Source organism: Eublepharis macularius, chromosome 5, assembly GCF_028583425.1.
Source record: "Eublepharis macularius isolate TG4126 chromosome 5, MPM_Emac_v1.0, whole genome shotgun sequence".
Lineage (NCBI taxonomy): Eukaryota > Metazoa > Chordata > Lepidosauria > Squamata > Eublepharidae > Eublepharis > Eublepharis macularius.
Genome location: NC_072794.1, coordinates 104,945,261 through 105,017,349, shown reverse-complemented (window position 1 = coordinate 105,017,349; position 72,089 = coordinate 104,945,261). Strand labels below are relative to the sequence as shown.

At 40.9% G+C, this 72,089-nt stretch overlaps 2 protein-coding genes across 3 annotated transcripts in view; both read right to left on the bottom strand.

Moving 5' to 3' along the window:
• Positions 1-1,145, bottom strand: part of MAPK13 (mitogen-activated protein kinase 13) — a 25,591-nt gene extending 24,446 nt beyond the window's left edge. The window contains exon 1 of the mRNA XM_054980026.1: positions 884-1,145. Within this exon, the coding sequence (XP_054836001.1) occupies positions 884-1,002 (119 nt within the window). The 5' untranslated portion in view covers positions 1,003-1,145. The remainder of the gene's footprint in view (positions 1-883) is intronic.
• Positions 1,146-29,457: 28,312 nt separating this feature from the next.
• Positions 29,458-71,788, bottom strand: MAPK14 (mitogen-activated protein kinase 14). Of its 2 annotated transcripts, none has more exons than XM_054979524.1 (12): positions 71,301-71,788; positions 60,962-61,091; positions 53,517-53,575; positions 51,074-51,185; positions 50,167-50,196; positions 49,652-49,699; positions 49,127-49,241; positions 48,546-48,617; positions 40,549-40,628; positions 36,210-36,288; positions 35,401-35,574; positions 29,458-31,467 (listed from the first exon to the last, which is right to left on the bottom strand). In XM_054979524.1, the coding sequence occupies exons 1-12, from the start codon at positions 71,414-71,416 to the stop codon at positions 31,400-31,402; spliced, it is 1,083 nt and encodes a 360-aa protein (XP_054835499.1). In that variant the 5' UTR covers positions 71,417-71,788; the 3' UTR covers positions 29,458-31,399. The 2 variants fall into 2 exon arrangements, with proteins under 2 accessions (XP_054835499.1, XP_054835500.1); XM_054979525.1 differs by lacking the exon at positions 40,549-40,628 and adding an exon at positions 37,511-37,590.
• Between the last annotated feature and the right edge of the window lie 301 nt (positions 71,789-72,089).

Below are 72,089 nucleotides of genomic sequence, written 5' to 3'. Positions count from 1 at the left end.
GGATAGAAAAATCTCCACCCAGTACAAGAAACAAATATTTTGTAACATTCAAAACTTTAGGGAAACAATGGACCACAGTTCAATAGGCACAAAATTGACATTAACATTTTGCATAACCTTCATATAAGACATTTATTTTTATCTTGGGGGCATTTTAAAAACGTTGCCCCTGAAGATTACCAGACCTGGCAACCACAGCAAGCAGACCTGAATAAAAACATGTGTTTGCATAAATGTGTTTGTCCCATCCACCTGTTACATTATTAGGCATGCATTTAAAACATCTTAAGTGTCTACTTTTAAAAGCAGCATGGAAGAGACTGGCTTTTTAGATTCTTTGACATAAAAGAAGCTTTGTCCTGCTGCTGGTTCTTGAAGAATGGTTATTAAATGCTGGCATTTAATACTGATTACTTTTACACCACACTATCAAGACAGAACTACATCTCCCTAATGGAGAACATGCCGTCTGATCAACTTGTTTGGCATTTCCAAAAAAATTTGGATTTTCTTACATCTATTTGACTCTTTCATCCCAAATAAACAAGTCAGTTTTTATGTTGTCTCTGACTATTTGTAAATCAAGGCACCTAAGACCTGAAATCTGACACAAGGGGCCCTGCAGAAAATGAGCCAATGGTAAACGAGGACGGACACACACATGTACAATTCATTACAGCTGAGTTGTTGACGCTTAAAGTGACGCATGCTATGGCCGGAAGCGCACAAAAGCACCTTTTCCAAAATGCAAATAGGTCTCTCCATAATGGAGGAGAGTGAAGAGGTACATCTCCTCAATTCTTCACAAGACCCCAAACTTCCAGTGTCCCATATCCCACTCCTCACTCCCCCATCTTGCCATGTGATCTACAAAAGCACTCACCAGACACAGCCATAAGCTCCAGATCCCACTGGGTTGATGGAAACATATCTCTTAGGCAATTCCCAGACTGTCTTGTTTACTTCCTGCCTGTAGAAGCCCTTTCTCCTGGATAAGTTCATCTCCTGTGTGTTTGTAGTTGAAACTTCCAGTGCACTGGGCCCCCTGTAAAATTCAGGGAGAAACCCAGATTTCCCCTCAGTTCCCCTAAGGAAAGCAGATGCCTCTGGCTTTCCTTCTCAGCTGCGCTGTGCACCGTGAGACATGTCCCTCCTCCCTCTGCCCACACATCAGCCCAGGAAGAAGGCATCAGGTTTCAGATTAGACACTCCTCTTGCAGGTACTTTCAAAGAACTCACCTTTTCTGTGTAAGGTAGGAAGCAGACATTCCTGGTTGATTCAGAACTGGGAATTTAGTGCTAAAAACAAAGCCTCCTTAGCCCCTCAGAAAGTGTGCAGCAAAAATAAAAAGGGTTCATAGTAGAAGCATCTTATTTCTTCTTTGGGGAATTCTTAATGTAACTAACCAATTGGGCCTTAGAAAATCAAGATAGTTTATGTAGATTCCATTTTCCTTTTCAGTATGTAAGCGAATGTGAGGAGGTCCTTTAAGACGCTAAGAGACCTAAAATCTTAATATTCATTTGAGTTCTCCCTTTATTCTCACTGAACCTGTGTCAATGTCAATTTTTTTTCAGATGGGGGAAAATAGGCATATATAAGCAAGGAAACCACAAGTGTTTAGGGAGATACCTCATTTCCCCTGTATCTCCTTCCCCACACTATTTGCTCTTTTCCTTCTACTGGCAACTCCCCATATCCTCACCTTTCCCTGCTTCCTTCTCTTCTTCCCACCATCAACCTACCCCCATCTTCAGTTATATTCATTATTTATTTACTTCACTTATACCCTCCACAATGGGGACCAAAAACAGCTTAAATCATTTTCCTCTCCTCTTTTTTGTTCTCACAACAACCCTGTGAGGTAAGGTAGGCTGAGAATGTGTAAGTATCCCAAAGTTACCCTGTGAACTTTCATAGCAGAGTGGATATTCAAATTCCTAGATCATAGTCTGAAACTCAAACCACAACAACACATTGACTTTTGTGAGTTGGCTGCTGTTGAACAGTAGCACACAACCAGTCCTAGTTGAGTCATGCAAGTCATGGGATAGCAGTTACCCATTGGCTGCTCCCAGGCCTGACCCAGATGAGTCCTCTCTCATAACCAAAACAGACCTGGAAAGGGGGCCGCCCCACCCTTTTTAGTGAGAGAAGCAAAGGTGTGAAGGCAGCAATACTGTTGTGGTTGCCTAGAAACAGACACTGAGGGTATTGGGGGAGGTAACCCCACAATTATTTTTAAATATCTCAGATTTTTTCTGCAAACCTGGGGCATTTTTCAGGTTTGTAGAAAGATCTGTCTTGTCTTTTCATGGTTTCAGTCTGCAGATGTAAGTATCCCAGATTTGACCACACTGAGAACTAGATATATTGATATATAATAAAGCAACTGTGAGATTATGGTCAGAGTGTTGGACTAGGATCTGGGAAACTGAAAGGGGATTTATTTTAGAGTACTCTGCATGCCAGTTCAAACCTTTCTGCCAATAACCTCACACAGAATTAAGACACCAAATCAGTGATCTATAAAGAAAAATGGGTTCTTTATTGTTTATAAATAATCCAGATGCATTTTTCCTCTCTCTCTGGATCATATGCATAAAGACCAGTTACATCAAGGGATCTTATATCAGGGTCGGATCGATGGGGGGGGGGGGGAGGGCACGGGGCTAGTCTGCCCCCGGCGTCGTCAAAGAGGGGGCGCCGGGCACAGCTGCCAGCCGCCGGGAGTGCGTGGGCGGCTGAGCAGAGGGCTGAGGGCCCGCCCATGGCATTCACCAGCACTGAGGGCAGGGGGCGCGTGGCAAGCCTGCCACCCTGTCAGCGTGTTGCCCGCGCAGCAAGCCAGCTGCCCCCTCAGCAGGGCAGGCGAATGGCATGGGTGGCCTTGCAGCCACCCGCGCTGCACGCTCTGCCCTGCGTGATGGTGTCATGGAAGTGACATCATCATGCAGCACCAGGAGCGCGTGCACGCTGTGCGCGCACACAGAGCTGGACTTGGGTTGCCCTGGGCACTGGCAACCCTAGATCCAGCCCTGTCTGAGACTTCCAGTTGGGGTAATGGCGAGACCGACGTGATTCGGAGCTCTGGATCATCCGAGGTGCTGTTTTTTGGGCTGGTGGGGCTCTCAGATTGCCCACAGCCCCTGGATTTTAGATAGAAATCTGGCAGGAACGCTTTTAGCCCTGAGAGTAAAGGGTCTCGGCGGGTGGGAGGCTCTGAATTAAGGGCTTTCCTCCCAAGCCTTGAGATCCTCCTCGGAGAAGGGCGGCCAAAATCTCTGCAGCAGCATTGGGAGTCATTAAATTGACATAGGCTCGTCGTTCCCCAAGCCTCGGGAACAGAATTGAACAGATTTGGACGTTTGAAGCAGTGAGTACATCCCAAGAAGTTTGTGTTAAGTTAAGATTACTATCTCCCCCAACAGACCATTTTACTGAATAAAGACCGAAATTTTAAAAGAACTAAAGACTGAGTTACCAAGCTGAAAAAGTATATTAAAAGACTGAGTAATTTAATTGGAGTTTGGAGAGTGAGAAAAAGTTAAAAAGAGCTAAGAAGAATATTGTTTTGCATACCTGCAGTTGGGGAGATAGCGACATGGTGGGCGGATCGTGGGAATTGAAAGGCATGCCGCGTGACACGAAGTGGAGGACAATAGACGGAGAGGAGATAGAGGGAAAGAGCAGCGAGGGAGGTCAGGAAGATCAGGAGAACCCAGAAGAAAAACAAAGCTGGAAGAGGAAGTGAAGTACCCACCATTGAAAGTAAGGGAAAGGAAACGGAAGTAAAGGATTCACCATTGAAAATAAGGGAAGATCATCGGTGTGACAGCATTACCATAGAAAAAGATCGCCCGACATTTTAAATCATAGAGAAACATCGCCCGACATTTTAAGGGTAAGGGAAGCCTCAATCGCCATTTTAATTGAGGGCAAACACTTAAAAATTTTGATATATAAAAATAGAGATTTGAATTAAAAAGAAGACGGAGTTAAGAAAGAGAGCTGATTCGTGAGGACCCAAAGCAAGTCCGATGGCCTCCAAAAAAGAAAAGGACTGGCAGGTTGCCATTGAGAACTTGGATAAGAAAATAACAGAGGGAAATAAAGAAATTCAGGAGATGATACAACAATTACAGCAAAATTTAATGACGGAAATGAAAGAAGCGATTAAATCGGAAATTACGGAAGTTAAAAAAGAGATGGAGGCAATAAAAACAGACTTACAGAATACCCAACAAAAGGTGCATGAAACGCAACAGATGGTGCAGGATGGGGAGAAAAAAACAGAGGCTATACAGAATGAGACTGTGAGTATGGGCGAAAGAATTGTGATGATGGAATGAAAAGCAATGGACAGACAGATTCGTATGAGGGCAGTTCCAGAAAAAATGGATGGATCTGCTCTTAAACAAGTAGCTGAAATACTGGCAAAAATTTGGGGGCAAACAGAGAAGGAAATGATGACTCATTTGGATATCGTGTATAGAGTCAATTCAAAATATGCAGAACAAAAGAACTTACCAAGAGATATTATTGTCCAATTGACCACAAGGAGAATGAAGGAAGAAATTATTAGAAGACACTTTGAAACTCCACTGGAAATAGCCGGGACACGGATTCGAATCATGAAAGAAATACCACATAAAGTACTCCAGGATCGGAAAAAGTATAGAGATTTAATACAAAAGCTGAGGGCAGCGGAAATTAGATATAGATGGGAGCTACCGGAAGGAGTGACTTTTGAATTTCAATCAGGGAGACAAGTGATTAAATCGAAATATGCAATGGATGTCTTTCTGATGGAGAATGGAAAAGACTTTCCTAGCTCATCTAGATTATAATTATGGAATACAAATTTATTTCATGGAATGTTAATGGACTTAATTCACCCTCTAAACGAAAAGCTGTGCTACATTGGTTATCTAAACAAAGAAGTAATTTGATTTGTTTACAAGAGACTCATATCAAGATGTTAAATATTTAATTAACAAAAAAGATCAAGATGTTAAATATTTAATTAACAAAAAGTTAGGAAAGCAATTTGTTTCGGAAACAAAGCAAAAAAAGAGGGGAATTGTTATATATATAAAAGAAGAATTGCAACCCAAATTAAGAGTGTCAGATAAAAATGGAAGATACCTGGCTGTGGAATTTTCATGTAATGCAAAAAAAACTTTGGTACTTGGACTATATGCGCCAAATGGCTCCAAGGATATATTCTTTAAAGATCTACAAGAACAAACGGAGCAATGGACTTATGACCAGGTAATTATAGCTGGAGATTTTAATGGAGTGTCAGATTTGCAATTGGATAAAAGTTCATCAACAAGTAAAGTAAGGACGGGGAAATTCAGAAACAAGAAAATTTAGATGTTTGGAGAAAATATAATTCTAAAGTCAAGCAGTATACTTTTTTTTCAACTAGTCACCAATCTTTTTCTAGAATAGATATGATCTGGGCGTCTAAAGAACTGGTAGTGTTTACAAAAGAGACTGACATACTACCAAAAGTTAGCTCGGATCATAATCCTGTGATGTGGAGATTTGGAATGAAACATAAGAAACGGAGATGGAGAATTAATGAGGATCTTTTGAGTGACCCAGAATGCGTTGAGGTGCTGAGAAAAGAAACGAAGTTTTTTATTCGGTGTAATGTGGATAAAGAGGTGCCAATGCACATGGTCTGGGACACACATAAAGCTGTAATTAGAGGTGTGTTGATGGACTTAAATGGCAGAAAGAAGAGGAAAAAAGAAGCAAAATTAAAAGAGATTCAGGGGAAAATTATTCAAGCAGAACAACAACTGAAAAAGAGGCCAGGTAAAAAGAAATTGTTGTATGAAATAAAGTTATTGCAAGAACAAATTAGGGCTATGGAAAATAAAGAAGTGGAGTGGGAGTTGAAGAAAATCAAGCAAAAATCATTCGAAGGAGCTAATAAACCAGGGAGATATTTGGCGTGGCAATTAAAGAAAAAGAGAGAGAAAAGAACAATTATATGGTTAGGCTTGCTGATTGAGTAATTTGAAGCTAATGCTCTGTGGTACATGAGCCTTTTTTACTTATGGCACACTAGAGGTATGGATCACATCAGTTGATCTTGATAAGAGAGACTGGTGGGTGATTAATCCTGCAGTACTTCTAAGAACGAGATAAACTTCTGGTCACATCCCTCTTTTAGGTCACATTCAAACAAACCGTTTGTAGTCTTGTATCTAAGAACCAATACAACAATAATGCTGTCTTCTACATTCATTTCTGTCTGGCAAGCCCCTGAATATGTTGATTCTACAGATATGAAACTAAATATTTTCTGAAATTAATTCTCAAGTTACGGATCTCAAAATAAATGGCAAAGATATAGCTGCATGTGAAAGGCATGTCCTGAGAATATTATATAGTCATTTAATTTCCCAGCTTTGTAGTTATATTCATAATGACATCTTTGGCAAGCCATAACATATTTTGTTGGCTGCTAGGGATGTGCTCAGATGTTAGGGTGGAGCTTTTAAGTTTTATTCTTTAATATTTTGCAATTTTTAAAATTATAATTATTACACCCTGTCAGATTTCTATTTTTTATTAATCCATTGGATTCAAGTGAAAAGACAAGTCCACCTGTAATTTTTGTTTTCCTTTCCTTTTCCACTAGGGATGAAAATTTAATGTGTTATGCACCTCACCAAAAGAATCCTCCATACCAAATTTCAGGGAATTGGTTGAATGTGTCCCCACCTTAGAGGCAATTAAAATTCTCACTTGGTCCCAAGGAATCATTTCAGGAACCCAAAAACAGCTCTGAAGCAAAGCAAGTCTGGTCTGGTTAAGGAGAGGGTGACCAGACCTCCTGAAAATCTTATATAAGACAAATCACCATTTAGGGATATCACCCGCCTGCCAGAGGTGATGGATCACCATCCCCCTCCCTCCACTTCTGCTTATTTGGACAGAGGGGAGGTACACAGGCGAAGCATGCACACTTCTATGCCATGCCAGAAAATCATGTTATTTTCTGGCACACTGTGGAAGCAACAGGTCATTCTGGGGTGGGTGGGGGGGAGAGTTTTGTTAAAAACCACCCCCAAACACAAAGTTTGTGGGTGATTTTTAGCAAATTGCCCCCTTAGCAGGACCCATAGCTTCCATGTAACACCAGAAAATGACATCATTTTCCAGCAAAACAGGGGCTGCAGGGGTTAAGTACCCACCCACCACTCCAGTTTGGCCCTACCGCTATGAGTTCACATTGTGAAATAAAAGTAAGACAAAAATGTCATAAAAATAACTTTGCAGCGACATGTGATTTCACCCTCCTTTTCCAGGATCCTCAAGTGTGTGTAGGGGGGTAGGGGTTACTTTAAAACAAAATTGAGCTCTCCAATGAAAACTAAAACATGTCCTCTTACTTTGCTATGCTTTGTTGATTTAGCATTTTTCTCTCACCCAAGCTGACCTCTGATATTGGAGCTGTGCTGGGAGAAAAATGCTTCGAAGACCAGACTAAAATGGGGGAGGGAGCAGACCTAGCATAACAGATGAATGGCCTATCTGCCAGTAGGTATAAGCAGACAGGCATACTCCTGGATAACAAAATAGGTTATACAACCACAACCTGTAATTATGTAGAATCAGAAAGCTGAGATGATGGAATGCTTGGTGGGAAGTGGAAAGGTAGGGCATAGAAATGCCAATCTGGATAATTCTGTTCGGCAGGAATGTACACTGTCTCTTCTGGTTGGATAACATCCCTGTCAGGCATGAATTGACTGAGTCAGTCTATCTCTTGATTGTCCGGGGAACAGAAACCAGCTAGTGAGGCATCAGAAAATAATTCCTGTGATCACTAAATTGAAAATTAATGTAGTCAAATCAGATATAGTGATACAGTTAATATCAATATATCTAACCCTCAACATGGCCCCATTTGTTGATACTTAAATACAGAGATTGAAGCCATGAACAAAAAAGACAGATCTTTCTACAAACCTGGGAAATGCAGAAAAATCTGAAATCTTATTAAAAAAATGGTGGGGTTTACACCATCCCCCAAAATAATGGAAGCAGCACCTGTAGCTTTAAGAACCCAATGCCCTCAGTGGCCATTGCTAAGCAACCACAACAGTATTGCCAATCTTCAAATCTTGGTTTCTTTCTGTTATAAGCAGAGGGAGGGGGCAGGGCCTAGGGATCTCAGACCCCTGGTGGGGGCAGGGCATCCCCTGCCCCCACTCGCCCCACCCCGTCCCCATTTACCTAACTGGCGGGGGGGCGCGCACCTGCCATGCAGGCTCCCCCGCAGCACTTCACAATCCCATGTGCAGCAGCCACCGGGATCGGGCCTGTTTTGGCCCAGATTGGGGCCATTGCAGAGCACGGGAGCGCTCCTGCGCTGTGTAGCGCCTGAAAATGGGCCCAATCCATGGCAAAACGGGCTCTGGATGCTCTGGAGCTCTTCCTTGATGTTATTCTTGACACAACAAGGATGAGCTCTGGAGCGCTCATACATGTGCTTGCCCCCCCCACAACCCATCCCCCAGGTTGGGCTCCAGGGGACCTGGTAGGGGACCTGGCAGCCCTACTCATGAGAGTTGTGAAGATAATAGGGAGGAGAAGATAATGATATAAGCTGCTTTGGATGCCCATTGTGGAAGAAGGCAGGGTGTAAGTGAAGTCAATAAATAATAATAAATACAGCTGAAAATGGGGGGGGCAGACAAAAGGGTGGTGGGTGGGAAAGCAGAAGAGAAGGAAGCAAGGAAGGGTGAGGAGTTGCCAATAAAGGAAAAGGGGAAATAGTGTGAGAAGGGGGATACAAAGAAAATTGGGGTATCCCTCACAAGTCCTTGCAGGTTCCCCACTGCACAACTGGCCCTGGCCCAGATCAATGGCCAGCATCATACAACTGACTTGGGCTAGGCCTGGGAGCTGGTAACACACAACTCAGCCATAGTTTTCCCAGAGAGAGGCTGCCAATAGAAGAGAATGAGGGAAAGCTGAATAGGGGAGAGAATTAAAAGTAAGTTGGCTGGTGGATTGGGAAGGAGAAAAGGAAGCAGGAAAAGGAGAGAGTCTATGGGGCCTTTCAGGGAAAAACAGGGTGTGTGTGTGTGTGTGTGTGTGTGTGTGTAAAATAACATGCCCCCTGCAAGTCCTTGTGGGTGTCCACTTGTAGTTATATATTACTTAGATTCAAGAATGAGCTGGGTTGGGTTATGATTGGTTACTTTTGGAATGCTTATCCCTAACAGACCCCAACAAAATGTTGCACACACCTTGTACCCCATAACTTCATCAGAGGTGTGTATGTAGTAGCTATGAGGAAGGAAAGGAATGCCTGAACTAAGAATGCACCATCAGAGTCCTGTGGCTCACTAATTTTGTGCAGAAAATCCAGAGTAATTTGTGTGCTACTTCTAGTTTGGACAAGTGCCCTGCCTGAAATATAACACCTGATTATTTTTGGAAACCTCTTCACACATTAAAAAATAAAAAAAACAGGAGAACGGGTGCGGGGGGGGAGCAAATGGAAGGTGGGGGAAAGAAGGGTTTGGCCAGAAAATCAGAACAGGCCAATCATGGAGAACTGAGATGGCAAGTGGAAGCAGGAGAGAGCAGGATAGAAAAACTTTTTTTAGACCTGGGACAGCAGGTTAAAAAAAATCAGAGAATGTATGCTCCCCCAAACAGAGGGAGAATTCATGGAAATGCTAGAAATGCTAGAATCACTGCTAAAAGCTAAAAAATACATGTGGAAGAATATAGATAAGCCAACGCAGTATTGGATACAGTCCACAGATGAGGGAGTATTTTTTCTGCGATCTTGCAATGGAAAAGGGAAGGTGTCACCCATCCTGTGAATAACCCATTTGCAAGATTGGATCGAAGCCATTGTATCTGAGGCAGGTGCTCTTGGAACAGAAAACTGGGGAAGCCCCGGTGATCAGAGAAGTGCTTGTACATGCATTCAGGAATCTTTGGATCCCAGCATTAATACCTGTGTCTGCTCTGTGCAAGTGAAACATATGATTGATCCTTCAAGGTCTAATAGATTAATTCAGAATAATTTGAAAGTTTCTCTAACACTTGCCAGTCCAAAAGATAACAATTTCCCCTTGAAAAGTATTGATTTTTCTGTCTCTTATCCTTACTCACACATTTATATATTATTATTGTAGTCTACAGTTTTACAATCATTCATGTATGCTTGATAATTTTATCTTATTTTTAGTATCTTTTATAAGCTATTGTGGCTGTGACAGTCACGTTGCAAAAATGTTTATATAAGTGTAATATGAGGTCTATCTAGACTTAAATTTCTTTTATAATTTTACAGACATCAGTATAATTTTTCTGCTAGTGAATATTTTTTATCATAGAATGCAGAAAATCAACAACAAAATTACAAACCAGTTTAGCATAAATATTAGATACCAAAACCAGATACAGTTGTTATGAGTGTGGATTCTCTGCCTTCATTTTGTTAACAAGTCTGCTGGGTCTGCTATCCAGCCACTTAAATATCAAACAATCTTTATTAGCATGTCTGTTATTATCTTGTATTTGCATATATAAGTGTGAAGGTGCCTCTGACTGCATTCTTGATTATGCTCAACTGCTGGTTTATGAAGGAAAATTTGTTCTGGGCTCCAAAGAACTCCATACCTAGATCATTTTTTAAAGGGAGGGAGTGAGTGATGAGGGCAATTTCCCTGGGCCTCACACATGGAAGGAGACTATATCAACACAGACAAACAGCAATGTGTTTCAGTGTTTGACATGATCAAGATCCTTTTCTTTCTAAAGTGGACAATGCTAATGTCAAGAACAGGAAGATTTTGGGCTTGTCCTGTGTTTCTTCACTTGGCAATTGAGGGATCAGCTCTAATTCTCTTGCTTAACCTGCAAATTACAATTAAGATATATGGATTATGGATACACATACATTCTTTTCCTCCTCTTATCCACCCCTCTCTTCTGGCAAACCTTTGTTTGCCTCTGGCTGGGGGTGGGGGTGGAGTAATGGAGCGACCACTCTAACCAATAGCAGCTCAGCTTAGATTCCTGATAGGTAGTGTTGCATGTTTTTATTTCACAGTTCTGTCGATGTAGGTCCCAAACCCACCAAAGAACAGGAAGATCTCATTTGCATGAAAAATGCAGTATCTTGCTAATGAATCTGATAATTCCTTCAGTTTTTGAAACATACAATCATAACATACTGCTTTATTAAAATTTTGATGACAAATGTAGATTTTTTTACAAGATTCTGTTTTATTTATTTATATCTTGCTTTTCTTCCTAATGGGGACCCAAAATGCTTACAGTTGTTCTCCCCTCTTCCATTCTATCCTCACCTCAGCAACCCTGTGATGGTTCTGAGAGAGAACAACTGGTCCAAGGTCACCCCAGTGAGCTTCCATGGCAGAGTGGAAATTTAAAGTTGGTTTTCTGTTAAGGGATTTTTAGAAGCCCTCTTCTAAGATCTATGTGTGAGCACATTCAAACAAAAGACACACACACACACAAGAGGCAAATTTGCCTCAGTGGGCAGATTCTTTCTCCTTAACTGTAGAGATGGAACTACAGGTCAACTCAATCTTACAGTGAGGTGAGAAAATTCTTTCTAACTGTAAACATTTTCTCTTGTTTTCACTTCGCAACTAAGTTTTGGCCTTGGAAGAACAGTTTCCCGGAGAAGTCTCGAACCCATAACAAAAGTATGACTTCAGCATTGAGGAGTTTACATAACAGTGAGATCTGACTGTCCTGTCAATCAAGTTTGTTGGGTGCCATGTATCCTGGAAATGTAATTCTGAAGAACTGTTTGTATTAACTTTTTTTGATCTTTTATTCTGTAAACAAATAGCAATTATTCTGTAAACAATTAGCACTAAGTGTATATAAGACAGGGCCGGATCTAGTTTCATTAAAGAATTTTTATTGGATGGGTTTACAAACATAAACATAAAAATCATTATCATTATCCGCCCCATTGCATTTCCCCCCATCCCCCCCCTTTTTCTGGTGACTCCCCGCAGTTTTCCATACCCAACTTAATCCAAAAAGTATATTATATCAATTCTTAAAATTTATAATATATACCTATATTATACATACTAATCAAATCTCTTTACTTATCTTAACTATCTACACTACCTATATTACTTATTAGTTAAAAATACAAAAATTATATAAGTAATAATAAGTACATATACTAGCTAAAACAAAACTACATATATATGTATAACATACTATTCCTTACATACCAATTAACTATATTGTCTATATTTCACATATACTCCCTATAACCTTATTACTCATACTTATACTCCCCTGTAAATATACTATACTAATCCACTAAAATACAGTAAAATATACCCCTTTTTGAGCTTAAGTAAGTTTCTATCTCCCCTAATTCTCCAAAGACCACAATTTCCCCTTCGTCCCACTTTTTCTCCACATATTTCTTGAATTTTTCCCAGCTTAACGTATAGTCCAATTCTTCTTGTTCTTTCAATTTCCTTGTTAGTTTGTCCATTTCTGCCATATTCAAAACTTTCAAAATCCAGTCTTCCATAGATGGTATCTCCTGAGTCTTCCACATCTGTGCATAACACATTCTGGCCGCCGTAATCATATAAAACACCATAACTCTGTCCGTTTTATCAAAATCTTCTAGGTTCATACATAATAACAGCAATTCCGGGGTTTTATTTATATTCCTTTGTAAAATATCGGACATAACTTTAACTATATCCCCCCAGAATTGCTTAGCCTTATCACAAGTCCACCACATATGATAGAATGAACCTTCATGCTGTTTACATTTCCAACATTTATCAGACATCTGACTATTACCATTGGCCAACTTCTTCGGTGTTAAATACCATCTATACAACATTTTGTATACATTTTCACGCACAGTGGTACATGCTGAAATCTTAACTACATTTTTTCATACCTTTTCCCAAGCTTCCATTGAAATTTCCTTGTTACAATTTATTGCCCATTTGACCATCTGAACTTTAACAACTTCCTCCTCTGTAAACCATTTCAGCAATATCTTATATATTTTAGAAATTATTTTCTTCCCCCCCTGAAGCAAACAGTTCTCAAACTCAGAATTTTGTACTCTAAAACCATTTTTCCTTTTCAAAAAGAGTCCAGTAGCACCTTTAAGACTAACCAATTTTATTATAGCATAAGCTTTCGAGAATCAAGTTCTCTTCATCAGATGCCTGATCAAAACTGGGCAGATACAGAAGAGGAGGGGGAAAGAGACAGAAAAGGGAGGGGTCATAAATCACAAGAAGGCAGAATGCAATTAGCATAGAGGCAATCAAAACATTCCTTTGCTTGGAAATGTAAACATCTCCTTTTGGTGTGCAGTCAGTTTGTAGCAGTGAAGGTGTCCAATTCCTATGTAGTATAAGCCTTCGGTAACCACAGCTCTCCCTGCCAGTTGCATCTGACAAAGAGAACTGTGGTCCCCGAAAGCCCACACCAGGCGTCACTGGGCTCCCCCAGATCACGCCTCTGTAAAGAGAATCTGTTACCTCTGGTAATGTGATAACCATTCATAGTCTCTATTCAGTCCCCGCTTGACAGAGTCAAATTTGCATATGAATTCCAATTCAGCAGCCTCCCGTTGGATTTTGTTTTTGAAAGGTTTCTGTTGAACCACAGCGACCTTTAAGTCTTTGGTGGAATGTCCTGGTAGATTGAAGTGTTCTCCCACTGGTTTTTGGACGTTTCCATTTCTAATGTCAGATTTGTGTCCATTTATTCTTTTGCGTAGAGGTTGGCTGGTTTGTCCAATGTACAGAGCAGAAGGACATTGTTGGCACATGAGGGCATATATCAGATTGGAGGATGAGCAGCTGTAAGAGCCAGAGACAGTGTAGTTGATGCCATTGGGTCCTGTAATTGTATTCCCTGGGTAGATATAGGGGCAGAGCTGGCATCTGGGTCTGTTGCAGGGCCTGGTCCCTGTGCTGGTGACTCTGCTGGCCGATTCATGATTGTAAGTGAGAAGTCGTTTAAGATTGGGGGGCTGTCTGTAGGCAAGGAAAGGTCTTCCACCCAGGGCTTCTGAGAGAGAGGTATCATTTTCCAGGATGGGTTGTAGCTCACTGATGATACGTTGGATGGGTTTGAGCTGGGAGCTATAGGTGACAACCAGTGGTGTTCTGTTGTTAGTTCCTTTAGGTTTGTCCTGGAGCAGACTGTTTCTGGGTACTAGTCTGGCCCTGTTAATTTGTTTCTTCACTTCATTTGGTGGGTACTGTAGTCCCAAAAATGCTTGTTGTAAATCTCTTAAGTGTGAGTCTCGGTCGAGAGCATTGGAGCAGATACGGTTGTAACGTAAGGCTTGGCTGTAGACAATAGACCGAGTGGTATGTTTAGGGTGGAAGCTGGAGGCATGTAGATATGAGTATCGGTCTGTTGGTTTCCGGTATAAGGTGGTATTTATTCGTCCATTATGTAGTTGTACAGTGGTGTCCAGGAAGTGTACCTGTTGTGTAGAGTGGTCCAGGCTTAGGTTGATAGTAGGGTGAAAGTTGTTGAAGTCCTGATGAAATCTCTCAAGGGCTTCCTTCCCATGGGTCCAAATGATGAAGATGTCATCCAGGAATCTTAAGTATAGTAGTGGTTCCAGTGGATGGGAGCTGAGGAAGCGTTGCTCTAAGTCCGCCATGAATATGTTAGCATATTGTGGTGCCATGCGTGTGCCCATGGCTGTGCCATTAACCTGTAGATATAAGTTGTCACCAAATTCGAAGTAATTGTGAGTGAGTACGAAGTGACAAAGTTCAGTGGCGAGGTTTGCTGTGGTTTTGTCCGGGATAATATTCCGTATGGCTTGCAATCCATCTGCATGTGGGATATTGGTGTACAAGGCCTCCACATCCATGGTTGCTAGGATGGTGTCATCTGGTAGGTTGTCAATGGATTGTATTTTCCTGAGGAAGTCAGTGGTGTCCCGTAAATAGCTGGGTGTGCTGGTGGCATAGGGCCTGAGGATAGAGTCCATGTATCCCGAGACTCCTACTGTGATGGTGCATTTTCCTGCAACAATTGGGCGTCCTGGGTTACCCGCTTTGTGGATTTTGGGTAGTAGGTAGAATCTTCCTGGTCGTGGTTCCTGGGGTGTGTCCGTATGGATGCATTCTTGTATGTCCATGGGGAGTGTTTTTAATATTTTATTGAGTTCCCTTTTGTATTGTTCAGTGGGGTCAGAAGGTAGTATTTTATAGAATGTTGTGTTGGAGAGTTGTCTTTCTGCTTCTTATATATAATTTTGTTTATCCATGATGACAACTGCTCCGCCTTTGTCAGCTTCCTTGATTACGATGCCAGAATTATTTTGGAGGCTGTTTATGGCCTCTCTTTCTCCACGGCTGAGGTTCTGCTTTAGGTGTTGTTGTTTGTCAATTATCTCAGCCTGACAAACAACAACACCTAAAGCAGAACCTCAGCCGTGGAGAAAGAGAGGCCATAAACAGCCTCCAAAATAATTCTGGCATCGTAATCAAGGAAGCTGACAAAGGCGGAGCAGTTGTCATCATGGATAAACAAAATTATATATAAGAAGCAGAAAGACAACTCTCCAACACAACATTCTATAAAATACTACCTTCTGACCCCACTGAACAATACAAAAGGGAACTCAATAAAATATTAAAAACACTCCCCATGGACATACAAGAATGCATCCATACGGACACACCCCAGGAACCACGACCAGGAAGATTCTACCTACTACCCAAAATCCACAAAGCGGGTAACCCAGGACGCCCAATTGTTGCAGGAAAATGCACCATCACAGTAGGAGTCTCGGGATACATGGACTCTATCCTCAGGCCCTATGCCACCAGCACACCCAGCTATTTACGGGACACCACTGACTTCCTCAGGAAAATACAATCCATTGACAACCTACCAGATGACACCATCCTAGCAACCATGGATGTGGAGGCCTTGTACACCAATATCCCACATGCAGATGGATTGCAAGCCATACGGAATATTATCCCGGACAAAACCACAGCAAACCTCGCCACTGAACTTTGTCACTTCGTACTCACTCACAATTACTTCGAATTTGGTGACAACTTATATCTACAGGTTAATGGCACAGCCATGGGCACACGCATGGCACCACAATATGCTAACATATTCATGGCGGACTTAGAGCAACGCTTCCTCAGCTCCCATCCACTGGAACCACTACTATACTTAAGATTCCTGGATGACATCTTCATCATTTGGACCCATGGGAAGGAAGCCCTTGAGAGATTTCATCAGGACTTCAACAACTTTCACCCTACTATCAACCTAAGCCTGGACCACTCTACACAACAGGTACACTTCCTGGACACCACTGTACAACTACATAATGGACGAATAAATACCACCTTATACCGGAAACCAACAGACCGATACTCATATCTACATGCCTCCAGCTTCCACCCTAAACATACCACTCGGTCTATTGTCTACAGCCAAGCCTTACGTTACAACCGTATCTGCTCCAATGCTCTCGACCGAGACTCACACTTAAGAGATTTACAACAAGCATTTTTGGGACTACAGTACCCACCAAATGAAGTGAAGAAACAAATTAACAGGGCCAGACTAGTACCCAGAAACAGTCTGCTCCAGGACAAACCTAAAGGAACTAACAACAGAACACCACTGGTTGTCACCTATAGCTCCCAGCTCAAACCCATCCAACGTATCATCAGTGAGCTACAACCCATCCTGGAAAATGATACCTCTCTCTCAGAAGCCCTGGGTGGAAGACCTTTCCTTGCCTACAGACAGCCCCCCAATCTTAAACGACTTCTCACTTACAATCATGAATCGGCCAGCAGAGTCACCAGCACAGGGACCAGGCCCTGCAACAGACCCAGATGCCAGCTCTGCCCCTATATCTACCCAGGGAATACAATTACAGGACCCAATGGCATCAACTACACTGTCTCTGGCTCTTACAGCTGCTCATCCTCCAATCTGATATATGCCCTCATGTGCCAACAATGTCCTTCTGCTCTGTACATTGGACAAACCAGCCAACCTCTACGCAAAAGAATAAATGGACACAAATCTGACATTAGAAATGGAAACGTCCAAAAACCAGTGGGAGAACACTTCAATCTACCAGGACATTCCACCAAAGACTTAAAGGTCGCTGTGGTTCAACAGAAACCTTTCAAAAACAAAATCCAACGGGAGGCTGCTGAATTGGAATTCATATGCAAATTTGACTCTGTCAAGCGGGGACTGAATAGAGACTATGAATGGTTATCACATTACCAGAGGTAACAGATTCTCTTTACAGAGGCGTGATCTGGGGGAGCCCAGTGACGCCTGGTGTGGGCTTTCGGGGACCACAGTTCTCTTTGTCAGATGCAACTGGCAGGGAGAGCTGTGGTTACCGAAGGCTTATACTACATAGGAATTGGACACCTTCACTGCTACAAACTGACTGCACACCAAAAGGAGATGTTTACATTTCCAAGCAAAGGAATGTTTTGATTGCCTCTATGCTAATTGCATTCTGCCTTCTTGTGATTTATGACCCCTCCCTTTTCTGTCTCTTTCCCCCTCCTCTTCTGTATCTGCCCAGTTTTGATCAGGCATCTGATGAAGAGAACTTGATTCTCGAAAGCTTATGCTATAATAAAATTGGTTAGTCTTAAAGGTGCTACTGGACTCTTTTTGAAAAGGAAAAATGGTTTTAGAGTACAAAATTCTGAGTTTGAGAACTGTTTGCTTCAGGGGGGGAAGAAAATAATTTCTAAAATATATAAGATATTGCTGAAATGGTTTACAGAGGAGGAAGTTGTTAAAGTTCAGATGGTCAAATGGGCAATAAATTGTAACAAGGAAATTTCAATGGAAGCTTGGGAAAAGGTATGAAAAAATGTAGTTAAGATTTCAGCATGTACCACTGTGCGTGAAAATGTATACAAAATGTTGTATAGATGGTATTTAACACCGAAGAAGTTGGCCAATGGTAATAGTCAGATGTCTGATAAATGTTGGAAATGTAAACAGCATGAAGGTTCATTCTATCATATGTGGTGGACTTGTGATAAGGCTAAGCAATTCTGGGGGGATATAGTTAAAGTTATGTCCGATATTTTACAAAGGAATATAAATAAAACCCCGGAATTGCTGTTATTATGTATGAACCTAGAAGATTTTGATAAAACGGACAGAGTTATGGTGTTTTATATGATTACGGCGGCCAGAATGTGTTATGCACAGATGTGGAAGACTCAGGAGATACCATCTATGGAAGACTGGATTTTGAAAGTTTTGAATATGGCAGAAATGGACAAACTAACAAGGAAATTGAAAGAACAAGAAGAATTGGACTATACGTTAAGCTGGGAAAAATTCAAGAAATATGTGGAGAAAAAGTGGGACGAAGGGGAAATTGTGGTCTTTGGAGAATTAGGGGAGATAGAAACTTACTTAAGCTCAAAAAGGGGTATATTTTACTGTATTTTAGTGGATTAGTATAGTATATTTACAGGGGAGTATAAGTATGAGTAATAAGGTTATAGGGAGTATATGTGAAATATAGACAATATAGTTAATTGGTATGTAAGGAATAGTATGTTATACATATATATGTAGTTTTGTTTTAGCTAGTATATGTACTTATTATTACTTATATAATTTTTGTATTTTTAACTAATAAGTAATATAGGTAGTGTAGATAGTTAAGATAAGTAAAGAGATTTGATTAGTATGTATAATATAGGTATATATTATAAATTTTAAGAATTGATATAATATACTTTTTGGATTAAGTTGGGTATGGAAAACTGCGGGGAGTCACCAGAAAAAGGGGGGGGATGGGGGGAAATGCAATGGGGCGGATAATGATAATGATTTTTATGTTTATGTTTGTAAACCCATCCAATAAAAATTCTTTAATGAAACTAGATCCGGCCCTGTCTTATATACACTTAGTGCTAATTGTTTACAGAATAATTGCTATTTGTTTACAGAATAAAAGATCAAAAAAAGTTAATACAAACAGTTCTTCAGAATTACATTTCCAGGATACATGGCACCCAACAAACTTGATTGACAGGACAGTCAGATCTCACTGTTATGTAAACTCCTCAATGCTGAAGTCATACTTTTGTTATGGGTTCGAGACTTCTCCGGGAAACTGTTCTTCCAAGGCCAAAACTTAGTTGCGAAGTGAAAACAAGAGAAAATGTTTACAGTTAGAAAGAATTTTCTCACCTCACTGTAAGATTGAGTTGACCTGTAGTTCCATCTCTACAGTTAAGGAGAAAGAATCTGCCCACTGAGGCAAATTTGCCTCTTGTGTGTGTGTGTGTCTTTTGTTTGAATGTGCTCACACATAGATCTTAGAAGAGGGCTTCTAAAAATCCCTTAACAGAAAACCAACTTTAAATTTCCACTCTGCCATGGAAGCTCACTGGGGTGACCTTGGACCAGTTGTTCTCTCTCAGAACCATCACAGGGTTGCTGAGGTGAGGATAGAATGGAAGAGGGGAGAACAACTGTAAGCATTTTGGGTCCCCATTAGGAAGAAAAGCAAGATATAAATAAATAAAACAGAATCTTGTAAAAAATCTACATTTGTCATCAAAATTTTAATAAAGCAGTATGTTATGATTGTATGTTTCAAAAACTGAAGGAATTATCAGATTCATTAGCAAGATACTGCATTTTTCATGCAAATGAGATCTTCCTGTTCTTTGGTGGGTTTGGGACCTACATCGACAGAACTGTGAAATAAAAACATGCAACACTACCTATCAGGAATCTAAGCTGAGCTGCTATTGGTTAGAGTGGTCGCTCCATTACTCCACCCCCACCCCCAGCCAGAGGCAAACAAAGGTTTGCCAGAAGAGAGGGGTGGATAAGAGGAGGAAAAGAATGTATGTGTATCCATAATCCATATATCTTAATTGTAATTTGCAGGTTAAGCAAGAGAATTAGAGCTGATCCCTCAATTGCCAAGTGAAGAAACACAGGACAAGCCCAAAATCTTCCTGTTCTTGACATTAGCATTGTCCACTTTAGAAAGAAAAGGATCTTGATCATGTCAAACACTGAAACACATTGCTGTTTGTCTGTGTTGATATAGTCTCCTTCCATGTGTGAGGCCCAGGGAAATTGCCCTCATCACTCACTCCCTCCCTTTAAAAAATGATCTAGGTATGGAGTTCTTTGGAGCCCAGAACAAATTTTCCTTCATAAACCAGCAGTTGAGCATAATCAAGAATGCAGTCAGAGGCACCTTCACACTTATATATGCAAATACAAGATAATAACAGACATGCTAATAAAGATTGTTTGATATTTAAGTGGCTGGATAGCAGACCCAGCAGACTTGTTAACAAAATGAAGGCAGAGAATCCACACTCATAACAACTGTATCTGGTTTTGGTATCTAATATTTATGCTAAACTGGTTTGTAATTTTGTTGTTGATTTTCTGCATTCTATGATAAAAAATATTCACTAGCAGAAAAATTATACTGATGTCTGTAAAATTATAAAAGAAATTTAAGTCTAGATAGACCTCATATTACACTTATATAAACATTTTTGCAACGTGACTGTCACAGCCACAATAGCTTATAAAAGATACTAAAAATAAGATAAAATTATCAAGCATACATGAATGATTGTAAAACTGTAGACTACAATAATAATATATAAATGTGTGAGTAAGGATAAGAGACAGAAAAATCAATACTTTTCAAGGGGAAATTGTTATCTTTTGGACTGGCAAGTGTTAGAGAAACTTTCAAATTATTCTGAATTAATCTATTAGACCTTGAAGGATCAATCATATGTTTCACTTGCACAGAGCAGACACAGGTATTAATGCTGGGATCCAAAGATTCCTGAATGCATGTACAAGCACTTCTCTGATCACCGGGGCTTCCCCAGTTTTCTGTTCCAAGAGCACCTGCCTCAGATACAATGGCTTCGATCCAATCTTGCAAATGGGTTATTCACAGGATGGGTGACACCTTCCCTTTTCCATTGCAAGATCGCAGAAAAAATACTCCCTCATCTGTGGACTGTATCCAATACTGCGTTGGCTTATCTATATTCTTCCACATGTATTTTTTAGCTTTTAGCAGTGATTCTAGCATTTCTAGCATTTCCATGAATTCTCCCTCTGTTTGGGGGAGCATACATTCTCTGATTTTTTTTAACCTGCTGTCCCAGGTCTAAAAAAAGTTTTTCTATCCTGCTCTCTCCTGCTTCCACTTGCCATCTCAGTTCTCCATGATTGGCCTGTTCTGATTTTCTGGCCAAACCCTTCTTTCCCCCACCTTCCATTTGCTCCCCCCCCCGCACCCGTTCTCCTGTTTTTTTTATTTTTTAATGTGTGAAGAGGTTTCCAAAAATAATCAGGTGTTATATTTCAGGCAGGGCACTTGTCCAAACTAGAAGTAGCACACAAATTACTCTGGATTTTCTGCACAAAATTAGTGAGCCACAGGACTCTGATGGTGCATTCTTAGTTCAGGCATTCCTTTCCTTCCTCATAGCTACTACATACACACCTCTGATGAAGTTATGGGGTACAAGGTGTGTGCAACATTTTGTTGGGGTCTGTTAGGGATAAGCATTCCAAAAGTAACCAATCATAACCCAACCCAGCTCATTCTTGAATCTAAGTAATATATAACTACAAGTGGACACCCACAAGGACTTGCAGGGGGCATGTTATTTTACACACACACACACACACACACACACACACACACACACACACACACACACACACACACACACACACACACACACACACACACACACACACACCCTGTTTTTCCCTGAAAGGCCCCATAGACTCTCTCCTTTTCCTGCTTCCTTTTCTCCTTCCCAATCCACCAGCCAACTTACTTTTAATTCTCTCCCCTATTCAGCTTTCCCTCATTCTCTTCTATTGGCAGCCTCTCTCTGGGAAAACTATGGCTGAGTTGTGTGTTACCAGCTCCCAGGCCTAGCCCAAGTCAGTTGTATGATGCTGGCCATTGATCTGGGCCAGGGCCAGTTGTGCAGTGGGGAACCTGCAAGGACTTGTGAGGGATACCCCAATTTTCTTTGTATCCCCCTTCTCACACTATTTCCCCTTTTCCTTTATTGGCAACTCCTCACCCTTCCTTGCTTCCTTCTCTTCTGCTTTCCCACCCACCACCCTTTTGTCTGCCCCCCCCCCATTTTCAGCTGTATTTATTATTATTTATTGACTTCACTTACACCCTGCCTTCTTCCACAATGGGCATCCAAAGCAGCTTATATCATTATCTTCTCCTCCCTATTATCTTCACAACTCTCATGAGTAGGGCTGCCAGGTCCCCTACCAGGTCCCCTGGAGCCCAACCTGGGGGATGGGTTGTGGGGGGGGGCAAGCACATGCCTGTTCTCTTGTCATTTGCTTGCGCTCTAGTTACAATGGAAACATGTTAAATCATTGTAGACAAGAATGAAGACAGATTAAATCCATTTCAACTGAATGGTAGTCACAATATGATGGGAGATAGATACAGCTTGGCGTCTCCCAGTTTGGCTTCCATTGTTGGACAGTTGCTTGAGCTGTTAAATCATTTTGATGCCCAGCATCATCACATATTGATTGCTACACTTTGCAATTAGGTGAATAAATTAATGCATTATCTCATCGTGGGAGGTCAGAGGTTTGGTCACAGCAAGAAATGTGTCTGTAAATAATAGGCCCTTGCACAGAACAGTGATTATGCATTCATTTGTCATGCTTAAGGGCTGTTTGTTTTCATCTCCCAGCTCATGATGAGGACATTCGATGCTTTGCACAAGGCACACCTTGTGCTAGAAATATCATGAGTAGGTCACAAGGAGACTGTTGGTAGGCAGAGCTGTTGCATCCACACAGGACATCTGAGGGCAGCAAAATCTCATTTTGTCTTGCATTAGTGGATTCTTTTCTGGAAGAAACCTATTTGTGACAGGCAACTGAGAGTGATTGCAGGTTTCTCTGAAAGTCATATTACTTACAGCTACATTTCTACTACTGTATTTGTGTTTGTTTACAATTTCTAAAATGAGAATCTATTTTAAAGATAATTTTAAAATATTGGGCCTTTACATTTCTTGTTTGTATGTAATGTCACCTAGAATCCTCCTAGGACATAATTTAGATATTCTATACATCCCATAATTACATTATCCTTGACCTAAGTTGCCCAGGCTAGCAGAGTTGCCTTGGTTAGTAACTGGATGGGAAGACCTTCAAAGAAGACCAGGGTCGCTATGCAGAAGCAAGCAACAGCAAACAACCTCTTTTAGCCTCTTACCTAGAACGCTTCAGCAGGGGTTGCCATAAGTTAGCTATGACTTGGTGGCATTTTCCACCACCATAACCATGTTTGGATTGTCAAAAGAAAATGTGATGGGGTACATACTTCAATTCAGTATTTAATAACTGCTAGAAAACATTTAAAGTTTTAAGCTATTAGATTAGGCAAAGACGATTTCATGCACAATAATCTAAGCCTTTCTTGTAATACTACTTTTAAAAGAAAATTCAGTCCTGTTGCATTATAAGATGCTCTTCATCAGGAAGTGTAAAGAACCACATGCTCACTCATTCAAAGACCCATTCCATTTTAATTAATGCCTGCAGCTTTCACCTTCTCAGTATGACTTGCATGTAACCTGCTTATAGAGTTTGACCTGAAGCAATGTTATCCATTTCTCTAATAGGTTTTTAAATATAGGCTTCTTATGGATGCCAGCCTATAGTATGATTTTTAAAAATTAGTTTCTTAAAAGACAGCCTTTCAGCTAGCCAACTTTGCCTCCTCAGGCCTCTTATGAAACATGTGTATATGCCCTCCATACAGATGTTAATGCACTGAAATCTTCACGCTGCAATAAGAACTGTACTGTATATTTGGCTTCAATTATTTTGCATTTCTCATTTTTAATGATCTTTTATGTTGATAATTCAGCAACATATGTGTACCACTTTACCATTGGATAAAATAGATTTTCAAAAACTATGTTTAATGGAGAAATAACTATTAGTGATTTTAATAAACAACATTAAGTTAGTGTTTAATTCTTTTGTGCTGGGATCCAGAGGTCTTACTTTAATTCACAAAAAGCATTAAGGATAAGATTCAAGATATAGTATTGGATCCTACCAGCTTTTCCACTGAGATAGGAATGAGGGACATATATGACCTCTGAAAAAGTTATGCCATGGATCACTGGACACACATGAGCAAATATCTGCCAGACACAAGGACTACACTTCTTGCTACTTGCGCCAGCAGGAAAGCTGGTAGGACTTACTTTAGATTTAATCAAAGTCAATAGGATGTCTCTAGTCTCTATACTGAAGAATCCGCATGTCACCACAAAAATGTAAACCTATACAAAGGCTCCTACTTGGGAGAAGATTCCGTTGACCTCAGCGGAATTTATTAAATTTACTATTAAAATGTCAAACAGGTGATTTGCATGAGCACACACACAGCTGGCAGTCAGAAATATTTTACCTCCACATAGAGATTAACTCATGGTTTAAAGCTAGCTTTCTCAGAAGCCTTGGCATGATGAACATCTCTTTTTTTGCCTCCAAGGAGATCCAAATATTTTCCTAAATGGAGGTTGTCTCCTACACCTTCTGCTATTCAAAGGATGAGCCCAGACAAGATACCATTCCTTTTTCTCCATCTTTCCCTATGGGTCAGGTGCCAGGCTTTAGGAATAACTAAATACTCTGAGCATGAGAACATTTTAATCAGAAATGAATTCTAATCGTGGAATCTTCAGATTTAGCTGGCACTATATTGAATACTTGAACAAGAATTTGTGCAGAGCCATAGAAGGTAACTTAAGCGACTCTCATGCCTCTGCAAAAAATTCCCCAATTGTTATATAAGTGGAAAAATCTTTGGATTAAGTTTCATTTTTCTTTACACAACACTCTCTCATGTTTTTCTAGCAACAGTTACCTTCTATATCAGCAATGGTGAACCTATGGCAAGCGTGCCACAGCTGGCACGCAGAGCCCTCTCTGTGGGCACGCAAGCCAAGTCGCCGATCGCTAGGTCCAGGGCTCATTTGGAGGAGGAATGTCTGGAACAGCGTTCCGGTAGCTCTGAGCAGAGATCACATACGTTTTGGCCCTGCCCACGTGATTCCTTTTCCTCAAGGCTGCCTCCCTGCTGGTCTCTTTAGCAGCAGGAAGTGGAGGCAGCAGCTGGGCTGCTGGGGCTGGCTTTCTAAAGGAGAGTAAGCTGCTTTGATTTAACTTGCTTTACTTTCAGTTGTGGCTCCTGAGTGAGTTAGTGAGAGAGCGCTTGCAAGCCAGGCTGCTGGTGTGAGTGAGTGAGTGAACTAAAACCTCAGTATTCAGGTTTAATTGCAGTGTTGGCACTTTGAAATAAGTTGGTTTTGTGTTGCAGTTTGGGCACTTGGGCTCAAAAAGGTTTGCCATCACTGTTCTATATGTAGGAAGAAAGTTGTTGATCCAACTCTAATTTTATATTTGTCAAACACGTTTTAAGAATTCATAAATACATTTAACTCTTTCAGAAAACGTTGATTCAAACAGGGGCCTGTGGCTCAGTAGTACAGAATCTTTGTTTGCAGAAGGTCCCGGATAAAAGTCCCCAGCACCACCTGTTAAAAGTATCAGGTAATAATATAACTTGGGAAGATCCTTCAGGTTTCCCAAGAACTGATCACAGCCACTTAATAAGGAACTCAAGAGGCTTATTTACATAATATACAGCTATAGCCTAGAGGACATAACTGCAACAACTCCAGCAGCCATCTTGATAACCACAACAACCAACTCCTCCTCCTTCCCTGACCCGAGGAGGCAGATGACCTCTTCTCCAAATATTAACTCTTCATTAACTGCATCATACTTTGTATACTCTTTACCACAGGTAGAATGTGATGTGAAAGACCCGAGAGACCCATGGAGAGCTGCTGTCAGTTAGACAATAATGAGCTTGATAGACCAATAGTCTAACTCAACAAAATGCAGCTTTATGCATTCAAATAGGCACTTAATCCTAGAGACAAAGTGGCTGCATTACAAGAAGTGAGTGAATTCTTCTTTCTTGGTCTGCTTGGGACCAGCTACCATTTGGCCTCTTCAAATCCTTCTATCAGTTTAAGAGCTGATACCTATCTGATTTCCTCTTCCCCTTTCCTTGTATTTTGCTATATTATAGACATAAATTTTGAAAGGTAAATATCCTCGAATGCAGTAGCAGAAAGGTAGCATATAAACTGGCAGTGTTTGTGGGTAAGCACAATTTATGTATTCTGGTAAAGACCTAATGGTCTACAACGACAGTGATGGTTTCCACAGGGGAGGGGGGAATTTTGTGGTTTTCTTATTGTTGGTGCAGCTGCTGATAAAGTGCAGCAAGAATGCGCCTTCTACTTAGCAGGTTTCCTCAGTTTCTCTGCCACAGTCCTCAGCAGCAGAGCACCCCCCTCCCCAGACATCAGAGCATTTGCAATAAAAACCAAAAATCAGAATTTTAATATTGTCAGGGCTAACTGTAATCCTAAACTTGCTGTTTTACTGCAGACCAACACAACTATCCACCTAAAAATTTTATCATTATAATATTCTAACAATAAATGTAACAGGTTCTCTGCATTCCCAGTTTTCATTAAAAATGTCTCTGGCTCCTTCCCTTTGTAGAGATATGCCTTTCCCCTTGCACCTTGTAACGTTTTGCATGTAAATAAGTTTTTGTTTTTATTTCTGCTGGTCAATGTGGATTTTTAAATATTTGTTACTGAGAGTTTAAATGCAGACCTCTGAAGTAAGGAAGGGTGCTGGGTGGGTGAGTGGACAGCAGCTGTACCCTAAGGGGCAGAGGGAACTGCAGTTTTTAGTCAGAGTGCTGAGGGAAATTATTCATTCTGGCTATGTCAGGCAAACAGTGTGGAAGTCTAAACGGGTCTCATTCTATCTAGGTCAGGCAAGCTGTTTGGAAAGACCTGAGTAAATCTGTGTCTGCGTGGATGAGAAACATGTTTATTCTGTTAGAGAAGATATGTGTGGAAAAGTAGTCTTTATGACTGGATCTGTGAATATACCTTTGAGGAAAATTATTTTTGAAATAATTAGCTTAAGAACTATTCTGAAATCAATACGCTTATCAATATGCTTATCAAAATTCTGCAACCATCAGCCTTATGTTCCTATAAATAAACTCTTACTTCCAGTCAAGTGAAAGGATCAATTTCTTAACTCACAAACCCTCACATACTGGCTGTTCTGTTATATATCCATCTACAGCAAAGTCTTCCTATAATACCAGTTAAACTGAAGAAATTTAAGGCAAAACCCTTTGGTGGCTGCAAAAATCTTTTGGGAAGCAGCAATATATAGTTTACACAAAGGGGGCAAAAACCACAGGTGGTATTAGCAAAGGAATTCAAACATCAAAGCAAAGGTGTCCCTGAGGTACAAGTCTGGGTAAAGTAAAGAACACCTGAAGCTCTGTGTATGTGAAGAAAAAAGGAGTGTTGGTTGTGGCCAGGGCCCTCCTGAGGTAAAACTTTAAGGTAACATGAGAAGATGAATTAAAATCCAAGGCAAGCTACAAAACTGAAAATCATTATATACCTCCACAACAGAGTGTTAGAGACTTTCATTTTAAAAAAGGGGTAAGCTGGGGATTCAGAGAACATGCTTTTACAATGGTATATTGATAAGATTTGGGTGATTTTTTTTAAAAAATAAGCCCATTGGTGGCAAGGTGGGGGGAAAAGGCTGCTGTGGGGACAAGTGTCAGGGAAAATGGCTTCCGTATGGGTGGGAAAATCCAGGTTTGAGAAAGACTGGAGAAACCATGTGAGGTGCATAAGTGCACCACAATGCTAGGGGTAAGAAGGAAAATAACCTGCATCCCAACAGCACTGAACCTGAGGCAGATGTGGAAATGTCCAATGCCACAGTATAGCTTCAGTGGTATGGCAAGAACATGCTCACATATTTCAGCCAGTGTTCCTGTTTCTTATAACTGGTTTATAACAACAACAACATTCAATTTATATACCACCCTTCAGGACAACACCCACTCAGAGCAGTTTACAAAGTATGTTGTTAATATCCCCACAACAAACACCCTGTGAGGTGGGTGAGGCTGAGAGAGCTCCTAGAAGCTGTAACTGACCCAAGGTTGCTCAGCTGGCTTCAAGTGGAGGAATGGAGAATCAAACCTGGTTCTCCAGTCCCTGCTCTTAACTGCTACACCAAACTGGCTACACCAAACCACATCAAATGAAATTCATTTTCAGTTGAGATAACTCATGATGCATTCAGAGGAGCCTTTCATGCCTCAACAATTGCCCCTATAGCTTGTGCTTTCAAGTAGTAGACACTATCATGCCAGTGATATCGGTGTTAATAAGTGGCCCTTATCACTGAAATATGATCGAGGCATTTTGAAAGTATCTAAATATAGCAAACAGAGGGATTTTTTAACTGGAATAAAATGACCCATTGTGGGGTTTCTTTACACCACTAGATAATATAACCCAATATAGCTCCTTAGTTAGTGCTTTGTCTAAATTACAGTTTTTTTAATATTAGGATTGCCATATTTTTCCTCAGCTCTCCACCTTTTAAAGGTTTTGCATGTGCTGTTTTGGTGTTAGAGGTCATTTGATCTACATCCAGTTTTTTTATATTTTCAACTGGAGACTTCCATTCTCTCTTCCTGTCATCAGGGCAATGATTAAACCTGGTAAGTCTCCACCCAGAACTACTTTATCTGTTCTAATCTATGTGGCATTTTACACAGCATGCAGAGGGCTTAGGATAAGCCAGTTTGGACAGCCAGTTTGGTGTAGTGGTTATGAGCACAGAACTCTAATCTGGAGAGCCGCGTTTGATTCCCCACGCCTCCACTTGAAGCCAGGTGGGTGACCTTGGGCTAGTCACAGTTCTCTGGAGCTCTCTCAGCCTCACCCACCTACCTAACAGGGTGTTTTGTTGTGGGGATGATAACATACTTTGTAAACTGCTCTGAGTGGGCATTAGTTGTGCTGAAGGGCGGTATATAAATCGAATGTTGTTGTTGTTGTTATAACTGTATAAAAGCATCTAATCCCCCCTCATTTTTCAACATTCAGTCTGATAAATAGTTCTGATGACCTCAAAAGCTTGAAGAGTTCTGTGTTATTTTCTTATATTGAATTACCACTTAATAAAAGGCATTGTGCAGCTTTTGTTTTCTGTGATTTGCAGTATCAGTAAAAGATGAAATTACAGTTGTAAAAGTTACCTTTTTGCTTAACATATAATACTATGAACTGTAAATTATAACCATAAAAACAAAAGGTGCAATTCCACCAAGAGTTCCATTAAGTATAGTTTTTGTAAGGACCAACAGCCCATTGACTCTGAAAAATAGGTTTTATTTTAACCAGTGGCATTGTGTGATATCCTATTTGGCATAACCAGTTAGAGCAAAGTCCCTGGATATTATCAAAATTGCAGAATTCCTCTGTAAAGTGTGTACTTTCTGTCCAGAACTCAGGCATTAGAACAGCACCACACTATAGGGCTCCACAGGGGCTCCCACGGAGAATATCAGCTTTGAAATATTTCCACTCTCACACAAATACCTATACATTTTAAAATTCTTTTGTTGTATTTCTGCATGTAAGTCACACTGGAGCATCTACACATAAAATGGTTGATAAAAATAGTCTCTGTATGTTTTACAGAACATATCTACATTTCCATCTGAATATCCAAACTGCAGGTCCAGAACAGGGAGTTGATTTTGTTTGGTCTTAAGGAGGCCTCTGAACCAGAAGCATGAAGGAGCGCTGCTCTCTGGACCACAAATCCAAGTTCTCTACAGAGAGTCTGACCTGAAGGGAGATCACTACAAAGGAAGGATCTGATGGTTTCATTATCCACACACCATCTTTTTTGTGGCTTTTCTGTACAAAGGGATAAATACACAAAAATCCCAGACCCATCAGAAAACAAAATACTGCAAAGCTATAATCTTTTCAGTGAGGCAGGCATATAATCCATGCATGATACCTGCAATTATACAAATTTTGGAAAAATACTTTAAAAACAGGGTCTCAAGAATACCTGATGAACACAAAATACTTGAACCGATGCCCCCCACTTAATCCCTAAAACAGGGCAACTTCACTTCTTTGATTTCTGTGATATATTACTACAATTATCTCAATCATGTGCTCTGGCACGCTTAGACTGATAAAGGAAAACACTCTTAAAGCCACAAAAAGAAAGAGCAAAGAAACATGCATGTTCACCTGTCCCTTTTTCATATTAAAAAGTGCCCAGAATGTCAACAATAAATTGCACAAGGTTAGATGGTTGCTGCAGTTCTTTATGGCTTTGGCTGTGGTACTGAATAAAGTGATTTAATGGATGATTTACCATCCTGGTACCTCCTCCAAGGTAACAGAAGTAAGCCCACATGCACAGACAAGCCTACATGGACATACGATCTGCTCCCCTGCCATCTTAATAATATACACAAAGTGCACAGGCTTCATTACAGAACTACTGCTGGGATATCTTAGGGTGACAGCAGGGCAAGAAAAGAGGTATGACCAAATTCAATTAATGAGGGACACACTCCTCTATCCTCTTGGAAGATTGGCATCCTGGCCACAGTGGTCATACATGGCTACCCTGGGGACCACACCTTGGAATGCAAAATTCCACTTGTTGTTAAGAAAGCAGTAACCCAGACCTAATTTCCTCATTAATTTAAGGCACTTTTTTTTTTTACTGTTTCAGACAAAAAATTCCAAATAGCCATTCTGCTGTTTACAATATTGGGAAGAGGTTTTGGGTATAGAGCAGCCACATGGCACAGGATGGAGACACATCCCTCACCCTCCTCTCACCTAGAAAGTAGAGGGCACAGTTCAAGTAATAGTTCAGCTTCCTTTAAGTATTTTTCTTGACAGGACGCCATTTAATGGCAAGAATTGCGACTGAGAATTTGAAATCTCAGCTTCCCTGCATAAAATCTGCCTTGCCCCAGAGCAGTGAAAGCTGGTTACCAACCATAAGGGCTAAAAAGCAATCAAATAGGCCTTCAAGAAGCATGTCCCAGACTGTATACAAAAATACAAGAGAACATGCAGCATGTTTACATAGTAACTGTATAAATACTTTCTTCCAAATTCCCCCTCCCCCATTCAATACAAACACACACACAAAACCCCTCCCCCAAGGAGAATCTTCACGGCAAGAGGCACTTGAATGATATTTGGAGAATCCCTATGAAAAAGGCCTTCCCCTCACAGTGATATGGGACAAAGAGAGAGAAACAGATTCTCAGGACTCCATCTCCTCTTGGTCAAGTGGTGGTGGCACAAAGCTAATTACTTCATCATATGTCAGGCCTGGAAGAAAAACAGATGAAGATAAAGAAGTCTTTAGTGCAGTTAGAGGCTAATACTCCCCCATCCCACCCAAAGTGAGGAACCACTCAAAGTTATTTCACTCTCAACAGTCATCCATCAAAAAGTGAGAAGCAGAGGAGGGCTTATTACATTAGAAGAAGGCCTACTGATTCCAGATAATTATGGCCAAGAAAGTCCAATCTACCTTTGGGGGCAGGGTGTTAGATTGCTGGTGATCGTTGGTGAGCTCCAGATCCTTCTCTATTATCTAGACTCATTCCAATCTGACTTCCGGCTTGGCTTAAAGGTAGGAACTGCCTTAGTCACATTAGTAGAGGATTTTTGCCTGGATACGGATGGCAGAGTTGTGCCCATTGATTCTCTTGGACCTCTCTGAAGTCTTTTATACCAATCAACCACAACATTATTCTGAACTACCAGACAAGGCTGGGAGTTGCTGGTACTAGTTTGCAATGATTCCACTCCTACCTGTCCAGTAAGGTTTAGATGATAGGAAAGGAGAACAGCTGTTCTATCCCATAAGCATTATCTTGATGGCTGCCTCAAGAGTCCATTTGCTCTCCCACCCCTCATGCTTCTACAAGAAGTTATTAGCATAGGTACAGGAAGTCACTGGCAGAGGTTGTTGAGAGATATATAGTTCAAGCAGGGGTCATTTCGTAGAAAAAGAGCTGCAGGAACTTATTAGCATAACTCATTCGTACATGCCACACCCCTTGATCAGGCCAAAATGGCCAGGATTTGGCTGCTGCCAGATGGGGGAGTATTTCTTCACCTGGCAGTGGAACGATCAGGGCCCCTTTGGCCCCAATCCAGGCCAAAACAGGCCCAAAATGGTTCAAAACAGCCATTTTGGGCACGTTTTGGCCTGGATTGGACCCCAAATCGGGTCAGTGCTGGGCAGGGGAGGGGTCCTGTGCCCGGCCCCGATCCGGGCCCTGAAACGAGCCAAAAATGGCCCCAAAAGGCCATTTTGGGCCCATTTTAGCCCAGATTGGGGCTGAAACGTCCAGGACCGCGTCATTGACCAGCAGGGGAGGCTTCCCCCATCCGGCAGTGACCCAATCCGGGCCATTTCAGCCCCAATCCAGGCCAAAATGGGCCCAAAATGGCCGTTTTGGGCCCGTTTGGGCCCAGACTGGGGTAGAAATGGCCGGGACCGGGTTGGTGCCAGGCAGGGGAGGCTTCCCCCGCCTGGCACTGACCCAATATGGTCCTTTCTGGCTGTTATCCAGGCCAAAACGGGCCCCAAATCTCCAAAATGGCCATTTCGGGTCCATTTTGGCCCATTTCGGGGTTGAAATGGCCGGGACCAGGTTGGTGCCAGGCGGGGGAGGATTCCCCTGCCCGGCACTAACCCAATCCAGGCTGTCCTGGCTCCAACCTGGGCCGTTTCAGCCCTTATCCAGGCCAAAAAGGGGCCCCAAATGTCCAAAAATTGCCACTTTTGGCTTGTTTCAGCTGGGATCAGGGACGAAATGGCCGGGATTAGGTCGGTGCCAGGCGGGGAAAGGTTCCCCTACCTGGCATGGGATCGGGTCGGTGCCGGGTGGGGGAAGGTTCCCGATCCAGGCCCAAATGGCCCTTTTACTCAAATGGGAGGGCTGCATTGTAGGGATGGGGTCTTAGGTGCTTCACTAACAAGTTGGGGATCATAGACTTCATCACCATTTTTGCCTCATATATTATCTGCTGCTTTAAATATGTACTCCTATATACAACCATTGCTCCATGCTGTCTAATGTTAGTCCTAGAACTGATTATGTTTTGCTTCAGTATCTCTACTATGTCTTGGATCCTTGCTAATGCTATGTCTTTAAACTTGTATATGTTTACTTTATGGTATTGTACTGAAATGTACTTACTTGATACTGATTGTATTAACCTCATACTGTGTAATCTGCCTTGAGTCTCAGTGAGAAAAGTGGACTATAAATAACGTAAATAAATAAAGTCAGGTGGGCGGGGCCACCTGACTTGGGGAAACTGCCAGAACACTGTTCCGGTGCATTCCCCCCTGAAATTAGCCCTAAGTTCAAGTATGCTGACACATAGTTGTCTTCCTTTTCAACAAACTCTGAAGAAGTAGAATCCCTAACTAGACAATTTTGGACTATGACCAGGAGATCCAGATTCAAATCCCCATTCTGCCATGGAAGCTTGCTAGCTTACCTTGGCCCAGTCACATACTCTCAGCCTAACCTACCTCACTGTGAGGATAAAATGGAGAGGAAAATAATGTAAGCCGCTCTGGGTTCCCACTGAGTATAAAGGCACAATATAAATGAGGTAAATAAATAAATCTCTAGTCAGAAAGTGGCTGGATTAGGGATAACAATTAATTCAGGTAAAACAGAGTTGATTTGGGAAGGAAGTGAGACGATGAAGTCATGTTCCCTCAAACAGAACAGCTGGATAGTTTTACAGTTTTGAGAGCTATTCCACACAATGTACTCAGAACTGAAACATCAACATGAGCTTGGGCATAACTTGTTGGACCATGGCCAACTAACGTTCCTTTAAAAACTCATTTTCAGTAACTGTAACTTTATTAATCTATTCATCTAGTGTAGTGAAGGTGCTTACAAAGTTCCCAGCACCAGAGAAATAAAACCTTTTGACAGAAGCTGTGATATCGGTCACTCTGAAGTCTGAATGTGAAAATTTAGCCTCTATTTAAAACTAAGTACTAACCATATCTTGACTTGCCCCATTCTCATTGACTTTTAACATGTGGGCTTCTTCCTGAGGAGTTTTTAAGTATCTGGAAGGTTTTTATGCATTAATCAATTTGAGATACTTCTAATTGTAATATAAAGTGGTTTTGCCAATATACTTATTGTATATTTATTAGAGATTTATTTCGTTCGATCATGATTTACTAGAATTATAATTTAACTCATGTGTATATTATGCACCCTCCACTCAAATTCTCATTTTTAGGTCTTCTAGAGGGCACTTCCTCTTTAGAACTACATCAGAGGTAATTATTGGATAAAGATTAATGGATATAAAGACCATAGAAAAGATTCTTGCCATACTTATCTACTGATGCTTGTTGGATCACTGTAGCATCTATTTTGCTGCTTTACTGAATGTTATATCAATTTTATCATATGGTTGTTGTGGGTTTTATCATAATTTACAAAACAAATGCCTTTCTAGATGTCATTATAACCAGTATTCCATATAGCACTTAAGCCATTCCTTCAACTTACAATATTTGCCAATTCCTCCAACTGAACAATGCCCAGAATTTCAATTCAGTTATAACTGGTATAGGTGTGGCTTTTCAGTAACAAACACACAAGGTTTTTGCAGCAACTAAAATATTTTTGCAACAGTAACAACCTTCTACTGAAATTCATCTAGATGTAGAACGTCATCAATCTCTTGGTGGTTCTTGGTGGAGAGGGTGAAAAACAGAGACGAATACAGTAAAAAAGCCTGCATTTTTCAAAGGATGAGTAAATAAGCTTTGTGAGCAACAATCTGATAAAGAGTTTAGCAGAAGCAGTGGGGTGTGTTTTGTGAAAAACTTTTCCTCCTATGAAATATACTCAGCCCACCTGCTTTAACAAGTGGAGGAAAAGGGCTGCAAAATCAAATGAAAAGTTTTGCCCAAGCATAGGCTGTGCCTGCACACACAAAGTCAAATCTCATTTGCTGCACAAACAGATTATGCTGTCTAAATAGTCCCCAATTAGCTTGGTTCACTCAGTAAGAGCTCTCAACATTCCTCATCGCCTGATAAGTTTTGTCCTCACCACGAGTGGTAAGAATAATGGTGGTGAATGGTGAATGACACACAGCTTACAGTGCAATCCTATGCTGAGGAAATAAATAGGTTTAGAAGTGTGTAATGTTGCTCAGGATTGCAATGTCACTGAATCAATCTTTCAACACACTTACTTTTCCATTCCTCAATATCAAGTTCTCTGCTTTCAAAGGACTGGTCATAAGGATCTGCAACTGGCTCATCATCAGGGTCATGATACTGAGCAAAATAGGCATGGGCCAGTGCCTCAGCAGCAGTAATTCGTTTGTCTGTGTCCAGCACCAACATCTTCTCCAGCAAGTCTACAGCTTCAGGACCACCGGGGGGGGGGGGGGGAGAGAAGTTTAATGTACAACAGTTCGTAAAAGCCCCACTTAAAGCTATATGAGATCAGCATCCAACCCCAGCAGTCTAATGAGAAATAATATCCAACAGTTCCCCCAAAGCAATACTTAAATTCATGTTTGGGAATGGGCAGTTATGTCAAAATATGCCCACTTCACAACTTTTTGTTTTATAAGACTTGACAGAAAAGAATGAACGTCTCACAATTCTACATTGTGAGTTGTATTACTGTTTTCCCTCTTCTTAAAATAAACGCTATCAATGAAGCAAGATTTGTAACAAGAAGCTGTGCTTTAGTAGAGGCAAATTGTTCAATGACACTGAGAATTCAGGTCAGTAAGCAAAGTGAGTTTGTATTGTTAGAATTTCAAAAGTTGTGTCCTAGAAACACCATCCATCTCTGAAATGTGCAAAAATATGTATTTTCAAAAACACTTTTAGTATCTCAGAGAAGATGCCTGAATCATTTTCACTCCCTGTACAAAAAACCCTCAAGACTGCCTTTAAAACATTCCCTTACCATAGTGCCTCCAAAGGAACCATTAACTCAGTATACACGTTATAGCCTCTACTCTAATGAAAGTGCTACATGTCTTACCCAGCGGATTGGCACCAATAAATACATTTTCAAAATTCATCTTCGGCATGTAAGATAAGGACTGTATATAGTTTCTTGCCTGGGAGAAAACAAAACATATTAAATAGTGCCTCCATATCATCAATAAGCAAAAAAGCATTTGTGGATATGTCTGCTTTTCTTGTCATGAGACCGTAATCAGCTGTTGACTGTGACATTTCACTTACCTCAAGGAGGTCTCTTATTCAAAAATAGGACGCCACAAGAGGGGGAACCCTAAAAATCTGCAGGGCAGGAGAAGTCTCGTCTACCAGCCTCTCCCCCATTCTTCTCCTAACTTCCCACTGTTGCTTTTTCTCCTGCCATAGCTTTTAGCCCTCTTACATACTTAATCTGACAACTACGGTCATCTTCAGATGCTTTGGAGATTAGGTGGGTGGCAACCTAGGAGTGGGCTTTCTTGGTCATGGCACCAAAACTTTGGAAGTCTCTTCCCAGGGAGACTTATCTGTCCCTTTTGCCAGTGGGTAACAATTTCTTTTTGTTCCCTCTGGCATTTCCTCAGTGACCCTTCCTTCCTGCCCAATGTTTTTATTATTGTTTTTATGTCTTACGTATTTTAATTCTGGTATTAATTGTTTTAAAGACATATTGCTGGTTTTAAAACAATTTTATTATCTATGTTTTGTTAGCCACCATGGCAGCCCTTAGATCGATGAGTAGCCGTGTTAGTCTGTCTGTAGCAGTAGAAAAGAGCAGGAGTCCAGTAGCACCTATAAGACTAACAAAATTTGTGGTAGGGTATGAGCTTTCATGAGTCACAGCTCATTTCTTCAAAGGACATCTGTCTTCTTGGTGGCCCTTGTGAGGGCAGAAAGGCAGAAAATAACAATAAATACATAAATAACTCATTACAGTGATAAGGATTTCATTAACAAGTGCTAAACTCTGGTTTTTATGAGTTGTACAAAACTGGAAGAATATTATCCACTACACAGTAAAATGTGCTACAAGTAACGACTTTCTGTAGGAGAGCAATAACATCCAGATGCCTTTCTATCTTTGAGCGCTAATTCAATGCAAATCTTATCAAATGCAATATGCTGAAAGTATCACATCTGAACTGACACAACACCAAGGTCCAGCAGTATTTACTTCATTCAAATCTGGTTCTTCTTCATTCTTTTGGCAGTGGGGGGATCCAATCAATGCCACAGAAGTAAAGTGAATTGTGCTACCTAAAGCTGTGTAATTACACTAAAAGTCTCCTAACAGAACGTTTTGAGCTACAGACCAATCATGCACACCTTGTCAAGCCTCACCTCATGGCTGGGCATCCTGTTAATGAGATATGCCGGGGGTGTCCCTGTCAGACGCATGATCTGCTGAAGCTGGTTAATATCTTAGGTGCCTAGTCAAGGGCTTTGTTAATATTACAGTATCAATGTGAACACACAATCAAGACTGCATACAAGACATCTAGTCTGCACACAACAGGCAGGAAGCAATTCATGTGTCATATCACCTTTAAGCACAGGAATGTGGAGTAGGAAGTAAAGCAGTTTAATATCAGAAAATCACTGTTAAAAACCCTTTAGCATAGCCAAACACTAGCCCATTGGTAATCATGAATAAGCAACCTTAGCCTGGGTATTGCTGTCTTTTAAAAACATTAAGTCAAGAGAGCTCTTAAGCAAGGCAGTTAGTTTATTGATAAAGGCTGCTATAAAAATGTGATTTTTATCCTCTTCCTATCTGGTCTTCAAAGCTTGACCTTCTCCTCTTTTGCAGCATAAGATAACATATTATTGAGAATGCAGCATACAACATGTTTATTTTCCTTTGGTAGGCATAAACATGAGCAGAGCAACATGCAATGTTAGATTATTACTGGAAATACACAAAAAGTTCATTTGTTAATTAACAAAAAACAAATTAAAGCTATTTAATGGCAGCTACAGCAACCCAAGCTTCTGCAAACCAGGCATGAACCATCAAGTCAGCCCTAGGCTAGCAAATTTATTTATATAGGTGAAAAGAATTGACTATACTTTATTCTGATGTATGGGGAAGGATGAGGATAACACGCTGACTTGTGCTGTCTGCTTATGTTGAAACTGTAAGTAGAATGAAACTAGACCTATTTAAGGAAACGACCTTTAGTGCTAGTATAGATCACAACCTATTATCTCTAGAAAGTCTTACCCTCTAAAAGTTCACATTTTAAAAAAATATCACTATATTGGAATACCTGCAATAAATATGTCTTCAAGCAGAAATGTATATCTTATTTTGATTTTAAGCCCAAGGACTCACAGTTGCAATACAAGGAGTTGATCCTCTCAGTTTCTGAAACATTCACAATCCAAGCTGATGAGCCCAAACTCAAACCACTGTCTAATTTTCAGATTCCTCACTCTTTAGCACAATAATTTCACACTTTTACTTACCAGTTGGCAATAATCCTATATTTCAATCGCCTCTGTTTATATACCTTTGCTACCTAATTTGCATCCAGTCAAGACTTCACCTGATCCATATCCCACATCACAGTGTCATAAAGATAACTAACTTGGTAGGAGGTGAAACAATCTTCATCTGCCATTTCATATCAAGTTTGGTATGAAGTTGCTTAAGGTAACAGGCTGCTTTGAGTGAGCACTGCCACTAATTCTGCATTTTCCCACAACTCAGCATCCTGTTTTTCTGGGTAAAGATGTGGGCCAAGAATGGCTGCTAAGCACATACAGAATGGTTGTAAATTGCAGGCCGGAAAGATACAATGAAAAGTAAGTATGGAACAAATTGTTGTGTAAGAGATACCCTCATTTAGATGGGCTAATGAGATACTAGTATTCTAGGCTATTTCTACATTCAGTACACAGAAAACAAATAGAAAATAGGTCATCCAATAACATAATGAAGAATAAACTGCCAATATATCTTCCTTTTCATGAGTTAGTTTTTCCCTGACCATTACAGCTTCTATTAAGACCCCTACCCCACCTGCCATGACCACCAGCTGCTTATATCCTGAAGCATGATTTCAGAACTTTTGCTTTCATCTTCTGGGGCTATTGTAGTTACAGGCTGATTCTGCACATGTTGGATAATGCATTTTCAATGCACTTTATCAATCGTTTGAGGTGGATTTTTTGTTCCGCACACAAAAAAATCCGTTCCAAATGATCTATAAAGAGGATTGGAAGTGCATTATCCAATATGTGTGGAATCAGCCCGAGTGGCTTAGATCCACTGGTGCTTTTCTACAGGGGACCTCCTGGAACATGATTTCAGGGGGCATTTGGGGCTGCTGAGTGGACATTGGTGAGAAAGTAATGCTCTGCAAAAAGAAATTCTTGGGACTGCAGAAAAGTTCCAGTGGATCCAAGCCAATATGACTACAAACCTCTCTTGAGTTCTATTATCTTCCTCATCTATTTTTTCTATCTATATTCAGCACTCCCCAAGAGCCAGTGCATGTTTTTCATCATGCTGCAGATACTTACTTCTTTCACATGCTGATCCAAGTGCATGCTCTGAATATTTTCAGAAAACACTAAATACTAATATGCTTTATCAGAATTCTTTCAGGTCACTACCTCCGTTCTAATTTCTGAACAAGTTTTAATCTTTACAGTGTGTCTAATCATCTCAGACCTTACTACAGTTCAAGTTTAAATGAGTTTCTAATCAAAGCATTTATACGAATAAAACCCATCCTCATACAAGCACACAGTATATGTTTGCTATTTAATGCCCAGCCATCTTGCTTATAGAGAAGAAACATACTTTTCACTGCTTCCACGAGCATCATCTTCACAACTCAGCACCTTTACCATTAGGTGAATTTTGTGCTCAAATAACAAAGCCACACTATAAGTATTAGTAGCAACTGGTGCTCACTGTACAACAATGAAGGTGTCTCTCAGACAGTTGTCATGCTAGTTCATAAGCGGAGTATTTTTTTTCCTTCTGGACCTCTTTAAGCTGCCAGACCTGGGAGAATAATCAGCACAAGTCTGAAGAAGTGAACTTTTCCCATTACAAGACAGTATACATGGGATAGTCTTACCAAATGTGTGAGCAACAGTCTTCAATAATAGAATGTATGTTTAATATTTAGCTAAGCTTAGTACAGCCTATAGACACACAAGGGAAAAAACAGGCAAGATGGGAGGAACCAGTTACACAATGAATAGTACAAAAGAAGAGTGAGGATTCAAGAACAGACTAGGAGAATGAACTGAAGAAAAGGGTAAATAAAGCTAAAGAGGAACAAAGAGCCAATCTACAAAATGGCAAAGCAAAAGGTAAAAACATACAGAATTCCCAAAGGGCAGACATTGTTTAAACTCACAGACTCTGAAGAGATTTTCTTCAAAAGCTCAGGGCCTGGGGTTCCAACGAGTCTCAAAATGAGCTTCAACTGATCAATATCTAACAGTGGACCATAAAGGAAAATGCTGGGACAAATAAAATGAACAGCAGCAACCCAATAAAATGGAAGGGGGAAAGGTCAACCAAATGCCTTGATCACAATAACGGTACGATTTGGACATCTCATTTATAAAAGCATATATCCCATATATACCCACCTGCTGAAAATCCTGAATAAAAATTAATACATGCTCTATCAAATCTGAGATATTAAGAGCTAGTGTAGCCGCTATGGCAGAAAACTAACATTTTGTCCTCAACCTAGTAACAATGTCGTCAAGCTTCTGCCAAAAGAGACTGAGGAGAGCTTGGTTGAGTTTCTACAAATGGCTCAGCTTTATTACTGTACTATGATCTATATTTTCTGTACAAGACTAGTTCTCAGTTCATCTCATTCTCTCCCTCCTCCCATTTCCCAACAACTTTCAATTTTGGCATACATGCATATTTAGAAGCAGAATACAAAACTACCTGATCTGCAGAGTGAGGACTCTAGGTTGGCTGGCTGGCTTCAGATTTGTAGACTCTCACAGTCATTAGTAAGATTAAGAATTAGTAACAGAAGCAAGATGGCAAAAGACTTGCATGCACAAGTGCTAGAGAACAGTAAGAGTTACTGTTGCTGAACATTTAAAGCCTGAGACAATCAGTACCTTTGAGGCAAATCTGAATACAACATGTGCTTTCTACATTTCAGCCATCTGCGTTTAAGGTACCCAAAGTAGAGCTGCAAGCAACTAACAGTTTACTTTCAATCCTAATTTTTAAATAACCTACATTACCAGTTAACATCAGAGCACCCATGTCAGTAAATTCATCTGGGCATTTAACTTTCATAGAATAAAACAAAGCCACAACTCCTAGCTTTCTTTCTTAAACCCTAAAACTAACCTATTACACATCTCTGCTACCTTAACACATATTTTTGAAAACAGAGGGTTATTATAGCATAGTGAGTATGACACAGAGCCAAAATGTCCAAATCTTACCTCAGCTACAAACTTATTAGTGGCCTATGTTTTACTTTCTGCTATGGGTTGTTTCCAGAGATCAAACTGGGACTAGGCTTCCCTCCTTCCAACATAAGAAAACATTAACAACTGAGTAGGAAATGGTGTGTGAGTGATCCTACCTCTGCCCTTAGAGATTAAGTCTAGTCCTCTACTTGAGTGAGAGTCAAAATTAACAGGAAACAGGTAGATTCAATCAAGTTATCTAAAGTAGTCCATTATACTATTGCTGATTCCATATTATAATCCTATATTATATATCTAATTGACAGCACCTTGCTAATGTAAAAGGAAAGGAAAATTATTTAAGCTAAATCCTACAGTGTCAATAAAAGCTCATTTAATTCAACACAGCATGCCTGGCAAATATCTTCATATAATCCTCTATATATTATCAAAGTGTTTCTTAAGGACATTATGTAAACTGTCTCTAGATATCAAGGTTGCAGCACTACACATACTTGCAAGAACATCCCAATGAAATCGGCAGGCCTTGCTTTCAAGTAAATATAGTTAAGATCAGCCTATTCAAATCCCAAACAAATTTTATGGAGATTAACAGACAAGCTCACCACACAGTTTTTCAAAGGGAAACATGTTCACATGATCATAAATATTAAGATACTCTTCACAAAGTATTTAATAACACAGTAACAGCCTGCTTGTATTTAGTAAGCATATAATTAATCATCACAGTCTTACTGTTTTTTAATACTGTGCATCAGCCTTTAACAGCTAGTTGCCAAAAACTGCTTAAACTGAAGACTAGATATGAACTGGTTTTTCCCAAAATTAAGTTTCTAATCTGCAGACTGCATCAGTACACCTTTAAAGCAAAGTTTCCAGTTCAAATGGTGTTTCATCCATAAACCATATCAAGTTCAGGTAATTTTTATACAATTAACTTTTCAAAGATACGCAAAGAATCAATATTGCAAAATATAACACAGTCAAATGACGATAGTGTTCACAAAATATTGTTTCACTTTTAGCTGGGCTAATGCTAAAATAGCCACCTTCTGGCTGACCAGAACTGATGAAGTAAAATGAAACACATTTGAATGCAATAGAAACATCTGCTATCCACTCCCCCTGTCCCCCCATGTGTGTCTACTCTGCAAATATAGGCATAGTGTTCACTTTACTTCACTAGTGCTACAAACCCTATTTCTAGGGAACAAGTAAAAGCCACTAAGCATCATAATTTCCCATGTAGATCAACACACAGAGAATTGAAATATACCTGCTAGAACAAGTTTGCTGCATCTAACATGAGGTTCATCAATGCTAACAAAAGGCTCATTATGACAGAGATGCAAAATGCAAACAGCCATGCAAACTAAAGATGTCGTAAGCAAGCACACAAAGCAAAAGAAAACTCAAAGGAAAGAATGCATGGAAAGCAAAACATGCAGAACTCAGAGAAGAGTTATCAGGGTTCTCAGACAAGCAAGTGCGAATGATTGTATAGAGGGAGTCAGGTCATCCATCTCTCATTGCAAAAGCCTCTGTGATTTATTTAGATAATGTTAAAACCAGATGCAAGGTTCAAGTGGGTATAAAAGGAAAAGCAATTCCAAGAGAACATTTTGTTCTAAAAGGATTTTCTTCTTTAAAAACAGTCTCCCTGGCTTAGAACATTATGAACAGTAGTAATTCTTCAGCTCATTTCTTGAATGAGTTACCCTAGTTTCTTATAATTAGCTATCTCAGTTTCTTAATACTATGTTCATATTGTAAGAAAGAAGTTTCTCTTCCTACAGGTTAACAGAGACACAATAGATGAAGATCATTGTTCCTTTGCCTCTCCCCACAATTCACAAGACTAGAGATCACCACAATATATAACAGTTTAGAAGAAATTTCTTAGTAATTATATCCAATTAAACGTTTATCCCCACCCAACGTTTTCACCAGTTAACACACTGCCACGTGCAGTACAAATGCTGACCTGGACACAGCTGATTTTCAGTAACCACACTTACAGGAATGATCAAGAAATCAGCAGCTCCCCTTATTTTCAGTGGACTTCAGGAAGTCGCAGAGGATGTGCCTGTTTTACTCTGTATAGCAAGAAAACTATTTCTTCACCTACCTCAGATAGGAAAGGAGAAACCTCACTGCAAAGATATTAGAAAGTGAGATGTTAACAGAAAGGAAGAAATTTAATGAGGGAAGGGAAAGGAAAAATCTTAAGAAAGTGAGGTAAGCAAACAATAGGATACATTGAAGAGGAGTCTGCACAATTTATTATTACAAATTTATTTAATAATATCTGAATATTTGGATAAAAACTAAGACTAGCCTCAACTGTGTAAAAGTTGGACAAATGACTCCAGCAAGGTTTGAGCTTTTCTTCCAGAAGATATTTAAAATTTAGGTAACTTAAGTCTGAACAAGAAGTGCCTTTTTATTGTGCTAGAACACAAAATAAGTATTTTTATTGCTTCAGAAGGATAAGCTGAGAGTCAGATTCAATAAAACCTATCAAAGATGCCAAAATTTGTAACTTCTTGTGTCTGAATAATGCTTGCTTGCCAATCTGAGTGAGCATTAGAACTGATGAGCTCTTCTCTGGCTCTGATAGTCATCAGACAAGAGGACAAACTCTTCCTTCCCACCCCCAATCACCTCACCTGCTTGCTGCAGAGGCAACAGGGCAGCCTCCCTGCCAAGTGCCTGCTGGAACACTGCTACTGCAGCATCTCATGCGCCAGTGAGTTTGGGAAGAATAGTTTACCTTGGGCCACTGATACCCACATAAATAACATTTGGTATCTTGGGAAAATTACTTCCCAGGCTACCTGAGAAGCTGCCATAGCAGCAATCCAGCAAGTGCCATGGAGGAGGACTCCAGCAAGTTCTCATCCATGCCATCACCGCCAGGCTACATAAGTGGGAAGTCAAGTCTGAGAGGCACAGGCAAGGATGGGGGTGGGTACTGCTCTAATCCCACTGCACTTTTGATGTCACTGGGAATGTAGAATCCAGTAGAGAGAGAACTATTTTCTCTTGGAAGACAGAAGAGTTTGCTAAACCAAATTTCAAACCAAGTTTGGAGGGAGAAGGTGTGTGTGAGAAAGGTGTGTCATTTATCACACATAAGCATTTGTTTGAGCAGGACAGAATATTTATATGAAGGTAGTTTCAGGTGGGTAGCCGTAGTCTATAGTAGAAGAGCAAGAACAAGGGGGTCTGTGGTAGAAGAGCAAGATTCAGGTCCACTAGCATATTGAAGACCAACTAGATTTCCAGGGTATGAACTTTTAAGAGTCAGAGTTATCTGAGGAAGGGAGTTCTGACTAGACATGTGTATGAACCGCATTACGAACGCAAAAAACCCACGAGCAGCCTAATCTGCTGTTCATGATCCAGCAGTTCGTGAGGGTCCACGGCCAACGAACCATCGTTCACAAGAGGTCCAGTTTGTTGTGTTCTTCCGCGGTTCGTGAAGCCAGACAGTCAGGCACCATCAATCAATTCCCTTGGAAACGGAGCCGGGGGAATGCTTGAAATCTGTCTGCACTCCTCCTGTCACCCTGGAAACCCGAATCGAAGCCCAGCTTACCTTGATTGGCAGGTCTTCCTTCCAACCATGGAGCTGCAAATTGGTTACAATTGGTTACACCCGGGGGGTGATGTTCTGTAGCCATGGGCACTCCAATCTCATCCCTGCAAACCTGGATAGGCAGCTCTGCCGGCCAACCACAGACCTCCTGTGTTGCTCTATGGGACCGCAGCTTATAAAAAGCACTGGGCTCCCAGTCTGGCTTTCACTTTCAGCGAGCAGTGGAGTGTGACAGAGAGGTTGCTTGCTACTTGCTAGCCTTTGGGGTGTGAGACAGAGAGAGTATAACTAAGCTTGGATTTTGGAGATAGGGATCTATCTCCTCTGGTTCCAGGGCTGCTGCCAGGCCCTGGGACCAAGCTCAGTGGGCACCTCAGCTGAGGGCTCACACAGTATTATTAGTGCCTGATCTGGTCAGGTCTGTGGGAGTGGTAGGATAGGGCTCTAGTCCTTCCCTCCCTCTGGTTCCAGGGCTGTTGCCAGGCCCTGGGGCCAAGCTCAATGGGCACCACGGCTGAGGGCTCACACAGTATTATTAGTGCCTGATCTGGTCACATCTGTGGGAGTGGTGGGCTAGGGCTCTAGTCCCTCCCTCCCTCTAGTTCCAGGGCTGCTGCCAGGCCCTGGGGCCAAGCTCGGTGGACACCTCGGCTGAGGGCTCACACAGTATTATTAGTGCCTGATCTGGTCACGTCTGTGGGAGTGGTGGGATAGGGCTCTAGTCCCACCCTCCCTCTTGTGCCAGGGCTGCTGCCAGGCCCTGGGGCCAAGCTCGGTGGACACCTCGGCTGAGGGCTCACACAGTATTATTAGTGCCTGATCTGGTCACGTCTGTGGGAGTGGTGGGCTAGGGCTCTAGTCCCTCCCTCCCTCTGGTTCCAGGGCTGCTGCCAGGCCCTCGGGCCAAGCTCAGTGGGCACCTTGGCTGAAGGCTCACAGTGTCATCTCCTTTTCTGTCCTCCTTAATTCTAGTTTGGTGGTACGAGTCTTCCTGTTGTGCTGGCTGGCAAGGGTGGTCGTGGGGTGAAGTGCGATGGGAGTCCTCCTGGTTTACTTGTGGAAAGCAGTAGTGGGTGTGGCTCGGGGGCAGCAGAGAGTCCTCCCGCTCCCCCCAATTCACCTGTGGGGGCTGTGGAGGAGGCCAAAAAGGTCTTTCTGCTGGGGGGAAGAGGATCTCTCTCAACGTCCCCATCCCAACTCTCGGTGGTGTCCCAGACTGCAGTCCACCCCTCACCCCGTCGTTCGTGGTCAGCTCCGCAGTGCAGCCTGTAACCGTTCGTCTTCCTTTCCCTGGGACAGTTAGCGGTCCACGTTTCAATGCCTCCGTATGGAGGCACTTTCAGGCCCTTCCTAATGACCCCCATGTGGTGTGGTGCCATGCCTGATGTTCTGATGCGCAAGGGCAAAAACTCAAAGCACCTGTCTTTGACGGCCCTGACTCGGCACCTGAAGATGCACCACCTGAGCCTGTCTCCATCCTCACCCAGTGAAACATCCGTTGGGGGGAGAAGGGGGCAACCAGCTCTTCTGAGCGGGGATCAGTGGGAGGATCACCTTGCCCTGAGGGTGACGCTGGTGGGAGCAGAGCGCTCCGGCAGGCCGCGTTCACAGAAGTTGTCCCCTTGGGGTCTGGGACAGCGCTGCTTAGAATGTCAAGGTTGAGGGCTCAGGAGGTGGGCCTTCATGTCTTGGCAGAGACGACTGCCCTACATGGCTTGCCCATATCCATCGTGGAGTGCATGGGGTTCCGCAGGCTACTAAAACATTTCGCCCTTTGGCTCTCCATGCCGTCGCCGCACACCCTTGCCTGTTGAGTCCTGCGGGTATCTCGAATGAGGGCTGGCACGTTTGGGTCAGGTTTAGCCAGGCCCTCTCCTACTGCTAACAGGCTTCTGAGACCTTGACAGGCCTTCCTGGCACAGCCAGATCATCATGACACCTCCTTTCTGCGAAGGCAGGAAAGTGAGTGATGCTGGCGGCAGCCTCCTTTGGGCACTTGCGCAACAGCTCAGGAGTGCTGAGGGGAGGCAGCACCCCCCGCCTCCCCATGTCCACCAGGCCTGGCGGCCACCATCATCACCCACCTTCCAGCCTGCGCTGGGAATGAACGCGTACTCCTCTGAGGCCTGGTGGGCGGGCACATGGGGGGTGCCATCAGTGAGTGGCCAACCCCCACCCCCTAAAGGGGAGGCAGCCCACCTTCAAGTACACCCCTTGTACACTGGGCCAACATCAACTGGTGGCTCTAATTGTATCGAGTGGGAGTTTCCTGGCAGCCTCGGATCGGAGAGGGTATAACTCCAAGATCCCTATTGCAATCTTGACCAAACATGGGTGCTAGTTGGAGGAGAGCCTGCTACACACTCCCTGTGAATATGGGCTCTCTAAGTCCAATGGGGGCTGTTCTAAGCCCCACGAACCATGAACAGGTTCGGCAACAGGAAATGTTCATTGCAGTTTGTGAGTTCGGGTTTGGTGGCAGCACCAAACCACCAACTGCGGGTTAGTTATTTATATTTTTTTGGTTCGTGCCCATGTCTAGTTCTGACTCTCAAAAGCTCATACCCTGGAAATCTTGTTGGTCTTTTAAGGTGCTACTGGACCCAAATCTTGTTCATCTTAAGAAATCCTGATCATATGATTACAAATATCTCATATGGTAGCAATTATCATACACACGCACACTTTCATGTATATTCAATACTTAAAATAATTACACAGAGTAATCACATATTTTTAATAGGAAACTACCATGTGATCACAACTCTGGAGGATCTATCTGAGTGACTGGCACTCTACATTTACATTTAGATAGGTAGTGAAAAGAAAGGAAACACACATACAGAAGTAGGATCTGAGAATATTTTCTATAAATCATTCATGCTTCCAAGCTGAGGAAGACTTGTCAAAAGATTCCTTTACTTTGGGTTTTCAATAAATTGCAAAAGCCTGACTCCTCCATAGTACTAAAATGTTTAAAAAACTGAAAGCAATTTGCATTGCTAGGACTGGCAGACTAATCTCAGAGGACTTCAAGAACTGTTTGCTGTATTTACTGCAAAGGAAGCGTGAAGGTTTAGAAGAGCTTAGAGAATGTGCCACTAACCTTAAAAAGCCTTAATACTGCATTTTAAAGTGTTGCACAGATCCAATCATTCTTATTACTACCTATATTGGCAAAATGTGGTTGTATTCATTTGCACAAGTTGTTTATCAAAACAAGAGAAGGGCTCAGGCGCAGAATCTGAAAAACTGTTCATAAAAAATTCTTGATGCAATATGTTACACTGTACAAAAATGAAGCACATTCATATAATCTTGGATGATTTTAAAGGATACGGTCTGTACCAGGGAACAGTGTTCTTCCAGTCAACAGCTCAGCCATAATGCATCCAACAGACCAAATATCAACTAAGGAAAGAAAAGTAGTTAGAAGCCAATGATTTTCCATAGCCACATATTACAATGCTGGAGCAGAACTGATTTATTACAATGGCAGTTCAAACAAAAGTGCTTAGCTTTTATATAGGAGTAGGGAACACACATTTGTATTTTCCAGACCCGTACAATTAGATAAGTTCAGATGCAGAAATGCTCTGACTATTTTCAAAGCAGTACCACTTCTCTATAATATTTTAAGAACTGAATATCCTATAGGAGGAAACAGTTCCAGTGCAGTGTTTCTGTGGGCCGATGCATTTCTGCCCCAAATTGAGAATCTCTCACACACAGCTCCAATTGTACCACCAAATGCCCCCAAGATACTGTTCTAGGATATCCCCTAACCTTTTGGAGCAGCATTTTGGACTGCAGCAGGATAGGGAAAACAACTTGTTCTCCACAGGTACAAAACTTTCAATTCATAAAACTGTTGCCTGGCATCCAAACCAATCTCTATGGGAAGGTTTGTAAGACAATACCTGTTTGATTGTAATGCATCCAGTTCAGCATGATCTCAGGAGCTCTGTACCACCTGGTTGCTACATAGCCCGTCATCTCATCATCTGTATGTCGAGCCAACCCAAAATCCAGTATCTGTACAAGATAGACAGTCATTCTGCTGTGTACTTTTAAAAGGCTGGGCTTCTCATTTCATCTACTACAACTGGAAAGAACTATAACTGAATGTAAGGAAAGACTGTAGGAACAGTTCAATAAATAGATTTGAAAAACTAGGTTTGCCAACCTATAATTGCCCAACTTCAGCAAAGAGCAGTATAACTACAGTTCCGCATTACAATATTTATGCAACTCCAAAAGTGTTAAACTGGAACTTTTACTAAATATCTGGAAGCAGATCAAGACCTACACATTCAGAAAATTATGGATCTGGGCCATCAGACCTGCATACATTCTTGGATTTTCTTAATAAGATATTTATGTTTGGACCTACATGGTGAACAATCACTACATTATCCACAACCCACAGAGGAACCTTTAATTACCTTTAGTTCACAGTCCTCATTCACAGCTAAGTTACTAGGTTTTAAATCCTAAAAACAAAAACAAAACTTAATTATAATATTAATGTTTCTTTACCAATTTTGAAATTTAGCATTGACAGTAGCTAATAAGCATTCCTTGTATTTTAAAACAATTTCACCACAATCCACAACTTTCTGAAATTATTAGCAGCCCATAATGACCTTATGCAAGACCAGCATAAATTTTAAAATCATCCCACAAATACGCCACATACCTACAAATGAAATACCAGTTCTATGTTATGATGTTATAAAAGGAAAAAAGGAAAAATGCTTTTTCCTTATCATGTCCCTAGAACATGATAATCCTTCACTATAACGAAGTGAACCAAAACCAAACTATCTTGTTTCAGCTTCCTATCCTATACCTTTAACCCAAATACTTCAACAATTTTCAGGCCAATTCTGCAGCTGTTATGCTCTTTCAATAACTAAAATGCACTGAATATAGTTTTATGTAAAAAAAGAATACTTACTCTGTGTATTATATCAGCTGAATGGATATACTGCAAGATAAAAGGTATTTTGAAGATTAGTTTGAGAACACCACTTTCTATTAACTTCATTGTGAAAGGGCTAGATATAAAGTACTGTATAAAGTACTAGTGAGCTACACTAGTGGAACAAACTCACCCTACCTCTCTTGCAGCTCTCTAAAATAATGCTCCTGAGAGACAGGATCATCTTAAACATTGTGGAGGAGGACAAAGTGGGTTCTGGAGCTTTAAAGTATGGTTTGAAAAAACAGCCAGTGTAACTAGAAGCTCTGGGAAATTTTGAGGTTTTTTTAAAAAAACAAAACAAAACAGATTTCTAATAATAGTGCACCAAATGTTCACCAATGAACATATTCAGAGTGAACATCGTATATTGCCCGTGTGCCTTAAATGTCATATTGTGATGAGATAACCTGCCTTTCAGATTATCAGTTGGCTGGCTGATGCAGATTTTTGTTAGGTGGACAGGAATGTAGCTACATTTTTTCATCAAATACTGAAGGACTACATTGGAAGGAATGAAAATAATGAAATCATGCCTCTTAGTTTTCACATGAACCTCATTCTGTCTGTCTTTCTAGTTAGAAAATAACAACTTTATGTTGGCTGGGCTGACTTTCCAGGGGCTGTGAGGAGGGATAATTTATAAAGACATAGTTCACCAAAGTAACAAACAAGATAAAACAACAGCGTTTCCTTGTGCAAAAATTTAAGAATTACTTCTAGACTTCTTTCTACAGGAGAGAAGGATTATCATGTTAAAAGAACAAACATAAGCCATTCAAGATATTAGGTCTGAAAGAGAAGGGGCTGTAGTATTTTCTACTACAATTCCCATTTTATCATGTAGCAAGAGCTGCTATATTAATGGTAATTATGTACATACCTTCAAACCACGAAGAATTTGATAGATAAGAAACTGTACATGATCATCTGTGAGCTTCTGACATTTCACAATATTGTTCAGATCTGCTCCCATTAGATGGGTTACAAGGTATCTAGAAAACAAAAGTAAAGAAAAGTGAAAGTTAAAAAAGTAACTTCTTTGTCACCTGCCCTGAGACCTTTCAGGAGATAGGTGAACAAAAAATGTCACAAATAAATAATAGTGAAAGAACTGTGCAAACTAAAGTACTTGGATAAAGAACTAGACTAAATCACTATGATAAACTGTCAGCAACTAACGTACTGTATGTTATATTTAGGAAAAAACACTAATTTCATTTGTCATTCATCCAAAGATATGACTCTGCTAGATAAGAAATGATCTTCATCTACCTAAGTGCATTATGAAGAATGTAAATGGCCAGAGACTAATGACAGACTTGTGTTTCCAATGCAACACACAATGTACTCGTTGTGTAAAACTATAATTTGGTAGTGCTGATTTTGAAAGCGTACGTTTATCATACCTCCAACCCTGCACATTTCTGCTTAAGATACACTCTATTTTTAAATAAATCCAAGAATAGGCTGAACATTCTAGTGTAATTTAACTAAGAAAGCAATGTTATTATCTCAAAAAGATAATATTTTTATTTATTTCATTTATACCTTGTTTCTCCCCTAATGGAGACCCAAAGCGGCTAAAGCTGTTCTCCTCTCCTCCATTTTATTCTCACAACAAAACTGGCTCTGATTGCCTTATCACAGATTATCGTACCCAGTGATATCAGGGTGATTGCAATTATATACAGGTAGATTGGTGGGCCACAGAACGTCTCTAAACAAAAACAGGAAACTGATAATGAAAGAAAGGCAGTCCTTTAGCTGTTTCAAATAGTGGCCTGATTTGTAGGCTGTACTGGTGGATAGGCAAAAATCAAGTTTTGGGTTTGCACATCCTTCCCCACCATGTGTAGAAATCTTAGTGGGAACACCTATGTGACAGTCCCCACTCATACAACACCATCCACCCTTCTTCATGCAAGCTGAATTGCAGGAACAGAGCCTGCTTGCATAGGGACTGAGGTGATAGAGCCATGAATGAACCAGACCTAGGGAAAACCAGCAGTTATTTAAAAATTATATTCAGATAGGATGCTCTTAGAGCATGAGATTTTAAAGTTAGTCAGTTTCATTGAATTTCCATTTCCATTCAACAAGAGACTCAATTAGTAATGCTGTTCATTGACTGAGTCTTTCCACAAAAACAGGAAAGTGGAAGAAGGTGTGTACAGGGTATAAGAAACGTATGGTACTATTAAGTGTCAATTAACAAAATACTTCTGCACAGTCTTATTAAAACAAGAAACCTGTCTCAACATGTACTCTGAAGCTATTACATACATGCCCAACAGGTTTTAAACACAGCTATTTAGGACAGTTGCCATTTGATAATCCACTAGTCTCATGACATAACCATAAGCATCTGTGAGCCTGTTCTGATACAAGTAATGGTTAATGAAATCAAGCCTCCGTCATTCCAAATGACTGAACAATTCACATGATGAGTAGGAATGTTAATATTATTGGCTTCTTTAACATTAGGAACTCTCTCCAAGAACCTAGCAACTACAAGTTCAAACCAAAATTCATCCAACTACAGTACTTTCTTCAGATCTCATGAACCTCCTCCCCCAGATGACCCTTTAAAGGTGTTCCTCACATGGGCCGTAATTGTATCTACAGATTTTTTTTTATAAGAAACAATACTCATCTGCAACTAAAAGTGTCCATGAGTTCCTACATCTCCAGAGTTACTCATGGCACTAAAATAATTATGAAAAAATTATTATGACTTAAGATTCTGGAGCAGAGCAGCTGACAGTATTTCACAGTAAGTGAGTTACATTAATGTATAGATACCCTGTTTTTAGTACTACTCAAAGAGTTGCATCAAATAAGATTTTTTTTTTATATAGCACTGATTCAAAAGACTGCAGTTAGACACGAATTGTTGGAGCTCTCAACAATTGTTTCCCAACTTATGTACACATAAGTAGATACTCGTGTGATTTTCACAGTACAGTTATATGGTTTTCTCCCTATTCTCACATTGAGCAAATATATGAAACAGTCCCTAACCACATTTCCATAATGCCTAATGAAGACCTGTACAACACAAGCTCGTATATATTACTGCAATATATTTTGTGCAACCAGTAAGACCGCTTATTTGTACTACCTTGTCTACAAACACTGACTAATAATAGCATAAAATCATCTCTAAAACAAAGTCTTCAGTTCTACCATAACTATCTTATTGACCGTCCTTATCAACAAAGCTTGAGTCTGCAAGCTCATTCCTTTACTATGAAGAAATGAAATCTGGATTATTTTGGAAAGCAGTCAGACAATTTGTGGTGCAGTTTCTAAGTGTTACCTACACATCATTGAATTCCTCTAGTGACTTTGCGGGTGTAAATACATCTAGAAGTCCAATAACCTGTAATAAAAATGAGAAAAAAACTCAAATTTTGTTCATTATCCTGCTTCTCTCTCAACTCAAACAGGCACAGCATTCCAATTCTGAGCTCTTATTAGGAATGCAAATGACTTTCTCATGAACAGGGCTTTTTACTGATCGCCAAACATATGAAAAATGAACACAACTTCTTCAAACTTAGCAAATCAGATTTTTCCAAAGCAGCCAGTGAGCTGCAGGGGAGGAAAACCAAAGAGCTTTGTAGCATGCACAGCTTCCTAATGCTTCTTCGCCAACACCAAGACTTACTGTACTCAATGTAAATTTTTTTTCTTACTGGATTTTTTTTAAAGGAAAGAGTTATTACTTCTACTTCAAATACCAAGTATTTCAAAAAGGGAAATTAACAAATCAAGCAACTCAGTAATACCTTTCTCATATATGCTGAAGTGACATAGATTAAAATTTCTACCATCACCAAGTAAAGTTGCTTAAGTACGTGATTTCAATCAAACTTAAAACTGTGAAGTCAGCAGCAACCAGTGAGGTAACCACCGAGGTGAAATGAAAAACATAACTTACTAGTAATAATCAGGAGGCATCAATAGAAGCAGAGGACAGGTCAGCTGGCAACTGCATGCTAGAGCACTGCTGAGGGGGAGTTGTTAACCAATTCATAAACGCATGCTTGCACAGAGTCACCTCTGTATCCACCACTGACTTCCAACATACTGGAATGGGTGTGCTTTCCTGCTTCCACTAAATTGCCCTGCAGTTACAACTGGCAATTCCTACCAGCGAACTATGACACTGGCTACTCCTGCGCAAAGCCTCTTAAATTAATTGGTATTTAAGAATTACTACTCTAAAGGGAAAAAGTAAATTAATGCGTGTCTGGCAGTCTAATTACTAATTGTTAAGAGCAATTTACTGGCTTAAATGGAGCACTGTCTCTTTGCTTGGCTTCCAATTATTACAGTTAGTAACATCACTGAAGTTCATGGATGTCTAAATATCCATAACTAAATGCCTTAGTGGACTACAGCTGATTTATTCAGGTGAATACATTTGCTTTTACTGTAGCCAAGAACAGGCAGAAACTTCAAATCTGGTTACAGAAATGATATTCAGCCCTTTAAAGTGACCTTTTAAGTGTTTGCTTCAGCAGAAATAAATAAGCATTACTATGCAGAATCACTGTTACCTGTTCCCCTCATCTCTGCAATACATATAGCCAAGTTAGTAGGATTCGGGGCGGTGCGGGGCAGGGGGGGGGAGGATGCAGAGTGGTCTGGCTATGCTCCAAAAGGAGGACTTCTCACATAAGGCACACCATGCAATGCTCTCATTTCTAATGTGCCTGTTAAAGCACCCAGTGTTTAAGCAACATTGGGTTTGATCCAAAGAATTGCAAGCAGAGCTCTGCTAGTAAAATCGATCCTTCTCTCATCTACTGCAACCCCCTAGGTCACTGTGCAAGTTCCTGAGGATATGGGGATGCTTGGGATCAGTGGGGACTTTAATTAGAAAATCTGCAAATCCCTTCTTGAGTGAGCAAAAGTGAGAAATCACTATCACCATGTAACAGCTGTTTACCATTCCCAAACAAGGTTCTGTAGTCAAAAGTAGCATGTAGGTAGAAAAAAATCAATTGCATAATTATAGGATAGACTTATCTTGGCAGTAGTATTTGTGAAAAATTTCTAGGGATCTTAATAGACCGTACACTGATCATGAGTCAGCAATGTGATGTGGTAGTTAAAAAAGCAAATGCAATTTTGGGCTGTATCCAATATACTGTATCCAGTATAGTGTCCAGATCATGCGAAGTGGATGGTAATGCTTTACTTTGCTCTGGTCAGTCCTCACCTAGAGTACCGTATTCCGTTTTGGGCACCAAAATTTTAGAAGGATATAGACAAGCTGGAATGTGTCCAGAGGAGGGCAAAGAAGATGGTGAGAGGTCTGGAAGCCAAGTCCTATACCAAAGGTTGAAGGAGCTTGGTATGTTTAGCTTGGAGAGAAGACGACTGAGAGATGATATGATAACCATCTTCACGTACTTGAAGGGCTGTCATACAGAGGATGATGTAGAGTTATTTCCATTGCCCAAGAAGGTTGGACCAGAACCAACAGGTTGAAATTAAGTCAAAAGTTTTTGGCTAAACATTAGAAAGAACTTCCTGACAGTTAGAGTGACCCCTCAGTGGAACAGGCTTCCTTGGGAGGTGGTGGGCGCTCCGTCTTTGGAGGTTTTTAAGCAGAGACTAGATGGCCATCTGACAGCAATCCTGATTCTGTAAACCTAGGCAGATCATGAGAGGGAGGGTAGGAAGGGTTACATCAGTGCTCTGTTCTAGTGGCCCTTTCTTACATGCCCAGAGTAATGCTGATTGCCACACTGGGGTCAGGAAGCAATTTTCTCCAGGCCAGTTTGGCTAGGGATCCTGGAGGGTTTTTTTGCCATCTTCTGGGCATGGAACAGGAGACACTTGAGGTGTATGTGTGCGTGTGGGAGGAGGGAGTTATGAATTTCCTGCCTTGTACAGAGGATTAGACTAGATGACCCTGAAGTTCCTTTCCAACTTTATGATTCTATGAGATCAGCAACAAGTTCAAGTCAGATTAAAGCTGAACCATTATGTAATAAGACCTCATACAACAAAGAACAGATTTCTGGAAATTAATCATAAGGTTTCTTTAGTGAATCACACATACTACCTCAAATTAATTCCATTTATAGTTTTAATCTATCTTTGCAAACACATTCAGAGAAGGGGGAGAAGTCACCGAGGGGGTAAGCAATGTGGCTCAACGAAGGGCTAAGCACTACCTTGCTCTAATTGTTGTCACCCTTCTAGTTTGGCTTTAGCTTCATTGACTATGAAGTTATTAGATAGAACATGGTGTGAAGTGTGTAAAACTAGCATCTGTAAAGCAAGAAAAATCCTATGTCCTGATTCAACCCTGGGGAATCTATTGTTCCAAATCTTCAGATTTTACACATTGCACCCACTGGAGAGGTGGCAAATATGGTTGAAGACAAAGTCAGGATACAGGAAGATCTAGACAGGCTGGAAAACTGGGCTAAAACAAAATGAATTTCAACAGAGATAAATGCAATGTTCTGCATTTAGGAAGGAAAAATCAAAAGCATAATTATAGGTTTAGGGGAGACTTGTCTTGGCAGTAGTAGGTGTGAAAAGCATCTAGGGGTATTAGTAGACCATACACTGAACACGTGTTAGCAGTGTGATGTGGTAGCTAAAAAAGGCAAATACAATTTTGGGCTGTATCAACAGAAGCATAAGCATCAACAGAAGCATATCACACAAAGTGATGGTCTCTCTCTGCTCTGGTTAGACCTCACCTAGAGTATTGTGTTCAGTTTGGGGCACCATGATTTAAGAAGGATATAGACAAGCTGGAACGTGTCCAGAGGAGGGCAACAAAGATGGTGAGGGTTCTGGAGACAAGTCCTATGAGGAAAGGTTGAAAGAGCTTGGAATGTTTAGCCTGTAGGGAGACGACTGAGAGATATGATAACCATCTTCAAGTACTTGAAGGGCTGCAATAAGAGGATGGCGCAGAGTTGTTTTCCACTGCCCCAGAAACTCAGACCAGAACCAATGGCTTGAAATTAAATCAAAAGAGCTTTCGACTAAACATTAGGAAGAACTTCCTGACAGTCAGAGTGGTCCCTCAGTGGAACAGGCTTCCTTGGGAGGTGGTGGGCTCTCCTTCTTTGGAGGTTTTTAAGCAGAGGCTAGACGGCCATATGACAGCAATGCTGATTCTGTGAGCCTGGGCAGATCATGAGGAGGAGGGCAGAAGGGGTTGCATCAGTACTTGGTTTTTGTGGCCCTTCTTACATGCCCAGGGTGGTGCCGATTGCCACCTTGGAGTCGGGTGGTGGTTTTCCACAGGCTAGTTTGGCTAGGGATCCTGGAGGTGTTTCGCCATCTTCTGGGCATGGAGCAAGGGTCACTGGGGCAGTCGGTTGGTGGAGGTATTTGTGAATTTCCTGCATTGTGCAGGGGGTTGGACCCTAGAGGTACCTTCCAACCCTATGATTCTATGTTCTATCTAGTTAATTACAACATGCATTATAGTCAGCTTTCTGACAATCTGATTTGCAATATCCCTCCCACCCTTTTCCACTCCATGTGTCTGACAAAGGGAGCTTTGACTGTCAAAAGCTCATAACATGGAAACCTAGCTGGTCTCTAAGGTGCTATTGGACCCGAACCTTGTTTCTTTCATGTATCAATAATAAGTACCATTATACTACCACATGAATGGTAGTAACTAGGGGTATACAATATGGTCTATCCAGGCCAAAAATAAACCCGACAAATACTTTATAAGTATTTTTTGGGTATATCAGGGATTTTCAGATATCTCTGTATTGCCATTCCCAGATAACCTCCAAATTATTCAGGAATCGCAGTGCTGGTGTTTTAAAGGATGCCAGCTTCTTTCTTTACCGCCTTCCCAGGCTTCCCAGGCTATGGTGTGGAATTATTCTAGAGGCTAGACAATCCCCGCTATGCACAGTGCTAGCTGTGTGGGGCTCAGATCAGTCAAGACTTGGCTCATCATCTTCGGGGGGGAGAAAGGGGCTGGTGCTGCACGGCTGCCACCAAGACAAAAGGAGGGCCATTCCATGACCACCTCTTGGTGCTTCCTGCCCCAGGTTTCCTCTAAGGAAGGGATGCCAAGCAACTCAAGAGATATTTGGTGAGGGTGGCACTAGGGTGCTGGTGGGCAGGGCTACAAAAGGCATCCTCATTGGTGAGTTGATTGCTTTAGCTGGGCAGCCCTTTTCTGTTGTCGAGAATGTTGGGTTCCACAGGCTGTTCCAATATACCTATCCTTGCACATGCAGAAGCCAGTATCTCTGCTTCCATCAAGAAGCAATTAGTGGTGTGGGCAGGCAGGTGACTGATGGCAGCACAAACATCTGGGCAGTGGCAATGCTTGTGAGCCTCAAGCATATTTACTGCATGGTCCACCTCTTTCATCTCTTGGTAAAGGACACACTGGGTTTGGGTTCTGCAGAGGATCCCAAATTGGATGCCGTGACTTGTGAATTTCATCCTGAAATGCCAGCATCTCATCAGTTGCTTCTTGTGTAGCATGAAGGCTACACATCAGCTGTACCAGAACCAGGTCCTAACAGCCATGCTGCAGTATCACTTGATAAGTGACAGCAACACTTTTTGGAACTCCACCTACGTCAGGCTTGACCATCTGATAGAGCAGAAGACAGCCTTCACAATGTTGATCTCAGAGAACAACACTGTAAGGGGAGAAGAATTCAGTCAAGAGGAATGGTTGACTATCTCCCACCAGTAGAAGTCCTCAAGCCTTTTAAGGACTTCACCTTAACGCTCTTATCTGATGCAGCAAGTCCAGCTCTGGTTGTCCCCTTGAGCCAAACACTTCAGTGGAAGAAGACCACCTTTCTGTATCCACGCAGGACGTGCAGACTTTGTTCTAGCAGTGCGTGTGCTGGTGCAAAGGGTCCAAAAGGGCACTGAGTCTCACCTGGAACCTCTCAACAAGCAGAAGGTACAACAACAAGAAGTTGGAAGCTATGTGAAACATAAGCATCAAAGGCAGGCTGGTCAGATCACTAGCCTGAGAGATGAGCTGTCTCGGGTTGAGCGCATGCAGGCCAAGAGGAGCATGCTGCTAGGAGAGGAGGAGGAAGGGGAAATCAGCTCTGCTGTTGCACCCACACAGACACACACACACACAGAAACACACTTTCTGTGTGTCTGTGACTTGTTTACTATTGCCAGATCTGTCTGGCTGTGATACTAGTGGCTTGTGCCAAGTTGGTTCTACAGGATCTTTCTGGTTTGATGTTGGTTCTGATATGTTTTAACATCTGTCATTAGTTTTGCTGGGCTTGCAACACTCTCCCTTGAGTCAGTTGGTTCTGATGGGATTCTCTGGTTTTGCGTTGGTTCTGCTTGGCTTTGATGGTTCTGTTTGCATTGGAAGGCTTTTGGCTCATGCTAGTGCTTGTGTGTTTCGCTAATGTTTCTGAGAGTAGATGGAGCACCTTGATTAAGGGGTCCACAGACTTGGACCACATGGTCTAATTCACATGAAACATGTTTGCTTGGTTGCGGGGGGGGGGGGGTCTTTCATAGAAAGGCAACAGTATCTCTACTGCAATTTTGGTGTAGTTTGCTTGAAAAAACTGCCCCTCCAGCCCCCCAGAAAATTCCCCCATAGGGAATAATGGAGTCAAATATATTAGGATTCCATCAAAAAACCCTGTATCCAAATACCAAACCAGTCTTTTTGGAAACAAATATAGGGAATGTTGATACTTATGGCCTTCCCCATACCTCAATCTGAAAAATACCTTTTTTTTTTTTAGTGCACACCCCAGTAGTAACCTTCAGGCTTAAACCAGGGAAGTTTTTTTGTTAGACCTACAAGTAGGTATATAAAACATTAGGAGCATACGTCAGAAACCTTTCCCAATAGTTCCTTCATTCAAATATTTTAACTCAAACAACCATTTTATTTAAAAGTCTTTTCTTCACTCAGGCTATAAGCTCAGCACCCGTATAATTTCTGCAAAATAATGAAGCACCATTCAGAAATAAGACCTAAAGCAACACACCAGCATAGAAGGTTCAGGTATTATGATTCAAACAGCTGACAGTTCTAGCACAGCTTCCTTTACAGTGTCTTGCTTTGAATAACCAAGCAGATCTTTTTATTCCACAAATGTTTGTTGGTGTGACTAAAAGAATATTTAAAGACAACATATTTCAATAAAGTTCTATTTGAAAGCATTATAAATGTCACACTTATTTGACAACTGGGAGATTTTCTGGGGTAAGAGTAGGCCAACTGCAAGGCAAACACATCAGTACTGCAAACTTCCTTGAAGGAAGATAACCAGTTTGAGGTACTACCTCTAAAATCTTCTCCAGTGGATCATAAAAGGAAGGAATATATTTGCAACATTTTTACTGTCCCAGAAACACTCTGGAAAAAGAGGTCTTTTGCAACAGTTCCCACAGCTGAGGACAGTGGAATTATTTCCTGGCAGTGTGCCCTCTAAGTCTGCACTGTACAGTCCATAAGAAAATCTTGAATTCTGTTTTTTTTTGGGGGGGGGGGTTGTTGGTTTATTTGGGTTTTTTTTTTTTGCTTTGCACAAATAATTTAATCTTTCCTCATCCATAACCTATAAATAAGTACACTAGCAATGCATTCTCTTCTCTTTTCTTGAGCGCAAAGTATCTTCTGTGCTTCATGTAGATACAGTGTTATGCTTGTACCAAAAGTTTCCCTGACATTAACCACGGCTTTGTTCCTAACCTAGTATTCAAAACAAAAAGAAATCTACACTTCCATTTCCCCCCTTAAACTTACATTTTCATGTTTCATATGTTTAAGCAGACGCAATTCACGGTAGGTCCTTTTGGCATGTATGATGGACTGAAATGGTCTGGACAATTTCTTCACAGCCACTCGCTGGGCAGTTTTGTTGTCAAAGGCAGAGCTACAAAACAATAGTTTAAAAATCAGTATTAACAATGCACATGAATACTAACCTATAATTTCTAGGTTCTCAGTGAAAATGACTGAAGGTTATCTCATACCCAGTGACAGGTTTTAATCTAAACAAACTGGGATCTATATCAAGCCAAATACCTATGCAAAGAGGTGTGTACCAGGGCTATGTCCTTGCACCTCATCTATTTAACCTACATTTAAACGACTTTGTTCCAAGCTTGCAAGGCCTCTTCACCCACGCAACATGCTTGGGCAACTGTCCAGTGCCCACCTTGCTATGCGCCGATGACCTTGTCTTGCTCTTCAGAACCCAGGTTGGCCTAAAGCGAGCTATAAAAGCATGTCTTGCCTATTGTAACAACGATTTCTTTGAGATAAACAAAGATAAATCCAAAACCATGGTGTTCTCAAAGTCAACAAAATGATTAAACAACAAATGGAAAATTGGTGCATACAAATTACAACAGGTCAACTAATTCAAATATTTAGGAATCATCTTCCAGTTGAATTTATCCTGGTCCAAGCATATTCAACATCTTACACAGAAAATCAGCTTAGCTCTACTGGCTTTAAGGAAATTCTTCTTTATTTAAGGAGCTCAATATGTACCAGCACTTTTGAAGGCATACACGGCTCTTGTAATACCACACATACTATACGATTCCCCAATCTGGTTCCTGGGCCCAACAGAACAACTTGACAAGCTCCAGTTAACCTTCTTCTGGAAAATACTTGCTCTACCACCATGTATGGCCTCCACAGTCACACAACTTGAATTGGGCCTTCTAAAAATCTCAACACTGATCTGGAAAGCCATAGGTAACTTTAGAGGTGACCACGGACCAGGATAACCCCACGGACCACTGGCTCATGGTCCGTCTATTTTCACAGACCATGAACTTTCCACGGACCAGCGCTGTTCATGGACCAGTTCGTCGGTCCATGGTTCATCACTTCTGGCAGCCCTGGCTCCACTCCAGCCAATTCAATGGCCTTTGCATATTTGTTATATTTTAAGCTGTATGTTGTAGCTAGAACTACCCCACTGAATTGGAGAGCGTGGCAGGCCACAGAAAATGAACATATGTACTAGAAGCAGTGACTGTCCCATTACATTTCCTTCAATCTTCTGAAAAACTCTCAAAGCAGTAAGGTTGCAGTAGAACATATTTTTATTTTATTTATTTATTTCAAATTTCTATTCCACCTTCCCCGCAAGGGGGCTCAGGGCGGATAACAACATATTAAAATACAATAAAAAATACATCTACATTAAAACAAAAGTGTATTAATACACATTTAAAACAGGATGGTGGACAGCCTTCACAGGGAGGGTTAAGATTTTATACAACCCTTTTTTCAGGCTGGCAGAGGCCCAGCCATATGCCTGGCAAAAGGATAGTAGGTCTTGCCAGGCCCTGATTTCAGCAGACAGAGCGTTCCACCAGGTGGGAGCCAGGACTGAAAAGGCCCTGGCTCTAGTCGAGGCTAGGCAGGCCTCCTCGGGGCCAGGGACCACCATACATACTGATGTAATTGTTATTGAGTAGTGCTAATAATGAGCAATACTTTCTGCGTCCAGATCAGTTTTGGGATTGTTCTTAAAATTTAATTTGATTTTTCAGTATGTAAAAGAATGGTTACCTTTCAAAAGGAAGAGGACATAGTGCAAAACCTCCTAAACCACTCAGATTAATGAGACTAAAAACTGCCTGTAATCCAGTGTAGCCAATTTTACCATTCTACTGACCTTTGTGGAATTAGCCAAAGCAGCTGCAATTAAAAAATCATGAAAGAGTAAACAGGCTTTTTGTCCTACACTGAGGCTCCTCCATTAATTCTGTGAATGTATCAAGCTTTCCACGGTAGATCAAGGCTAGAGTCATAATAGTATAAGGAGAAAAGAACTCCAATTTCTCTACAGAACTTGCTCTATAGATTATGGATTTGTTTGCAGTTACAACTGCACCTGGCACCCATAATATAAAAAGAAACTGCTAGACATTTGTATTCGCTTCTATGGAATTCTTTTTCTTGAAGTCATTGATTTGATTTATTTTAGCCTACTGATGGGCCCCTACTCTACATTCTGCCTTGTCATACTTGAAGAAATCTCTGTGGTGCAAGAATCTAAAAAAAAAAATGTTTTAGCTACACGCAACATCATTCCACTTCTGCTTTCTCTCCCTGGCACAACTAAATCAAGTTCTACTTGACAAAGTATTATGGGAAGAAACCCAATAGTTGAAATTATTGTAAAGATAGCTAAATATGATAGAAGCAGTAAAAAGACTAATATATTCAAACTAGCAACACATGGTTTAACACAACCAGACTAACTGAGCAATCCTATGCAGACTTATTCCAGCCTAACCCCACTAATTTCAGAAGACTAAGACTGGAGTAACTCTGCAAAGCATTGCACTCTAAGTATGTGATAGGATGTTAAATGGCTCAGTTCAAGGATAAAACTGGCATTTCCACTCGTTTCAACTGTTTTAGTCCTCTGATAAAAAAAATCTGTATGAGTCATTCAAATAAGAAACAAACAGTTGGGAATATGTTTCTTTGTTGTTTGGCATGTTCTTGAGAAAGAACAGTCAAAACAAGTGGAAATGCCATTTTTCTCGTTGAACTGAGTCATATAACATCCTTTTACCTTCTTTCATCTAGAAGGAATATACAAGGAAACGATCAATTTTGGACACTGATGAATATATTTAAGGCACTGCAGTGCTTTCTGGAGCATCTAAAGAATATAAATTTGGGACTCTTTGTGGTTTACACTAACCTCTGTCTGTATGTATATTGACTTGGCAATTTGCACTATATACTTGTTTACCCTTATTCACTTTATGGGAGTTGAAACTGGAATTGCTAATTATAATACTGCTTTTGAAAATTTCTTTGAACAATTGTTAAATTTGGATAGTAAGCTGACTTGCGGTGCAAGTTTCCCTGTATAATTGCTGTTTTCAAACCTCTGCAAACGTGCATTTGTATACTCTATTGCATTGTTTATTGAATGTCCCTGCAGTATACTGTGTAATCCACCTTGAATCTCAATGAGAAAGGCAAACTGAAAATGACAAATAACATTTTTTAAAAAATTTAAATAGAAACAGTAGAACTGATTTATTAGAAAAAGGCCTAACAGATCAACTGGAAATAATCTGAGGTGCATTTAAACCACCATGGTTTTCTGATTGATAAAAAATGTGATTTGAATGACTTACATTATTTGTAAAGAGACATATTTATTATATATGCACAAGATTTAGTAGACCATGCTAGGCTTCATTATATTCACTACTGAGTTCTATCTAGAATTGTTAATATACACGAGTAGCATTTAACTGGGTTTTACCTAACAAGGATTACCAGCTACACAGAATTGGATCCAGAGTACTGGGGGCAGAGCTTAACTCATAAAAATGGAACTTGCCCGTCCTCTCCCCGAAGCAAGGAACCCAGAGATTAAAGGACCCCTCCCCCCAACAGCTCTGGAAATGCTATATAAGGGTCTAAAATGGTATTGTGGCAATCAGTGAAAATTCCCCCTCCTCCTCGCTAACAAATGTCCTTCTGGCAAAAAGTGAATGCTGAATTTAACCCATATTGCTTTAACACAAATCTGAGATATTATCTTTTCCCCAATGTCAGGACTAAACATTAAATCACCTTCCGTTATGTGTGCTTGTAAACTGATCTTTCCCAAATTCCAGAATATGAACATCGTATTGTTCATTTCTCCTGCACAATAGATAATTTTTCTGAAAGGTGAAAGTGCAGTTACTACATTTACTTGAGACCCCCCCCCCCCACAATCTCTTCAAACGACAGGGAGCTCTGACTCTTGAAAGCTCACACCCTAGAAACTTAGGGCCAAACTACAAGTGACGAATGACACAGGTTGGACACTTGTCAGCATCCCTCAAGTTTTGATGGGAAATGTAGGCAGCTTGATGGAATGTTGGACAAGTGACAGTTGAAAAGTCCATTGGACAGCAGTTGGAGAACCAAGCTGCAAGACTAGGATGCCAACATTTCCCATCAAAACTTGAGGGAAGCTGACAAGTGTCCAACCTGTGTCATTCGTCACTTGTAGCTTGGCCCTTAGTTAGTTTTTAAGGTGCTACTGGACCTGAAACTTGCTCTTCTACTGCAGACCAACATGGCTACCCACCTGAAACTATCTTCAATATTCCTTTAACTCTAGAAGACATCACAGATGCTTCCAATTAAAGTTACCCCAATGTTTCTCAGAGCTTTAAAACTTACACTGATGCCTTTAATTAATCTGAACAAGCCCACTTAACACAATCATAGCATACCCTACAAAACGGTCCATCACAAATGGCACAAAATAATTGTTCTACCCGTTCCCCTTTTTCAGTTGAAGAGTGCAAACCACTTCAAAACACTGTATCATGTTAACCAAATGCACACTAACATGGACCACTTTGTTTACACAGACTTTCAATTACTCTTAATGGACCAGCTGATGGAATAATTCACATACACAGGAAGGAATGTGGAAAACAAATTTGGGAAAGGCTTTAACTTGACACTAATTAAATGCAAGACTGCTAGTGTTTTATATTCACCACAAGGAAGCATACTAGATGCCAACAGCTCTTGTAGGCAACAGTATGTACACACTTGGCTAAAGCATAGTATTGGCAGCTCAGTATACTAAAAAAGAAAAATAACTCAGCACAACCAACACTCAGTACTTCATAATCCTACCCAAAGCTGCTGCCGCTATCCTCAGGACTGGATTTATAACTGTACACAGAATTTGGTACTGGGTACAGAAATAAATATCACAATAAACTGATTTCTTGTTCTAAAAAATCTAAAAATTATGGAGGTATATCAATGTGTTTTTAAGCTTGTCTAAAGTCTTGTAAGCTCAAAGTGAGGGAAGACAAGAGATGTGGGGCCACCAGCAAGCAGAGCAGATAAAAACCGATTTGTTTAAACGTCATTTAATTTTAATTTCGGTTAATGTACACTTTTTTAAAAAAAGCCTTAAATTGCAATCCGAATGTAATTCAAATTATTAAGCGAAGCCTACATTTATGATTCAAATACTTTATCTTCTATCATGAGATAAGGAATGTTTCTTATATAAGAAAGAAATCATGAGCCTTTTTGTAGCCAGTCATTACAGATATGACACAATGGATGCTGAACTATATTTATTATAGCCTTAATGCTGGCGATCAGGAACTGACAAGTTTGTCATAAGCTTAAGGAACAGTTTAAAAAAGAAACAGAAAACTAGATAACTTCACTACAGACATTTTTCTCCAACCAGATGAGCAACAGCTGCCTGCTTGAAAACCTGGGACTTACACCACTGCATTCAGGTTTCAGAAGCCCCTGGTTCTATAGAATTGTGAAATCAGGAAGTTACATCATTATATTTTAACATACTTCTACCCTGCCTTTCATCTTATGAAAAGTCCCAAGGCAGCTAACTACTATGAGAACATTAAATGCTACTCTCTTATGTGATATACAATGAAAACACAAACAGGTAAAATACTGCTTCATGATTTCCAAAACTAAGAAATAAAATGTCAGTTTTAATATTTTATTTTTAGAGAAAAATGTACAAAACACAAGACAATTTTAACTGTAAACTAGATTAATGTGATATTCTTCAAATTGATCCATGCAGCTGCAAAACACACAGACGTGTCAAGTCTGATCCTTTGGCTCTCAAAGGAAACAGGAAAGCACAGCACAACATTATTTATCAGTTCATGCACCTCCTTCAAAACTTTTACAAGGGCTTTTGACAAACATAAGAATCCAAAGAATGCTGGGGAAAAAATAAGAAGTTTGTTGCCAAAGATATTATCTGTCCATCTTGAATTTGCAAAGATCAGAGCGCATAATATTTTGCATCTACCACCAGCAGTATCTTTTAGAATTATTGGTATCTAAAATACTCAGGTAAATATGTTAGCTTAAGTTAAGGCTGATTCAATTCAGTTTAGCCATTTGTTCAAAAATCTATTTAAATTGTATATTTATTTATTTATTTTATCATATTTATATTCCCCCCTCCCCGCAAGCAGGCTCAGGGCGGATATGAATGTATACAATGCCCTTTGCAATTATTAATGTTGAGTATTGTCAAATCACAGTTTATTAGCAACCTACGATACTGTCTGAATACTGGGAAACAGTAATTCCTCCACAATGTAAGCACTTGCTGAGGCAATGGCATCTGAGTGATTCAGCAAATGCTGTGTAGTTTCAACAGGTAAAGTGCAGCATCTGCAAAGGCCCAGAGATTACAGAGAAGGAGCAAGAGAATATCTTCTGTCTCCACCCAGTGTGATAGTAGTGCATTAATATGCAGACACACCTTGCCTACTGACTGCTGGTACTAGTGGGTTCTTCAGGCTGAAGAGTCATCAGGTGAAAGATTTGCTTTATTTATTCCTATATAGCATCACACACACTTTTGGATTTCCAGCTGCAGAGTTATCTGTAGCTATGGTAACATTCATATAATTTGGTGTTCTTAATCTTAAGTCTCCTATTTTTGCTGTGTGGAAAAAGGTTATACTAATGGCACAAACTTGTGACATTTCTGAGAGAGGCAGCACAAATCACTGGTCTGTTTGCCAATGCCACTCTAAATACCATGTTAATTTTAATTTTACCCCACCACCACAACCACGGTAACTAGAAAAGTAAAATTTCTGGACATTCTGAAGCCATGGAAAAAATAGGGTTTTTCCACGGGAAAAAATGGAAATTTAAGCAGAAGTTGAAATATATACTTGCTTTCCTATTAAACCAAAATTTCTTTTATTACTTTAACAAGATGAAATGCATTATTTTTCAGGCAGCATATAATACGGCTTGATTTGTCATATTTAAAAATCTTCATTTTCTACAAAAAATTTGCAAGTGTCCCCAATACTTGAGAAACAGTTGCACTCTGATGCACAGTATGCTACCATTTTATATCTCTCTTTAATTTTTGCCATCTGAGAGGTAAGAAGAAACAAAGTTGAAGGTAAGAAACAAATTCTAGTAGACAGTGTATTATTTGGACAGAAACTTTCTCAGAGTTACAACAGGTGGGCCTGCCAGCATGTTTGGATATTAAGCTACACTTTATAACACTGAAAACACAGAACTCTTTAATAGTGTGCTATCATTAAATACATTATAGAATTGGAATTGTTGCCAAAATTATTTAAATTAAACAAAGAAATCTTGAAACTTGTGTGTATCTACAGTATAGTCAGTGCGGTGTAATGGTTAGAGTGTTGGATTAGGAGCTGAGACAACCAGGCTTAAATCATTGCTTGCCACGGAAGCTTACTGGGTGATCTTGGGCCAGTCACACACTGTCAGCCTTATCTACCTCAGAGGGTTGTTGAGAGGATAAAATGAAGACAGAATGATGGAAGCTGCTTTAGGTCCCCAACGAAGGGAGAAAGGAAGAGTATAAATAAAGTTAACAACTGTCATTGCTATGATACCACTAATGATGATACTGAATAAAACACGTTGTGCATATGAGGTTTTGAAGGGAACAGGAAAAATATCTCATTTGCTATATATGGATGACCTTAAATTATATATAGCAAGTCTGAAGTGGGAATCACATTTCTGGTGTGTACTGTGCGAATATTTAGCCAAGATATAGGTTTGCACTTTGGAATTGAAAAATGTGCAATGCAATCAATAAACTGAGGAAATATTATTGAATCGGATTGAATACAACTTGTGGATGGAAACAGAATTAAAAGCCGAGACTAGAACGTCAAATATTTGGGCATATTGCAAGCTAATGATATTCATTATATAATAATGAAAAAGAAGACTTGTGCTGAATACATAAGATTTCAATAATATTCAAGTCAAAATATAATTTATGGTATTAACACCTTGGCCCTCCCAAAGATTCAATACTACTGAGCTGGAATTGTAGACTGGACACAAGCTGAATTGGATACACTAAACTGCAAAATGAGGAAAATCATGACAGCCAGTCACACCCTATATTCTCAAAGTGACACATATCAACTTTATTTGCCACAAAATAATGATGGCCAAGGATTATTACAAGACAAACAAGAGAAAAAAAGGTGCTGAATGATTACATCAAGAACAAGAAAGAAGTTGCCAGCTGACATTTACAGAGAAGGAAAAATTAAAGTTAAGTGTACGAAAGACGAATTTTGGAAAGGAACGCTGAAAATTCGCATGGAAGTACGGCAAAGTAAAACCATTGCATGATTACTACAGGAAGAATACTAAGGATAATGTCAACAAGAGTAACAACTGGAAATGGCTAGCACAAGGGATTTTTGCAAGAGACAGAAGGACTTATATCAGCCACACAAAAACAGGCATTAAGGAGGAACAGTATGAAAACAAAAATTGAAAAAACTATGAACAGCAGCAAGTGTAGATTATGTAATGAAGCAGATGAAACAGTTGAGTGCCTCATCAGCGGGTGCAGTAAGATTCCAAAAGGACTAACTAAACATCTTCATGATATTGGCATAAACAAGATAATAATTGTACCATTGCAAATAGCCATACAACTTGGAACATGCCACACCCTAAGGCGAAAGCCGGAGCTTTCTTTTCTTTCCAAAAGAAAGAGGTGCCGATACTCAAGATGTTCCCCCTTCTCAGCCCAAGTCCCAAATGCCCAAGAGGTGCTGGAACTTTGTCTCAGTGCATTCCTCCTGAATAAAAGTTTTGGCTATACCTCATTGATTCCCAGAATTTTGGATAAAATCCAAGTTGGTGAAGGACCAACAAATTCCAGCCCAAACTTCTGGTGGACTGTGATAACATCACATAATAACAACAATAATATGATCCCCAGATTTCTCTATTTTTCAATTGGAAAAAATAAGGAAGTTCTTAGAATTTTTCATGCTGTACATTTGAAATGAGTGAAATGCTTTGCAAGACAAAGTTTTTCTCACTGAAAAAGAGAAAATATTTCAGTTTTCAGTGCTCCCCCAATCGCCTAAAGTGTCTTCAGACTTTTATATGTTACGCATTTTGAATATGAAAAAATCTTGCCTTAAAAGCATTTTACTCATTCTAAAAGAAAAAAAAATATTTCATAGATTTTTTCAGTGCTCCTCTGAATTTTCCATTGTGAAAAAAAGCCTTCCAAAAATGGAGAAAAAAATCACACATGCACACTGAATTTTTTCCAGCTTTTTTCAGGCCCCTCTCACATCTCTACCCCACACATGTTTTTACCTCTTCTTAGCGATTTTGCATTCAATCCTTTCAAGGCACATTATTTTCAGTTTACAGAAAAGGTTCTCTTTGCAGAGACTGGGAAAGGAGACAGATGTAAACACCAGAAAATGATGAGGCCTACTGATGACTATGGTTCAGTCACACCTAGACTACTGTGAGGATAAAACAAAAGTGAGAGGGAAAGAACGGAACCACGTACATTGCTTAGAGCTCCTTGAAGGAAGGGCAGACTAAAAGCGTAAAGCAAAACAATACTGACCCTAATTCCTTCCAGGATGCAGGAATCTCACATGATATGGCCAATTCGAATAAAAGAACACAACAAAAACAACATGGGAAACAAACTCTTACTTCAAGTTCTTCCTTAAAAAAGGTCAAACCTCTTAAAAACAGCCAGCAATTCTCAAGTGAAACCGAACAAGACCGATTAAACACCCTTTTCTTTCAACACCTGTTAACTAGGCGCCGAAAAGCGAAGGCCGCAGGGCGATGCACGTTCAGAGAGGAGGAGGGTGATTTTTTAGCAGCACAGAATGCTTGCAGGCAGGAGCAGAGATGCCAGAGCACTGCAGTAGTGTATAAGCGCGGGTTATGTATGAGGCTCATGCTAGCTACGACCTGGAAGCAAAAGCAAAGCACACAGGCAGGGCTTCCACCTGACAGCGGGGTCCCAGTCCGTGAAATTTCCCAAACCACCCAACAGGCTTCCCTAAGGGGGGAAGCTTCCGCCTTCTAGAGCTGGTCTGAGACTATCCAACCACTGCGACTACAGCACAATAAGCGCCCGTTCATTAATGCCAGAGAGGCTGGACCCCTCCATTCCGACAGAACAGAGGCAGGGATTGGGGACGGGGGGTCGGAAGCATGCATGCGATACGGGCAGCGACCAAACCTGCAAACGGGCGACGTTCCCCCAGCCACTCACCAAACGGAACCGTAAGCCCCAGAGCCCACCGGCGAGAGGTTCTGGTACCGCTCAGGCACCTCCCAAACCGTCTTGTTCAGCTCCTGCCGATAGAACTTGGGCCGCTCCTGGGTCATCTCGACCCCGAGCCCGCCCCACCCAGCGCAGCCGGGAGGGGGAGACCCCCGAGCAGGGGCTAGTGGCTGCTCCCCCGGCAGAGAAAGGGGGCTGCCCGCCCAGAAAACGGCGTTGCGGGCCGCCTCAGTCTGCAACTTTTCCTGGAGCCTCGGTTCCCGTCAAAAGGGGGAAGGGAAGGAGCTTTCTGGCTTGTCGGCGGGGCCACCCACTCGATGGCCCGCGTTGCCACCTGGGAGGCGGGTCCACAGGAGCGACACGGGGACTTCGGGGAGACCGGAGCTTATCGGGGGTGGGGGAGGGCGGCGGCGGCGACCCAACAAGCGAAGGCCAGGCGCTCGCCGCCGTCTGATTTCTCCCGACCTCTTCCTAGATCTCCGACCAATCGATCGCTTAAGTCTCGCGAGACCTCAAACCCGGAAACACTCGAGGCGATGCCCCAATATAGAACCTAGCGTTAAAACTTAGCCCGCAAAAGGAAGCTCCCGCGAGAATTAGAGAGGGGCGAGAAGACCGCGGTGGGGGCGGGAGTTGATGTTTCGTCTCGGGCAGGTCGTATCCGCTGCGCGCCTGTCGGAAGTACGCGAACTGCATCAGGCTGTGCAGCTCTACTCTGGTCTGCGTATACTGAAAGGAGCGGGGGGGTCACTCGGCATAGGATTGATCTGAGGCCTG

Coding starts and splice junctions, on each gene's coding strand:
- MAPK14 (XM_054979524.1), bottom strand. CDS start 71,416: ATGACCCAGGAGCGGCCCAAGTTCTATCGGCAGGAGCTGAACAAGACG. Junction 40,629..48,545: donor ACTGTTCCCTGGTACAGACC/GTATCCTTTAAA, acceptor GTCCACTGTTAG/ATATTGATCAGTTGAAGCTC. Junction 31,468..35,400: donor TGATATTGAGGAATGGAAAA/GTAAGTGTGTTG, acceptor TTTTTCTTCCAG/GCCTGACATATGATGAAGTA.